Source organism: Saccopteryx bilineata, chromosome 9 (assembly GCF_036850765.1).
Source record: "Saccopteryx bilineata isolate mSacBil1 chromosome 9, mSacBil1_pri_phased_curated, whole genome shotgun sequence".
Taxonomy (NCBI): Eukaryota; Metazoa; Chordata; class Mammalia; order Chiroptera; family Emballonuridae; genus Saccopteryx; species Saccopteryx bilineata.
This window is the reverse complement of record NC_089498.1, coordinates 87,323,056-87,391,974: the sequence shown is the minus strand read 5'-3', so window position 1 is coordinate 87,391,974 and position 68,919 is coordinate 87,323,056. Positions and strand designations below refer to the sequence as shown.

The following is a 68,919-nucleotide window of genomic DNA, read 5'->3' as shown; positions in this document are numbered from 1 at the left end:
GAAGTTGCCACGGCATTCAAATAGTCCCGCCTTCTGGCATGTCACCTCACAAATTGAGGTTAAAGATTGGAGCAATTATTATACTGTTAAGAAATCTTAACACCAGAAGGGGTCTTTGCAATGGTACAAGACTAGAGGTTCTCCAATTGAAAAATAATGTCATAATAGCTAAGTCTTTGGCTCCTCTAAAGGTGAAATACATGTCATTCCAAGAATTGATTTGGCTCCATCTCAAACAGAATTGCCGTTTCAATTGAGACGTAGACAATTTCCTGTAAAACTTGCCTTTGCTATGACCATCAATAAGTCTCAGGGCCAAACGCTTAAGCGTGTTGGCATTTTTTTTACCTGAGCCTGCATTTGGACATGGTCAACTTTATGTTGCCTGTTCAAGAGTTCGTGAAAGAACGGACGTAAAATTAAAAATAATTGATGGTCCTCTGCAAGGCAAGCTTAAAAATGATGGAAAGATCTACACAAGAAATGTTGTGTACAAAGAGATCTTTGACATGTGAATTAACATTTTATTATTTAAATCATCTTCATTTATTGAGCTAGCGGTGGCTCTTAAGAAATGTACCGCCAGTGGTTTCCTTCATTGCACTCTACTTTAAGCAATTAAGCAAGTAGAAGGGGGAAACCCCGTGGGGCAGTAAGCAAAGGGGCGTCCTTGCCACCTGCCCTGGGTAATTCAGTTTGAATTAGCAGACACCTTTGCACAAATCATTTTAATTACAATTTATAATATCTAGAACAGCGGTCATTTCATATGACTGCCGGGCTTTCTAGTTTTACATATACAGATACATTCTTAGTAAGATTTAGTTAATTTGGCAGGTCCTGGTGTGAATGTGTTAAGTTTTTTCATTCTTGTGTTTATGAGAAACATGAGCCTGATGTGTCTTAGCAATTTCTTCAATGTTTGGGCATATATTTGAAAGGCAAACTCCCATTTCCTCATCAATACATTGAAGAATTCCTCTTTTTTGAAAATTGTAGTAAAATGTTCAAAGCTTTTTTAGATATTGCCACATATTCTTCTTTTATAGAATTCCAAAAGGCTTCAAGAGACAATTAAACATATTTAATCATCAATCCAAAACCCCCGCCATACATATCATCTTAACTTTACACCAAACAAAGGATAGAAGAAACTTGCCTCCAGTCTTCCGGGGAACATGGGGGGTAGTGTAAACAATCCAGCACCACAGCTTAACAGCCTTTTGCAACCTAATCAGGCAAGTGAGGTGGGGGGTTGGGCAGACTTTCAGCTTACAGCCAATTCCCCACACCTCTGTCCCCCAAAAATCTGAACTCCAAAAACGCTGTTGGTTTTTTGGTCCCCAAAAGGCACATATTTCTCTGGAATACCATAGGGCACACCTGGAAATCTTCTAGGGTGCACCAGTACACCCTGGTGTACACTTTGAGAACCACTGCTCTAACTAACCAAGCTATTCAGCCAGGGCTTACTTACTCTTAAAATAAAACCTAATTCCTCTTCCATATCCAGCCCATCTCCTGCTCCCCATCCCTGCTGGATCTTCTGTGGCTCCCTCTTGACTCCATCTGCTCCAGCCTCATGAATCTTTATGATTCTTGAAAGGCCAAGTGCTTTCAAATTGCTGTTCCCTCTGTCTGGAAGGCTTCGCCCCTTGCTCTCTCCCCAGCTACCTTATTTTCATCTTTTAAGTCTCAGCTCAAATACCACCTCCTCAGAGATATCTTTCCTGGTCACCTCACCCAGGTACTTCCTATCTGTTAGTCAAATAAGTTTGCAAATATGATGTATGTGTTTGCTCGCTTATAGTTTGCATTGGGTGTGGGAGACAGGCTGTAGGCTGGCAAGGTCCTTATAGCCTAAGGCTTGGTTTTAATACTAAGCCTTTCCCACCCTTTTAATACTAAGATCTTCTCAACACTAAGCTTTTCCCCACACCCTTGACTGTTGCATGATGTGGGGTGGTGCACTCTCATGAGGAATCCTATTTATGCCTCAGGTGAGTGACTTTGTAGCAAAGACTTCCTTATTTGTATATTGGCTTAAAGGCTTTAATTTCTACACTATAAAATGAGGCAGACTGGGGCGCTCTTGCTCAGATCCTGCCATCAGCATTGCAGAGGAGAGGCAGCCAAATGGTGGAGTGCTGAAGGAGAAGCCAGTTTGTGTAGAGTTTGTGCAAAGAGAAGGAGCTGGGAACAGATGTGAATAAGGCTGGTGAGGTTAGAAATCTGATTCTAGGAAACTCGGATAAGTCAGTGGCTTTGGGAGCCCTGAATGGAAAGGGAAGTGTTTTATCACAGTGTGTATTTCTCGCCCGCTGGGTGCAAGCTAGGATTAAGCATAATGGCCCACCAGTTCTTAGCTCTGTTGTTTCATTACTATCTGTCCGAATCTAATGCGAACCTGCACGGGGCAGGCGCTGTGATGGTGGCCGTGACTACTGGCCTTACACTATCTTATTCCTTATCACCTCCAGAGTGCTTCTTTACAATTTGTAATGATATATTTTATGCAGTTGTTTATTTTTACTAGAACATAAGCTGTACACGAGGACCCTGACTGTCTTCTTTAAACTGTGCCCTGACTTTACAATTAGGCTCAATAAATATTTTTTGAATGAACACCCAACAGTGGCTCAGCCACACAAAATCGCAGAGGGAGGTGTTTTAAGGGTGCCACCCAGTGGTCAGCTGAGGTCTGGCTTGGAGGTTGGGGATCTCCACAGGCTGATGACACATTGAAACACTGGTCTGAATCATCTGGCAGGTGACAGAGACTGAATAAGCATCCCAGTCTCTGCTGGGAAGTGAAAGCCTGGCGGCTGGGACCATGGGTCCCAGTGTGCCGCTCTGGCCAACCTGTCACAGCCTCAGCGGCGGCGGCTTCACTTGGGAATTTGTTAGAAATGCAGAGCCAGACCTGATCCTACATTTAACTAGATCCCGGGTGATCTGTGGTCACCTTATTTTTGAGAAGCTTGACTGTTGATCCCCTGACCATGCACAGCCGACACTGACCCCTGAACATCTCTGGGCTGGAAGTCAGGGGCCATGCTTCCTCATGTACTGTATGACCTTAAATTAAGTGAGCGTGTTTATGCCGTAGTCTCTCCATCACTTATAAGACCTGACCCTGTAATCTTGTAAATGGGGTCATGGGGATAAATGAAAAGCCTTGGGCTAAGGCTATCCTGCTCATTTGTGATCTTTGGAAATGGGGTTTAGTAGGAGAAAGACCGGAGCAAGCCACAGGATAGGATGGGGGTTCCAGGGAGGGATGTATGTGCACTAATATATGTGTATATGTACACTATATAGTCATATAACACAAAGAAGTGGCTTCAGGAAAGACTCAGAGTGAATCTCAGCTGAATCACTCTTCATAAAATGAAGATTTCATAACCGTACCCCCACCATCAAATCAGTAGTTCTTAATCTGGCTTCACATTTGAGTAACTTGGGAACTTTTCAAAGTCCCAAGCCCAGACAGCCCTCAGACCAATTACACCAGCCCTGGGGAAGGGAACCAGCCATCAGTGGTCTGTAAAGCTTTAAGGTGAACACAAATCTCCTGCCAGGGGGTGGCGGTGGGGGTGGTGCTAGAAAGCACATTTGAATTTAAGAGGTCTGGGCAGAGCTGCACGTCTGTGCTTTGGACAAGCACCAGGATGTGGCTGATGTTTCTGGTCCAGGGATCACATTTAGTCACCAGGCCCAGGTGATTCAAAGGTGCAGAGAAGTTTGAGAATTATGCCCTTGAGGGTGTTGTGGAGAATTAAATGAGGTAAGTCTCTGATTGAGGGAATCTGATATTACTAAACACCCACTAGGTGCCTTGTGCTTTAAAATAGGCCATCACAACAAGTCCATTTTGGTGAGTAGAGCTAATTCAGAAATATGAAACCTGTTCAAACTTGGCCTTACATTCAATCAAAGGCAGTTCCTGGATTGATGTTGTCTGTTATAAAGTAGCATACCTTAATTCTGTGGGTTACTTAGAGACACCAAGGCAGAATACAGAATAAGTTTTAGGAGATTTATTAATAAGCCGGCTACATATGACTTACACAGTGTAAAACCAGTAGCCACAGCCACCATCATAGCCGCCTGGCCCATGCAGGTTCACATTTGATTCGGACAGACAGTAATGAAACAACGGAGCCAAGGACTGGTGGGCCATCAGCTTTAATCCTAGTTGTTTGCACTGGCTAGCAAGAAATACACAGAGTGAGAAAACACTTCCCTTTCCATTCAGGGCTCCCAAAGCCACTGACTTATCTGAGTTTCCTAGAATCAAAGGTTTCTAGCTCACCAGCCTTATTCACCTCTGTTCCCCATCTCCTTCTCTCTGCACAAACTCTACACAAACTGGCTTCTCCCTCAGCACTCTGTCATCTTGGCTGCCTCTCCTCTCCTCCACGTGGCCTTTCTCTGCTCTCCTTTCTCTGCTTTCTCCTCTTATGCTAATCTCAGGAACTGAGAGAGCAAGCTCCGGGTCTGCCCCACTTTATAGTGCAGAAATCAAAACCTTTAATCCAATATACAAACAAGGAAGTCTCTGATACAAAGTCACTTAGGGTTGGAAGGCTTAGTCTTAAAACTAAGCCTTAGGCAGCGACTTCCCTGGCCTCCATATGTTCTCCATCTTTCCTCGGGGCCAGGGAACCTCGCCAGGCAGGATGTGTGCTCTGTACTCAATAAAGCCTTTTGTTATTCCACACTTGGTGGCTCCAAGCCCCATTCCTTCCTTCTCGGTGGGGAAAAATACCTTACATTTTGGTGCCAAAACCTGGGAGGAGTTTGAAGTCCGCAAGGACCACTCCTCTTTTCTTCTCCTCCGAGAAAGAACCAGGATCTCCGACCTTCCACCCACTTCGGCGCACGGTGCAGTTTTTCCTCAGCGCCTCTACGTGGAGGACAAGCTGCCCGAATGGGAGGCCAATCCAGCCAGGTGGATGCATCGCTCAAACTCCTAGGACACGGCCTGGACTTGGAGAACCCAGGGTATGCTGAAACTAGTGGGACCGCATCTGCAAAGTTTCTCAACTCACGGCCAAACAGATGTTCTTCCTGACACCCCTCAAAACCACCACCTTCTGATCTCCCCCTCCTCACGAGGCCCCTAGTCAGCAGGAAGTAGCCAGACAAATAAACGGCGCCCCTTTTCTATTTAACACAAAAGGTCAGAATGTAAGGTCGGTGGATAATGGGGGATGGTCACATGGGGAACTCAGACCCGGGAACTTTGGCTAGGACCACCCACAACCAAGTGCACCAAAAGAAACTTCCCAGGAGCCCTTTGGAAAAAAGCGGCTGTCTGCCAGCCAGTGAGATTTCACCACATCATATTAGCTCGACTTCCCTAGAGGGACCCTTTAAATATCCCCAACACGGTTTAATCCTTGCGACTTCCCTGGCCTCCATCTGGTCTCCATCTTTCCTCGGGGCCAGGGAAACTTGCCGGGCGGGATGCGTGCTCTGTACTCAATAAAGCCTTTTGTTATTTCACAAAAACAAACAAATAAAAAAACAACAACAACAAAAACACACTAAGCCCTAGGCTATAACAACCCTGCCTGCTTACAGCCTGTCCCCACACCCAATGCAAACTATAAGTGAGCAACCATATATAGCATATTTACAAACTTATTTTGCCAACACACAGGGTACAGCTAACCCAAATCGTGCAGCCTTGAATATATCTCCGAGGCTAGTTATATACACTTGATCACATACAGGTTGGGGGAAAAAGAGGAGGAGCATGACACAATAGCCAATTACTAACAAGCTTACAAAATTCATCTATAGGATCTATTAAAAGAAAAAAACATTCCTACATATTAAAACTTACAAGGTAACACAATAGTGGTAAATGTCGTTTTACATATTAAAGACATTCCCAAATCTTCTAGGGTTGTTGCCACAACAGTGAAGAGTTTTAGCTTAGAATAAGGAAATAGTTTCAGAATGCAGGTTTTTCAGGCAAAGGGGTAGGCTCGTGATCCCTTCGTCTAGAACAGGGGTAGTCAACCTTTTTATACCTACTGCCCACTTTTGTATCTGTTAGTAGTAACATTTTCTAACTGCCCACCAGTTCCACAGTAATGGTGATTTATAAAGTAGAGAAGTAACTTTACTTTATAAAATTTATAAAGCAGAGTTACAGCAAGTTAAAGCATATAATAATAATTACTTACCAAGTACTTTATGTCAGATTTTCACTGTTTGGCAGAATAAATCTTTATAAAACAACTTACTATAGTTAAATCTATCTTTTTATTTATACTTTGGTTGCTCTGCTACCGCCCACCATGAAAAGCTGGAACGCCCACTAGTGGGCAGTAGGGACCAGGTTGATTACCACTGGTCTAGAGTATATGTCACTCTCAGGACTCCAGGAGGGGAGGAAGAGCTGAAATCAGTGCAGGATATGTAAACATTGTCTCCAGGATCTTATGAAAGGGAAGAGGAAGTTTTCAGATAACCTTTGTCTACTTTGCTGTCTAGCAAGTGGCCTTAGTCCTTCCAGAGAACTATAGTTAAACTATAATTAGTTACTAACTTTTGTTCCTTTAATCTCTTTCTCTGTTTTTTTTTTCTTTTCAGAAAGGAGGGGTAAGGGGACCTCACTCTTCCTTTTAAAATACTACTGTTAATTTTTGCAATTCTTCGGCACCTTATCACATTGTCAAGCTAAGAAACTTCCAAACTCTTAAGAATATTTTATGAGTTTATGTTGGTCAAATAAGTTTGTAAATATGATGTATATGTTTGCTCCCTTGTAGTTTGCATTGGGGGCTGGGCAAGGCCAGGTACAGTGGTCTGTGAGGTTGCGGTCGCCTTCCTGATTGGGAGGGGCCATTGTCTTGCTAGTGTTTACTGGAAGGGAGATTCTGCCCCCCTCCCGCCCCGCCACCACAGGGGTAGGAAGATGTCTTTTTCTCTCTCCTCCCTGATCCCTTGCCCTCCATGGGAAAGCAGGTTTTCTGCTTTTCCCTTGGCTTCTCTTGTGGTTTGCCTATCATGGTGAGACACCAATAAACAGAATGGCCCACCATCCTCCGACTCCGCCATTTCTTTACCATCTGCCTGAATTCAATGAGAACCTGCATGTGCATGGCCACGATGGTGGTGGCAACCCGTGGCCTAACAGTTTATTTAAGCCAAACTGTTGACAATTGTCGGAAAGCAAAGTCTGAGCAGATTGAGAAAGTGCTCGGGAAAATGGCAGTTTACCACTTATTTTATACATTAGAACTAAAGGGGGAGATGGGAGGAGGCTGTTAGGGCGCAGACCGGCTCGATTACAGTAAGCATTGACATCTGACCTGTGGTGGCGCAGTGGACAGAGCACTGACCTGGAATGCTGAGGCTGCCGGTTCCAAACCCCGGCCTTGCCCAGTCAAAGCACGTATGGGAAGCAACTACTATGAGTTGATTCTTCATGCTCCTCCCCACCCTTTCTTTCTCACTCTCTCTCTCTCTAAAATCAATAAATCTAAAAAAAAAAAATTAAAATGACATTTAAAAAAAGATAAACATTGACCTTTTTTAAAAAATTTTATTTATTTTTTATTCATTTTAGAAAGGAGAGAGAGAGAGAGAGAAGAGAGAGAGAAGGGGGGAGGAGCAGGAAGCATCAACTCCCATATGTGCCTTGACCAGGCAAGCCCAGGGTTTTGAACCGGCGACCTCAGCCGGTTGATGCTTTATCCACTGCGCCACCACAGGTCAGGCCATTGACCTTTGTTTAGAGAAAAATACCTCTCTATAACATGACTACCCACCATGAACTGCTTTAAGTTAGAGAGTTTTCATTTTAGGCCATCTTGTGTGGCTGGTTACTTAAGTCTCTGAGTCTGCAAGGCCACCGTGCAGGGCTTACTTGAGTTTGTCTGCTTCAGCTTGTGGCCTCTTCTCATCCACAATGCTCAGGTCTTTCCAGAACCCAATCTGAAGTGCTCTCCCAGCCGCCATGCTGCCTATCTCGCGCTCAGAAGAGCCAAGGACTGGCATGTGTCTCGACAGCTGCGAAGGGCAGGGCAGCTGGGCTGGGTGCCCTGGGCGCCTTCCAGGGAGACAATGGAGGCCGTTGTGAGAGCAGCTGGGGGCTGGAGGAAGGACAGGTGTGTGGTGTCAGGGCCAGGGAACAGCTGAGGACAGGAGCAGCCAGTTACCTCAACCAGAAGGAAAGGAAAGATTTGGGGATTATGATTTTGGCCTTCACCCAGGGCTTTCCCCCACGTCTCAGGAACATTGCCATCACCAAATGCCATTCACCGCATGCACATACATCTGCTGCGGCTCGGGCGGCTTCTTCAGGCACAGTGCTCAGAAAGCCCTCCTGCATTGCATCCCATAGTTTGCACTGTGCTCCCACATATAATACCAGCAAAAGGTGCTGTCACTCCACTTTCTAGGTGAACAATCCAAATGAGAAAATTCAGGGATTACCGCAGCTTCTTGCAATTAGAAGGCAGACCGCAGATCCAGCCCTTCTAGTCAAATTCAATGCGCAGAGGGCTTTGGAAATTTACATATAGCAGCAAAAAGGGAGTGGGGCTATCTTGGAGTCCTCTGGCCAAGGGGTATGCAATTCTGTTCCCTTCAAGGAGAGGTGTGTGATCATGGCATCCTTTGAGGTAGAAAATAGGCTTCTATAGCAAGAGCAGGAAAGACAGCTTGTCTGAGGTCCTGCAGGAATAAAAATTTCACTCATCTGCCTTGCCAGGCAACTTCCAGGCTCTTAAGAAGCGCACCTTCTGGGGCTGAAGGCCCAAGCAGAATTTATCATTGAGGCAGCACTGCCACCTTGTGGTCAAAGCTAAGCACTGACAGGTAAACACATGCATCCTAGAGCTTGGTTTCTTCCCTCTTCCTGCTTTTCTTCTCTTCACTCATATGACAGGGCACAGAGGAGTGATAGTCACTGATATGGGAAATGTAAGGTGGGAGACAGTTTGGTAGGAGGGAGAGTGAGCTTGTGCTTGAGCCAACTGAAGTAGGAGTGTCTCTGATGGAAAACAGCAGAAATGCTATCAAGTTCATGGAGAGGATGAAGGTATAAGTAAACTAGGCATTCTATCCTGATGTTGAGTTTATTTACCTATGTGAAAACTTTGCAAGATTTTTTTACCTTTAAGAGTGGATAAATATATATTAACCTTTAAGTTCAGATAATAAGTAATTTATATTTTCTTTTTTGCTCATCAGTCAGGCACAAAACTAGCCTCTTTTCTGGGAAAATTGTTGCAGTGGAGATCTGGTGGGGGGTGGGGGAGAGGCCAGGGATTATCTACTCCTTTACCTCAGAAACAATGTGCTACTTTATCTGTGACTTTAATTCAAGTCCATTTGTCAGTAAGAAGGGTCATCCTTCCCAGCAAAAAATTGTGGTGGGGTGGGGTATTATTCTACTGCACTTATATTCCTTTGCTAAAGATATTTTCTTTCTTTCTTTCTTTCTTTCTTTCTTTCTTTCTTTCTTTCTTTCTTCTTTTTGACAGAGAAAGAGAGACAGTGAGAAGGTCAGATAGGGACAGTCAGACAGGAAGGGAGAGAGATGAGAACATCAATTCTTTGTTGCGGCACGTTAGTTATTCATTGACTGCTTTCTCATATGTGCCTTGATCGGGGGGCTACAGCAGAGCAAATGACCCCTTGCTCAAGCCAGCGACCTTGGAGTCAAGCCAGCAACCCCTCACTCAAGCTGGTGAGCGTGTGCTCAAGCCAGTGACCTCAGGGTTTCGAGCCTGAGTCCTTTGCATCCCAGTTCAATGCTCTATCCACTGAGCCACTGCCTGGTCAGGCTTTGCTAAAGATCTTAAATAAACTCTGAAATCAATGATCAGAATGGAAGGCAATCGTGGAAAATAAATTTTGTGCCTTTAAAATTGGGTTTCATACAATATTGGGGTTCTCCAAAAGTGACGCTGAGTACTCCGTGGAGGTGAGGGGACACTGCACCAGCTGGGCTCTCTCTTCCCTCCACTGTCATCTAGTGTAAACCACGAGCTTCGGTGTGACATCGGACTGGTCTCTGGGGGCTCTAACAAAATACCACAGGCTTGGTCCTTAAACAACAGAAATGTATTGCCTGTAGGTCAGAGTCCAAGGTCAAAGTGTCAGCAGGGTTGGCTGGTGTCTGCAGAGAGTCCTCTCCTTGGCTTACAGATGGCCACCTTCTCACTGTGTCCTCACATGGCCTCTCCTCAGTGTATATGAGTGGACAGAGAACGCTCTAGTGTCTTTTCTTATAAGGGCACCAATCCTATCAGATCAGGGCTCCAATCTTATGACCTCATTTATTTGAAATCATTTCTGTAAAGGCCTTATCATGAAATGTAGTCACATTGGGGGGTAGGGCTTCAACTTATGAACTTTGGAAGGACTCGAACATCCAATCCATAGGAAACATCATGTTTTAAAAAGAGTTAGACTTTTATTTATCCTTTATTTTTTAAAAAAGATTTTAGAGAGAGAGAGGAGAGAGAGAAAGGGGTAGGGAAGGAGCAGGAAGCATCAACTAGTAGCAGTTGCTTCTTGTATGTGACTTGACTGGGCAAGCTCAGGGTTTTGAATCCATGACTTCAGCATTCCAGGTTGACGCTTTATCTGCTGCACCACCACAGGCCAGGTAAGAGATAGACGTTTGATCGAGTTTGAAAACCTTCTGACCTGTCAGAGCCCACTCCAGTGGAGGAGAGGCATAGCCTGGGTCACCGAGGGCTCTGACTCACTGAGGGACACTGGGAGCGATGGCAGGCTGCAGCCTGGTCAGGACAGTGAGCGCATGTGTGGGGCCTTCCTCTGTTAACTTAAAAAATAATGATGGCATTTTTTTTTTTAATGATGGCTTTTATAGTATCACGCCAAACCACAGAAACTTAAAAAACAACCTGGAATGGGGCTGAAACACATGTGCATTGAAGGTCAGTGGAAACAATTCTTCAGAAACACACGATTAAACCAAGTGCTCAGTGACACTCAGAGGTCATGTGTGGTTTGTCTAGAATGATGGGTAAGAGTTAGTTTGGAGGTAAAAACTTGCAGAGATTCTGAAGGAAACTTTTGAGTAATCTTGATCACACTACATGGACACAGCTCTACCTTAATCTCTGCTTTTGACTTTGTAGCCATGGTAGCACCTGTTTTTTGGTCACAAATGCCGTGAGGTGATGAAGAGGCTTTGGCCTTCTAAGGTTCGCCCTGTATCATCCACCATCACAGCATCCGACACACAGCCGTGGCTCGGTAAATACACACTGAGTGAGCCAAGTGACCCAGGCAGGGTTAGGAGTCAAATGTGCACAGACCTAAAGATGAGAGAGTGACGGCTTCAGTGATGGCTGGGCTGTTCTCTGGCGCCTACCTCTGGTTGTCACCTACCTTGTGGTGGCCTCTTCCAAATCTGCCCCCAGTTTTTCAGTGGCACATGGGCCAGGGTCCACGGGCCTGTGACGCTGGTGAGCTTCAAGCAAAGGTAAGGCTGGTTCCCAGGCTCCGGTGAGGACGCCCCGAGCTCTCGGGTCTGTGGGCCAGGCCCCGGTGAGGACGCCCCGAGCTCTCGGGTCAGAGGGCCAGGCCCCGGTGAGGACGCCCCGAGCTCTCGGGTCAGAGGGCCAGGCCCCGGTGAGGACGCCCCGAGCTCTCGGGTCAGAGGGCCAGGCCCCGGTGAGGACGCCCCGAGCTCTCGGGTCTGAGGGCCAGGCCCGGTGAGGACGCCCCGAGCTCTCGGGTCAGAGGGCCAGGCCCGGTGAGGACGCCCCGAGCTCTCGGGTCTGCGGGCCAGGCCCCGGTGAGGACGCCCCGAGCTCTCGGGTCTGCGGGCCAGGCCCCGGTGAGGACGCCCCGAGCTCTCGGGTCTGCGGGCCAGGCCCCGGTGAGGACGCCCCGAGCTCTCGGGTCTGCGGGCCAGGCCCCGGTGAGGACGCCCCGAGCTCTCGGGTCTGCGGGCCAGGCCCCGGTGAGGACGCCCCGAGCTCTCGGGTCAGAGGGCCAGGCCCGGTGAGGATGCCCCGAGCTCTCGGGTCAGAGGGCCAGGCCCCGGTGAGGACGCCCCGAGCTCTCGGGTCTGAGGGCCAGGCCCGGTGAGGACGCCCCGAGCTCTCGGGGCTGAGGGCCAGGCCCGGTGAGGACGCCCCGAGCTCTCGGGGCTGAGGGCCAGGCTCCAGGGTCTCTGTAGTTTTCACTCGTCTTTCCTGGCTTCTCGGGGTTCTTGTTCCCCTGCCCATCATGTGGCCTCGGTTCTCCTGACATTCAGGGAACTTGGGGAGAGCATGGTCCCAGTGATAGGTAGTATGGGCAGGGGACCATGCTGATGTGCACCTCTCTAAGCTCATTGCATCTGTGTGGGGGACAGGGCACTATCCCTACTTGGTGGCATTAGGGGCCCCATGAATGAATGGAGGAGAGAGACCTGAATGCCCAAGAAATAGGAGAGCTTGCTCAACAGGAGTCTGAGGGTGGGCAGGAGAATGAGGGAGGTGGGGAGTGAGGGTCGCCAAAATCAAACCAAGAGAAGGGTCTGGGGAACAAAAGCTCCAAGGAGGCAGAAGTAATCACTCTCTTCACACGCGTTTTTCTGACTGTAGCGGTGCTACGTGTTCACTGCAGAAAGTCAGCAGAGAGTCCGAGCGCTGTGGTGTGGCCCCGGGCAGCTGCACACAGCAAAGGGAGCCTTGGGAACTGCGCTCTCACTGTGTCAGCGGCTGGCCCAGACCCAGGGTCTGGCAGCTGATTCCTCTCCCAACCCAGTGCGTGTGCCAAGGGCTCCCAGAGTGATGGGCCTCAGACGGGACTCAGCCACCTCCTTGTCCCTCTGGTCCAGGAGTTGCTGAGCTGCCTCATGGAAGGGTGAGGCAGGGGCGCTGGAGGGCAGGAGGGCAGGGGCGAGCTCCTGCACACGGCATCCACAGGGGACTCAAAACCCTGAGAGTACTTTGGAACACCCAGAGGTGCCCAGGCTCCCTGAGCCCCCTCTGTGAGTGGGAGGGGAAGGGGTGGGCAGGCTTGGAACTTCCGGGGCAGATGCCTCAGGGCATCGCTTCAGCCCTTCTCACCTCCTGCTGGCCCAGTCCAGCCCAGGGGTGCTCTGTGCCCTTCTCACCTCCTGCTGGCCCAGTCCAGCCCAGGGGTGCTCTGTGCCCTTCTCATCTCCTGCTGCCCAGTCCAACCCAGGGGTGCTCTGTGCCCTTCTCATCTCCTGCTGGCCCAGTCCAGCCCAGGGGTGCTCTGTGCCCTTCTCATCTCCTGCTGGCCCAGTCCAGCCCAGGGGTGCTCTGTGCCCTTCTCATCTCCTGCTGGCCCAGTCCAGCCCAGGGGTGCTCTGTGCCCTTCTCACCTCCTGCTGGCCCAGTCCAGCCCAGGGGTGCTCTGTGCCCTTCTCATCTCCTGCTGGCCCAGTCCAGCCCAGGGGTGCTCTGTGCCCTTCTCACCTCCTGCTGGCCCAGTCCAGCCCAGGGGTGCTCTGTGCCCTTCTCACCTCCTGCTGGCCCAGTCCATCCCTGGCCCTGCTGGCACAGGGGTACTCTGTGCCCACCATTCCCAGCTCCACATAGACTTGGGCTTGGGTTGAAAGTGTCCTTGACTAGACCCAGCCATCCTGCCTCCCTCTCCACCTCTCTTCTGAGCACAAGTGAGGACATCACCTGTTTGGGGACACTGGCCACTCTCACTGGGTATTTTCAGCCTCTCCTTTCTCTGAGCCTGGGTTCATCTCCCTTCTCTTCTCACTGTGTTTCCTACCCCCTTCTTAGTGGGTTATGGCAAATGGTGGAGCGAAGGTAAACTCCCCCAAAAAGACAATTTAAGGGTCCATGGGCTGTGGGGTCAGGGATAGGGTCTCTGGCCCCCAACCCACCTCCTTCCTGGCCACCCACACAGCCTGTGAGTGAGCACAGCTCTGTCCGCACTTCAGGGCCCACAGTGAGAAGCCTGTGCTGGGGTGAGGCCAGGACATCTCGTGGCCCCAGCACCTGGCCAGGGCATCTCGTGGCCCCAGCACATGGCCAGGGCATCTCGTGGCCCCAGCACATGGCCAGGGCATCTCGTGGGCCCAGCACCTGGCCAGGGCATCTCGTGTCCCCAGCACCTGGCCAGGGCATCTCGTGGCCCCAGCACATGGCCAGGGCATCTCGTGGCCCCAGCACATGGCCAGGGCATCTCGTGGCCCCAGCACCTGGCCAGGGCATCTCGTGGCCCCAGCACCTGGCCAGGGCATCTCGTGGCCCCAGCACCTGGCCAGGGCATCTCGTGGCCCCAGCACATGGCCAGGGCATCTCGTGGCCCCAGCACCTGGCCAGGGCATCTCGTGGCCCCAGCACCTGGCCAGGGCACGTTCCAGAGGTCTAGAAGGAGCGCTGTGGGAGAGCTGCCCCCTTTCACCCTCTGGTCTCACAAAGTGACTGAACCACATTCTGCTTTGTGAGGAGTGCCTGTGAGTTCTGTTTATGCAGCTGGATTTTCTGCAAAACTGAGAGTCGGGTCCTGGTGCCCAGAGTCCCCAGAGGCTGTCCTCATGACCAACCCCTACCCCAGCCCCAGAAGCTTGTCTCTTCCCACTTCAGCTCTATCCTCCCTGCCTTGAAGTACCTGGGACAGCTGCCCCCCCACCATTAGACCTTCTGAAGAGCCCTTGGTCCCCCTGCCAACCATCTCTATCTTCCTGTAGGGCAACGGGTCCTACCCAGATCTGTGCACCTTGTCCCTGAAGTGCTGACTCTGGGAGGAACAGAGGCACATCCAGGGATGGGATGGGGACTTCAGTGTTAGTGTTGCACACGAGATGTCCACGGGCTCTGTGGGAACGCACAGCTGCAGTTATTCCCGAGGGCGGGCCTGGGTAAAAGGCAGAGGTGTCCTGAGCCTTGCAAGCTGACACCATGGCGGAGGCTGGTGAAGCTCCTCTCCAGTTATCTGGAGTTTATTTTGTTTTGTTTTTGTGACAGAGACAGAGAGACAGAGACAAGCTGTGTATAGATAGGGACAGACAGACATGAAGGGAGAGAGATGAAAAGCATCAATTCTTCGTTGTGGCACCTTAGTTGTTCACTGATTGCTTTCTCATATGTGCCTCTACCGGGGGCTACAGCTGACCGAGTGACCTCTTGCTCAAGCCAGCGACCTCGGGCTCAAGCGGCTGAGCCTTGCTCAAACCAGATGAGCCTGCGCTCAAGCGGCGACCTTGGAGGGTTTTTTTTTTGTTGTTGTTTTTTTAATTTTTGGTTTTTTTTTTAATGGGGTGACATCAGTAAATCAGGATACATATATTCAAAGATAACATGTCCAGTTTATCTTGTTGTTCAAATATGTTGCATACCCATCACCCAAAGTCAGATTGTCCTCTGTCACCTTCTATCTAGTTCTCTTTGTGCCCCTCCCCCTCCCCCCTTCCCTCTCCCTCTCCCCCCTCCCCCCGTAACCACCACACTCTTATCAATGTCTCTTAGTTTCACTTTTTTGTCCCACCTACGTATGGAATAATGCAGTTCCTGGTTTTTTCTGATTTACTTATTTCACTTCGTATCATGTTATCAAGATCCCACCATTTTGCTGTAAATGATCCGATGTCATCATTTCTTATGGCTGAGTAGTATTCCATAGTGTATATGTGCCACATCTTCTTTATCCAGTCATCTATTGACGGGCTTTTTGGTTGTTTCCATGTCCTGCCCACTGTGAACAATGCTGCAATGAACATGGGGCTGCATGTGTCTTTACGTATCAATATTTCTGAGTTTTGGGATATATACCCAGTAGAGGGATTGCTGGGTCATACGGTAGTTCTATTTTGACCTTGGAGTTTTGAACCTGGGTCCTCTGTGTCCCAGTCTGATGTTCTATCCACTGTGCCACCACCTGGTCACGCCAGATATCTGAAGTTTTAAATAGATTGTTTTTCAGTGTGGGCAACTAAACAACATGCAGCTAGCTGTTTGGACTGGTGAGTGGGGTGGGTAACTCTCAGTGTGCAGCCGACATGCCTGGTAAAGTGCTGGTCCTTTCTGCATGGTCAGGTCACCCACCATACTGTCATCATATCTCACAAGCTGGGAGGTAGACGCACAGGCAGAGGAAGTCCCTGGCACCAGATAACAATTTAATAAGTGGCAGCTGGATGCTGGCAGCCTGGGTTGAGCTCCCCCAAGCAACCACGAGACTTTTATCTTTTTCTACCTAAGACTCGAGTCCTAACAATTCTGTTGTGCTAAGCAGCTTCTATGGGTGTGGTGAGTACATGTTCAAGCCTCACAATAGCCCCCAAGAAGTCCAGGTTAATATCCTATGTTAGCAGCCAGGAACAAAGGTGTTTCCAAGGTCTCTAGCCTCTGGGTGGAGGCTCTGACTAACCTTCAGGTCTCTCTGGCTCCCAAGGCCCAGCCCCTCCTTTCATAAAGCCTGGTTCCTTTCTGAGTCTCCTGTGTCCAGCCTTCGGCTAGGCTCACAGAGCCATTCGGAATGGAGGATGCATGTCTGTAGCTTGGCTTCTGAGGCTGCTGGGCAGCGTCCCAGTGTGGGGCTCAGCCGAGTGGCAGGCTAGGCTAGGGTCTGAGCAACCCCGTGGAGGTGTCACTGTGCTCGGTCCCACTCATTTCTCTGCTGTGAGAGGCACTGCCAGATTCCTCTGCGGACCATCTCGCTGCCCAGGGCATAGTTCACAGCATTGATTGCAGGCACCATTTTGGCAATGAGAGCGGGCACCTGTTGTGGCAAAACATCAGAGCAAAGAAGTTTCAAAGCCTCTGCTTCTCTCTCTGATCTTACCTAGTGACTCCAGCCTACCTGCATCACCCCCAGAGTCGCCAGTCATCTGACCTGCTGCCTCTGAGTCTCTCCTGACCAGCTGTCAGATGAGGGATGGGAGCACGTGCCTCCCTAGGCACTGTCTCAGCCCCTGGTCCCAGATGCATGCTCACCATCTGGCTGGCTGGCCCTGTCATCTCACAGGAGGCTTAGGCAATGTCAAGCAGCAACCCCATGTGGCTGAGTGACAGGTAAATTCCCAGTAAATTAGGAGCATTCAAAAGAAGAGAGAAAAAGAGACTATCATGGAGGCAGTAAAGCAAGGAAGAAAGGCTGGGTAGAACAGAGAGACACAGAATGGAGAGCGCTAGCTCGAGAACTGGAGATGCTGTACCATCTGCAGCTTGGGGGAGATGGAGGCCACATCCACGATGGCTGCGTACAGATACAGGAGGGCATAGGGGCCCCATCCAAGCAGCAGCATCCTGGCTGGCAGAGTGGTGTTCACCTGGGGAGAAATTGTCACAGGACGGAGGCACTGACTTGCTCCAGTGGCTGGCAGCCCCGTGCAGCCCAGGGACCATGCAGGCACAGCAGGGCAGTGCAGCATGACCAGGCTGTGGGAAGGTGCTGAGCCTGCAGGGGAATTTGGAACCACATGGACCTTTCTGCCATTTAAAATGCACGACCTTAAGCCTGTCATTTCAGCGTACTCAACCTCAGTTTCCTGGTCTGTAAAATGACCAGATACTACCTAGAGGCATGATCTGGGGCAGATGATGAACTTCCTTCCTGGTCGAAGCCTGGGCTCTCTGAGTGTGGTTGTGTGCCTGAGGGTCCCCAGGCTGACCTGCCTTCACATCTCAGTCCCAGAAACCACAAGTTACCTGGCTGGTCAACCTGTCCCGGGTTCAAAGGGACTGCTTTCCACTGAGTGAGACACAACTAGGGAGCAAGCCATGTGGTACCCCCTGGGACCACATGGGGGCGCTCGACTTGCAATCTAATTTTAGGGTGGAAGCTGCCATATTCACATACACTCAGATGATGATAAATTCTGACGCTAAACATAGGTGTCTATTTCCTCTTGACTATGTCTTTCTTTAACAGAGAAGGTGACCTAAGCTTGCAGCCGAGGTCCCTAGGCCTGTGCTTGGCGATTTCTGCTGATGCCATCAGACAGATGGTTTCAAGTCAGCTGAGAAAAATGAGAAAATCCATGTGACAGCCTTGTCCCCTGGCTGACTGAACCTCCAATAGATGTGGTGACTTTGAGAGCCCAGACGGGGTTTGGAGGCAGCAATGAGCAAGTGGCCACTGAGTGGGGAGCTTAGGATGTGATTCTGATTCTGTGACCTCAGGGGAACCTGGTCTTCAGCTAAAGTAGATTTGTATAGCCCTTTTCCAATGCACAGGGGGAAAGTAATGTGGCAGAGCAAGGGCCTCAACAAGATTATTTCTTTTATGCACCATGAGTGACCACATGGGTGGTGGAGTCCCAGCACTGGGTTTGATCCAACTCTGCTGTTCCTAGTTGTGGCTTTTGACGAATGGCTTAGCTAACCCCTTTCAGCCCCCAGTTTTCAGTCTGTGACATCGGGATAATAAACCCTCCCCTCCTCCAAGAGCGGCTGCAAAAATGAAATGACATAATTCACAAAAGTACTATTAGCATCTGGGTTTAAACATCTTTGGCACTCGCTATGACTCATCTGCTAGAAATTATCCAGGTGACAAAGTTAAAAGAAAATTGTGGCTAGGGAATAATAATGTAGAAATTCAGAGATGGCCAGAGGGGCTTACTTTGAAGTATTCCATTTCTTGGACAAATGTGCTTGCAGGTGTGATTTTTATGTTGTGGGTAACAGCCTGTGCCTGTGATCAAACTAAACATCTTAGAGTGATTCAAAGCAGCATTTAAAAAGTATGTCATTTTGTGCCAACCCTCATATGCTTGGGAAGAAAAAAATATAACAGCGTGGATGGTATCTGGCAGGGTAAGCTGGCCCTTGGGTTGAGTGTCTGTCCAGTAAGTCTGAGCAGCCCTGACCCTTCCTCTGGGTCTTGGTCGTCCCCAGCAACCTTAGGAGGTATGTTCTTGCCCTGACTCCCAGCTCTATAAAAGCTGGATTTTCTTTTAATTGTTTAAAACACAGAAAACCCCTAATTGCTCTCTGTCATGTCATTCATGTTCCCTTGTGTCCCTGAGCTGGATAGAGAGATTTTTTCTGCTCTAGGAGTTAGACCTCACCTGGAGATGGCCCGTCTTCCCGACTTTCTGCTCCATGAGCCTATAGGATGTAAGTGTGATGAAGACAGGCAGGAGGAAGTTGAAAAAGGCCATGGTGAAGAGAAAGCTGATGAAGTTCCTGCAGGCAGAGGGGCAAGGAGTAAGGGTTCTCTCTCATGGGTGGTCGCCACCCTGAAAAGCCTGCTCCCCTTTGCTCTGCACAGTCTCATGCAAGGAGCTGCTCCCATCCGACTGGTGCTCAGAGTGTGTGCACTCCTGGGTCCAATCTGAGCTTCCCTCAGAGTTGGGGGGTCCCGGGTCCTCCTAGAAGTTGCCTTAAGGAACCAGAAAGCTGAGATGAGGGAGGGTCCTCCTTTAGTGCGCTGTTGGGCAGTTCAAGTGTTCAGCACTATATGTGCCCCGAGCACAGAGAACGGGACACTTTCACGTGGGAAACGTGTATTCCAGATGGAGACATCAGTGGTCCAAGAGGAAGGTGCATTCGAGGAGTATTACTGGCACAGGGATTTGAAAAGGCCCTGCTAGTGACAAAGAGACTGGGAACTGCCCTGGCTGGACAGCTCAGTTGGTTAGAGCATCGTTCTGAAGTGCAGAGGTTGTCAGTTTGATCCCTGGTCAGGGCACGTACAGGAATAGGTCGATGTTCCTCTCTGTCTGTCTGTTTCTCTCCCTTCTTCTCTCACTAAAATCAATAAATAAAAATTTAAAGAGAGAGAGAGAGAGAGAGAAGAGAGACTGGGCACTGTGTCACTGCAGAAATTGTTGTTGTCATGGGAAATGGAAGGGTTGACCCTTCGAAAGGGATAACATGCAACCTTAGTGCTGTCTGGGTAGGAGGAAGGGAGGCCAGAAGGACTGGACAGTGTCCGGGGAAAACCTGCAAGGAGTGCTCTGGCGGGGGGGGGGGGGCGCTTGGGCCAGACCCAGGGTTCTCCCGTGGGTGTCACCTGGGAGATGCATTCTTTGGGGCAGACGCTTCATGAGTAAATGTTAGTAAACATGTGAAGCAGATGACTGCAGCATGGCTCTGTGGAAGTGAGAGGGGGGCCGGAGGCAATGGGACCCCTCCCCTAACCGTCTCCTTACGGCCTGGTCTTCCCAGAGCCCCATAGATTAGACACGTGCTCCATGATGCCATTGCTCCTGTCTCTCCAGGGTCTGGTCCAGGGACTGGCTCGCAGCAGATGCTCAGGGAATTCGGAAACCTGAACACTAAGTCAAGGAGGCCCCTCCCAATGCAAACACTTAACATTCTTTGAATCTGTCAAACCCAAAGACATGACTCCCTCTAGAAAGTAATAAAGTCAGAGCTTGGACAGCTGACTGTGCTGAAGATGGTCAAGGGATCATGGGGCTCAGCAACTGTCATAACGAACACAGGCCAATGGCTCACTAGACGATGCCTCTTCTGGGGCTCAGCTCTGCACCTCGATTTGTACAATATTTCCACCACTTGGCCAGTGTTCTGAATGGGCCTTTCCCAGTCCCAATGCCAACCTGCGAGTAGGTATCATACGTAAGGAGTTGAGATTGTCTGGCAAATGTTGACATTCCCCCAGTTAGATTTTCAGCTGTGATGTTGCTGAGAAGGGCTCGAGCCAAGATTCCCATGGGAGGGAGCCTTCCACCTCACCTGTCCCCCCTGGAGTAGTCCAGGGTGCAGCATGTCCCCAGGGGCTCATAGTCGTAATGGCCCCAGCCCAGGAGGGGCAGTGCTGCCCAGAAGGCAGAAGACAGCCACACGAAGATCACCAAGGAAACGGCTGTGTTCCATGCCAATCCGCAGCCTGTGTGGACGGGGAGGAGATGTTGAGAGGCGGCAGTAGCTATCAGAGTAAAAAAGAATGGACTTTGTGGTCATGCCAAATGGCCTGAAACGCTGGCTCTGATGTTTTATAGCTTAGTGCCTCTGGCAAGTTAAGAGAATCTCTGAACCTCAGTTTTCTCTATACAAAATGGGAGTGATAGGTCTTGCATTAAAGAACTGTTATGGCCTGACCAGGCGGTGGCGCAGTGGATAGAGCGTCGGACTGGGATGCAGAGGACCCAGGTTCAAGACCCTGAGGTCGCCAGCTTCAGTGTGGGCTCATCTGGTTTGAGGAAAAGCCCACAAGCCTGAACCCAAGGTCGCTGGCTCCAGCAAGGGGTTACTCAGTCTGCTGAAGGCCTGCAGTCAAGGCACATATGAGAAAGCAATCAATGAACAACTAAGGTGTTGCAACGCGCAATGAAGAACTAATGATTGATGCTTCTCATCTCTCTCCGTTCCTGTCTGTCTGTCTCTGTCTATCCCTCTCTCTGACTCACTCTCCATCTCTGTAAAAAAAAAATTAAAAAATTAAAAAATTAAAAAAAAAAAGAACTGTTATGAAGAATAAAAGAGATAACAGATGGGAAGAGCTCCTACTAGTAGACACTGTATGCCATCTTCTTTAGAGGGCAGAGAAAGGAGAGGTGGTGAAGAGACAGCTGTGCTAAGTTAGGTTAGAAACATGGACAGTGGGTCAGGTGAGGGTCATTGGCAGACCAAAGTGGGGTCTGGACTCATCACCATTCTCACTCTTTCTCAGAAGAGCAGGATACTTGCTGAGAACCCTTGACTTAGGATCTGGGGCTCTATCTCAGTGCCACTGTCCGAGGCTAGGTCCTGACAGCATATTCTGGTGTGACCAGTCCCCTTGACCTGACCTGACCTCCTTCACATCCGTCCACTCATCCCACTTACAGCCTCACCCAGCCCTTTCCACACAGTGGTTCCTCCTGGACCTCGCTTTGGGCTGCCCTTCCCAGGTGCCTGCTCTGTCTGTGGCTTATGCTGTGTTCCTTTGTAGACAAGACTCCAGGTAAGGGATAGGAGGAATCCAGGTGGGGCTTGATCAGCAGGGAAGAGCAGGTCTACAGACCTCCTCACCCCAACACTTGGATTCCATCGACACAGCCCCAGATGGAGTTTGCTTGGACGGCTCTCCCATCTGTGGACTGAATGCTTATGGCCCTGACCCAAAATGCATATGCCCCTGATCACCATGTGATGGCATTTGGGGACGAAGGACTTTGGGAAGTGCTTAGGTCATGGGAGTGAAGCCTCCACAATGGGATAAATATCCAGATAAAAGAGACATGAGAGACGAGCTCTTTCTCCTCCATGTGAGGACACAGAGGGAGACGGCCATCTGCACACCAGGAAGAGGGCCCTCATCAGAACACACTGCCACACCCTGATCTTGAACTTCCACCTTCCAGAACTGTGAAAGACAAATTTCTGTTGTTTAAGCTGCCCAGTTTATTGTGTTTCCCTAGCTGAATAAGACCCATATTAATTGCTGTGGGCACAATAATTAATATACACTTTGACACTTGTGTTGCATTAACCGTTTTGGCTTTGGAAACAGATGACCAAGGTGACACACCTAAGGCCACCCAGTAATGGTGTAGATGCGCTCAGGCTCTCTTCTTCCCCGTTCCCACTTTGGCCCTGCTCCATGCCCTCCAGAACAGGAAGGGCTTTGGTCCAGGGGCCCTGGGACAGGGAGCAACTTCTCTGTGTTGAGGCGGAGGGGGCCTATTGCTGTCTGAGAAGGTGTGTGTGTGAGGGTGCACATGTGAGAGTCCGTGAGATGGTCGGAGGGAGTTTGGGGCAGGGCTGGGGGAGTGGTGGGAGAAGAGCTCCAAAGTCATCTGGGCCAGGAGGGGCTAACCTGCCAGAACAAGGCACTTTTTGGTCTGGAGAGAAGCAGGTGGCTTTGCCAAGGGCCAGCAGCTGTGTGTGTGTGTGTGTGGCAAAGACAGATCTGAGATTCCAAAGGGGCCATGCTCAGGGTTTCAGGCCATGCTGACCACAAAGCCCACATTAACCTCCAAGCCAGGTACATCTATAGCTCCAAACTTGGAGCCAGAAGACAAAAAGAGAGACTGCTCTGGAGGCACCTGGGCCATGCCCAATCCCAGTTCTCTCCCTGTTAGCTGTGTGACCTTAGACAAGCTGTTGAACTTCTCTGAGCCTCTGCTTCCCAGTCTGCAAGCTAGGGGTTTGCTGTGAGGGTTAGCTGGGCCATAGCTCCCCAAAGTAGGCTTGTACCCCCTGGTGGTGAGGGGGATTCTAAAAAGCCTATGGGTGAACATGTGTTTTATATTAATGTGTATTAAAGTTATAAGAATAGTGAAGCTGTGATGTCATAGATATTGTTTAGAACAAGAATAAGGTGGGTGTTTAAAGTGAGTCACTTCTAAGAAAGAAATATCAAGTAAATAACAGAGCAGGTGGAACACTGATATGGCCAATTATGCAGCTGGTGTTTGACAACATGGGGAATCTAGAGCTAGCCTAGTTTCACGAAGCTCTGGCATAGCAGAGGGAAGTGTGAGATGTGCAAGTGCACACACAGACACACATACGTGCTTACACACATACACATCACCTCTCTGCCCCCCAACAGTGCCTGTCTCCAAAGGCATTTTCTGTATCAATGATCTCTTTTGATTTTCAGAATAAAACTGAGGTTGGTTACAAAAATCATCTTGCAAAGGAGACTGAGGCTCAGAGGGGACCCCTGACTTGTCTGAGACTGCAGTGAGGGCACAGGCAGCATGCGCTTCAACACCGGTCTTGCAGTCTCCAGCCTTGCTCCTTCCGAGTGCCCACACCCCACCCTGGTGCATACTTTCCCTTACCACACTCCCTTGAACTGGGAAACCCTGTGCCGATCTCCATCCTCATCACCCTCACCCCCCCACCCTGGGAGCCCCCAGACGTACGGGTGCAGTAGTGGTGATAGCGCCCCCAGGCGATGGCCGCGCTGCTGCAGATGCTGGCCAGCGCTGCTGCGAAGCCCTGGAAGCCGTGGGCCTGGCAGCCGTCCGCACCGTAGGGCCAGCGCCTGTGGGGGACAGTGGGTACAGTGAGGCCTCCCCGCAGTCCCTGCCCCTCCCACACCTACCCAGTAGTAGCATAGAGGCACCTTCCTGAACATTTGCTCCGTTCCTCAGAGGAGGCCTTTATTATCTGTGTTTCCTGTGTGGAAACTGGGCCTTAGAGCTCGAGTCAGTGGGGCACAGGTGTGGAGTCCTGGGCACACTCTGAGCTCAGCACCATGGCTGGAGCAAAGGTCTCTGCGTGGCCAGGTACCTCCCTTACAGTAAATGGAACACAAGATAGCTCATGCCTTTATTCCATAGGTGGGGAAACTGAGGCTTAGAGAAGACAAGGTACCCAGTCAAGGTCACAGAGCAGATGGAGGCAAAGTCATGGGCCAAGCAAAGGTAACGGCTTCAGTAGCCCCTTCCCCACCCTGGGCAGAGTCAAGAGGAGAACCCTCCCAGGCCCTTCCCACCCAGGTGGGCTCCAGCCTCTGTCAGCAGTGCCAGTGTTCCATGTGCTTAGGGAGACAGTCCCGTGCACAGCTGTGGGGCCGCACGGAAAGACCCTGGCCTGCACGTGAGGAGGCCCTGGACACTTGCCTCAGTTAGTCTTTTTTGCTTTCCTGAACACTCATTCAGGGCTTCCCAGGTCCCAATTCTTGTTTTGAGTTATTTGCAAATAATAACAAGTCAATACTTCCAACCACCATATACGTTAGGAAATAATATCCTAATTTAGAGAAGAAGCCAAGAGGGAGAAAGAAAGGAGCCAAGAGTCACAGGCAGGCGACCTGGTTGCTGGGCCTGTGCTCTTAATGCACCTGGTCCATCAGTCAGTCAGCTCCGTCCATCAGGCCTGAGCAGCTCCTGTGGTCCAGAAGTCGGCTATGCTTCTTTGGGGAGTCTGGGATTTGGATTTAGCCTGGTTCAGCCTGCCTGCCCTCCCTTCTAGGGTCGGCTTGCTGTTGGTAGGAAGAGTAGCTCTGACCTGGCTCTTGGTGCCCAGAGGTCAGGCCCTAGCAGGACCCTTAGCCTAGGGACTGGGGAGGGCCGGTACCGGAGGAGGCTGGATGTGGCTGCGACGAGGGCATTCAGACTGACACCACTGTCCGCCAGCGCCAAACTCAGCACCAGCAGGTGGCTGGGGGTCCGAAGCTCCGGGCTTTTGCAGAAAGAGAGGATGGTCAGGCTATTGAGGCTGAGACCGGCGAGAGCTGAAAGGAAGAGGGACTGGCATAGGGGCTTGTGAGGCCCACTGGGAGTCAGAACCAGGAGTGTGGGGTGAGCGGAGCCTGAACAAACCCATACCCTTGCCCCTTCCCACTCTGCAAGCCTCTCTGTACAACTCATCAAACACCTACAAGAAGGGCTAGGGCTGGCCCTCGGAGACAGAAAGCCATGGGACACACTGCTTTCCAGTGCTTGCAGTCCAAAGAGAAGACGGACAAGGAGGAACACCAGACAAGCAGGGCAGTGCACACTACAACACCGGTCAGCACAACCGCGCCAGGGCGCCGGTCAGCACGACCGCGCCAGGGCACCCATCAACATGACGGCCCCTAAGCACTCAGCGCATGAGGTGTGGTGCTCTGCACTGCACACAGATCCTCTCCCTCAGTCTTGGATACTGCCCTCCCAGTTTATGGCTGGGAAACTGAGGCTCAGAGACACTAGCTAACTTGTCTTAAGCAGCAGCTAGTAAATGGTGGGGCTAGGGGTTGAGCTCAAGTCTTTCAAATTCTAGAATGCCTTCTCTGAGTGCTGGGGAGCCACGACGGGGGGGGGGCCTTGAAGAGAAGGAGGCTTCGTAAGAGTGGGGAGGGGTCCAGAACACCAGGCAGTCAGGTGAGCTTTGCAGAGGGTGGTCTCAGGGGGCAGACCAGCCTGACCTTGAATTTTGGCTTGGTCACGCCTCACGCTCACTGAGTCTTGGCTTCCCCCGTCTGCAGTGAGGAGGGGGAAACATCCTGTCTTCCAAACTGTGAGCGTTCACTAGGAGGACAGAGTGCAGAGAGAGCGTTCTAGAAAGAGAAATGGCATGTGCAGAGACATACAGCAGTAAAATTTCAAGGCATGCCTGGGAACAGAGGGGTGTTAGATCGTAGGGTTCCCAGAAGAGAGGCAATGAGGCGGGCCACCAGGACCAGCCTGTGGCTGCCGCTTCCTCTCCACGGTCGGTTCTCATTGGATGAGAGAATGTGTGGGTTATTTCTCTGGGTCTGCTGTGAACAAGGGCTGCGTCCCCATCAACATAGTCTTTGGCTGGTCCAGTTCCTGGGTCTACAATCCCAGCTCCAGCCTCAGTGAGCTTCTTAGGGGTCTGGGTTGAGGCAGGCACCTCGTGGACTCCTTAAGTGCCCCTAGAGTAGAAATGCTTAGGGCTGCGTAAGGGTGCTAGAGGGCCTAGGAGTGAATGCACCTAAAGCTCTGTGGTGCATTCTCAGCTAGCACTTTATTTAGTATTATTTTTTCAGCTAGCATTTTCTACACATGACCCAATCTAATTTCATCACGACCCACTTGGGATGTCAGGGCACTGAGGTCTGGAGAGCTCGAGTGACTTGGTTACAGTCACACAGGTGGCAGAACTGTCTGTCTGTAGAACCTATCAGTTGCCTGATCTTACACAGGATCTTTAGCAGAATTTCCAGGGAGTGGATTAAACTCTCTCCTTGTTGGAGGAACACTGGAAAAGCTAGGACATTTCTGGTTTTGGTCGTGCCCTGGGTAGATGTCCCCTTCTCCAAATGCCCCCACTCCCGAGCCGTCTGGCTCTTCTCCCTTGGCTCCCAGCTTGCAGGTTGCATTTCACAGGTGTAGCCATCAAAAGCCCGCACCAATCCAGGCACAAGGAGCAGGGTTTGGGGACTTCTCCTCGCCAGCTTCCTAGCTGTGGCCTCTCCAGATTCTAAAGGCCCACTGGGTCCTCACTCCACCCCAGGTCCTGCCTGGCTCACCTTCCACCAGCAGCACTGTCCCCACAGCCAGCACCTCCAGTTCCCCAAATCCTCTGGGCAGGGACCTGGACTCTGCCATCCTTGCCTTCCTCCCAGACGTCTCGCTCTCCTCTCCTCTGGCTCCCAAAGCCAGGCCCCTCACTTTTAAAGGGCCATCTCACATGCTTGCACATGCAGGGGATTATGCTGGACCTTGGGCTCCTTCTTGCTGCCTCTCCTTCTATTGTAAATCACCTTCTGGCCCAAGCAGAAGGAGCCTATTCACCAGCTGAACAGGGCCACCTTTGTGAAGGAGGCTGGAGCCACGTCCCTACGTTTCAGCCCCATGAGGCAGGATTAAGAGCCTGAAATCCAATGGCCTATGGCTGAGAGTGGAATTAGAAAAGAGTTGCATAACCCAGGGAGGAAAGGGGAGCAGAAGGAGGGGTTTGACATGCAGCCAGTCCCGAGAGTGGGCTGGGAGCCAGGCCCTGACCTGTCTAGGTGCCAACGAGCTGAGTACCTGTGTGCCTGTGTGTACTCACAAGCGAAGGGGAAAGGATGATGGCTGTAAAGTCATCTGTTGTCACAGAAAGAACCCCAGCTTGGACTAGAACTCGGGTTCTGGTTCCGAATGTGCCATTAACAGCTATGTGCCCTGGGGTAGGACCCTCTGGGTCTCTGTTTCCTCCTTTGCAATGTAAGCATCTTTTTGCAAGGCCTGTGTACGTGGTGGTTGAAGAATACATCATGGATATACCCTTCTGGGCTGCACTTCCTGAATCCCAGAGAGCGCTTCAGCTACACAAGAACAAACACTCCTGAGGCACTGGTTTGGGACAGAGGGCCTGTGTCCCCTTGTAAGTGGTCCACAACCCACAAAGACTTTGGCTTCTACAAGTGAGGTCCTGGTATAAGTCATGCACTGGCTCATGGGGAAGTTTGCATCAGGAAACACTCATCTAGAGCAGCTGAACTCATTTTCAGATAAAGACACCAAGGACCAGGGTGCAACAGAGCTAATGTTTATGGAGGGCCCTCTTAGGGCCTGGCCCTGTGCTAAGTGACCTTGTGAGGATTCCTGCAACAACCCCTGGACTAGACACTGTCCTTTTCCATTTCTCAGGAGTGAACTGAGCTCAAAGCAGTGAAGAATCAGCCTGAGAGCCCTGGCCGGTTGGCTTAGTGGTAGAGCGTCGGCCTGGCGTGCAGGAGTCCCAGGTTCGATTCCTGCCCAGGGCACACAGAAGAAGCACCCATCTGCTTCTCCACCCCTCCCCCTCTCCTTCCTCTCTGTCTCTCTCTTCCCCTCCCGCAGCCAAGGCTCCATTGGAGCAAAATTTGCCCGAGCACTGAGGATGGCTCTGTGGCCTCTGCCTCAGGTGCTAGAATGGCTCTGATTGCGGCAGAGCGATGCCCCAAGATGGGCAGAGCATCGCCCCCTGGTGGGCCTGCCGGGTGGATCCTGGCCCGGCACATGCGGAGTCTGTCTGACTGCCTCCCTGTTTCCAACTTCAGAAAAAAAAAAAAAAATCAGCCTGAGGCTATGCCCTAATTCACAAAAGCCCCAGCTCCTGATTCCCAGGGCTCCTGGTCAACCAGCTAATTTTATTTGATAAATGTTCTTTTCCCATGCCTTTCTTCTTTTTAAAAAAAAAATTATTTATTTATTTATTTATTTATTTATTTATTTTTACAGAGACAGAGAGTGAGTCAGAGAGAGGAATAGACAGGGATAGACAGGAACAGAGAGAGATGAGAAGCATCAATCATTAACTTTTTATTGCGCGTTGCAACACCTTAGTTGTTCACTAATTGCCTTCTCAAATGTGCCTTGACTGCAGGCCTTCAGCAGACCGAGTAACCCCTTGCTCGAGCCAGCGACCTTGGGTTCAAGCTTTTGCTCAAACCAGATGAGCCCGCGCTTAAGTTGGCGACCTCAGGGTCTTGAACCTGGGTCCTCTGCATCCCAGTCCGACGCTCTATCCACTGCGCCACCACCTGGTCAGTCTCCCATGCCTTTCCTCTTGTGGTCCACACTTACATCCAAGCCTAAGCACCCCTCAGGGCTGAGCTGACATCCACATTCCTAGAAGCCTTCCTTGATAAACCAGTTACCACAGAGTCTTCTCTGCCCTTCTCCAATTTCTATCTCGCATTACTGGTTAATACCAGGTTGGTTTTTCACGCCTGCAAGATTGCAGAAGGCTACCAGGGAGAAGAGAATGCAGCAGGGGCTGGGAACCAACGGTGGAGTTTGGCCCGGTAAGACAGAATGCAAGGCACCCCTAGCAGGAGGAGAGGAAGGCAGAGATGTGGAAATGGGCCAGGCTGGGCTTTGGTTTGGAGGATGAGATAGAGGTGGGAAGCACTGAGAAAATCTTATCGGCTGCACTGGGAGAGAAGAAGGAATGGGAACTAACACTTCCTGGAAGCCAATGTTGTCAAAACAGGCCTGGCTCAGAGCCAGGCACTTCAGGGGTGCACTGGGCCCCAATGTTCTTGCCTTGCTCACATCTCACTGGTCTAGGCCTGCCTAGGCCCCTGGGCACGAGAGACTGAGGAACCTTGTGGAAAAGCAAAGGGATTAGGTAGGGAATGCTGGTCCAGGGGGCAAAGCCTGGAGGCCAAATGTGAAGAATGAATGAGTGGAAGCTGGTGTCTAAAAGATAAGATGAGGTTGGGGCTAGGGGACAATCCATAAAAACTGAAAGTGCCTTTTCCAAAAACACTGAGATCCTGCTGTGGGACCCTTCCCAGTGTGATGACTTTAGGAGGGGGCATCACCGCTGCGCTCCCGTGGAGACCTCCGCCTTCGGCATTGGTGGTAATGGCCGGAAGGCTTAGCTCGGATGGCGGTGTTCTGAGTCTGGTTGTCCACGGGGTGTTTGGGTAGGCTGGGAGGGTCCACGAGACCATGGCAGACCCTTCTGAGTTCTCCAAAGTATCTGAATATCCCCAACTCCTCTATGAACAGGTACTGTAAATGCCAACAAAACTTACTACTGAGAGCTTCCATTTTCACAGGCTGTCGAGGTCCGAAAAACATGGGTTGTTAATTTTTATACACACCCTGAGTAAAGTAACGTTAGCTCCCTTTGACAGAGGAAGACACAGAGGTCAAGAGGAATCTGTGATTTATCAAAAGTCACAGCCTGTAAATGAAAGAGCTGGATTAGAACATAGGTAGCGTTGCCCTGGGGCTTGGGCTCTTTCTAATGCCTTCACTACCTTTTCACTATAAAACAGTATCACAAAATAGAATTTCCAATGGCCCTTACCAGAGGCCAGGGTCTGTCTTTATCTCTTCTAAGCCCAGGTACCCCGCTGGGTCCATACTGTCCACAGTCAGGCTGGCCCAGAGTGGCTTTGCACATGAGCAGCTCAGCCAGATGGTCCAGCAGCTGCTTCCTCCTGGGTGGCTGTCCACCGGCCCCACCTTGCCAAACCCTGGCCTCTCTGGGCCTGCGGCTTTGCTGCAGAAGGGTGTCCCCTACCCCCACTCTCAGGACTGGGTGATTCCAGGAAGCAATAAGCCTCTGAGTGCTCTGACCAGAGCTCCCTTCCCTAATCCCCAGCCTGTCCATGTTTATCTGATGGTTCTGGGTGGGGGTGTGAGGGCTGAGGAGCCAGTGGGCAGCTGCTGGGCTTGCTGGGCAGGCAGGACAGAGGATTCCAGGGACAAGCCCCTGCCTAGGCTACAGAGGAGCCAGGAGCCATGAGGGTGGCATTGGGCATGCTCTGGCTCCTGGCCCTCGGGGGGCTCCCCCAGGCCTGCAGCTCTTGCCCCTCTCAGTGCAGCTGCAGCCTCTACCTCCTGGGCGATGGCAGCAAGGCCAGGTATGGCACCAAGTGTGTGGGTGAGTAGCCCAGCATCACTGCTCTACCAGCTAGGCTGGGTTGGGAAGACAGGGTGCAAGGCTCCTAGAGTGTGACCAGGTGAGGCCTCCGTGTCCTTGGCCCTCGAGGCCCTAGGCTCTCATGGGGCTGGTCTGCACTGAATTACTGTCTAGTCAGCAGGGCATGGCTCTGCCCAGGAGGTACCAGGTACCTTCACACTTGGGGGTGGGGGTGCAGCACAGGTGTGCCCACCCCAGGAAATGCTTCCTGAATCCTCCTGGAGGATCCTGGTGGACAGGAACCTCCTTACGAGCCCAGGAAGTCTCCCCCTTAGCTCTTTTCCTTTCTTTCCTCCCTTCCTTCTTTCCTTCCTCCCTCCCTCCCTCCCTCCCTCCCTCCCTTCCTTCCTTCCTTCCTTCCTCCCTTCCTTCCTCCCTTCCTTCTTTCCTTCCTCCCTCCCTCCCTTTCTCCCTTCCTTCCTTCCTCCCTTCCTTCCTTCCTCCCTTCCTTCTTTCCTTCCTTCCTCCCTTCCTTCCTTCCTCCCTTCCTTCCTTCCTCCCTCCCTCCCTCCCTCCCTTCCTTCTTTCCTTCCTCCCTTCCTTCCTTCCTTCCTTCCTTCCTTCTTTCCTTCCTTCCTCCCTCCCTTCCTTCCTTCCTTCCTTCCTTCCTTCCTTCCTTCCTTCCTCCCTTCCTTCTTCCCTCCCTCCCTTCCTTCCTTCCTTCCTTCCTTCCTTTCTTCCTTCCTTCCTTCCTCCCTTCCTTCTTCCCTCCCTCCCTCCCTCCCTTCCTTCCTTCCTTCCTTCCTTCCTTCCTTCCTCCCTCCCTCCCTTCCTCCCTCCCTCCCTCTCTCTTTCCCTCTCTCTCTCCCTCCCTCCCTCCTCCCTTCTTTTGTTGCCATCCTTCTCCCTCTGTCCCCCCAGCCTCTTCTTCCCCAGGTCTCTCCCCTGCTCTTGCCTCACCTCCCAGCAGTACTCACTCACATCCCAGGTATTCCTTACCATCCCACCCAGGATGGACCACCTGCTTCTCATTCTCTCCCCCTTGGGGTCGCCTCTGGCAAAGCCCTCAGGAGCCTCAGCCTTGGCCCTGTTCCTGGGGCTCTCTGGAAGGCCAGGACTGCCTGCTCCTTAGCAGACAAGCACCCCTCCCTCCTCAGCCTCTCCTTGACTTTCTTTATCTGCTCTGAGCTCTCAGAGCACCTTCACCTTCTCCTCCTCCTACACGGGAGGGTGCTCCCAGGCCGCTGGGGCTTCTGGACCCTTGCCCCTCCCCCCATGGCTCATTCTCTTCCTCTTCAGGTGCCTTTAAACCATCTTCCCTCCGATGCCTTCGGTGTATCCTTTAAGGACCGTCGCATTACCCATCTTGTTCAAGGATTTCAGCCCTGGCTCAGGGCCTGTCCTACCATCTTTCCAACCTTCTGGAATTTCATCCTCCCTTTCTCCCTTGTCTTAGCTGGGCGATGGAGAGCCACTGATAGTTTATGATCAGGGCGGCAATGCTATCAGTGTTGACTGTGTCGATGATCCTGGTGATGGGTGCTGAGCTGACTGGGTATGAGTGGAGGCAGGGAAGAGAGAGGAACCCTGAGAAAGGGTACCCCATGTGGTCTGAAGAACAGGCAGAGCTCCATTTTTGGCCCAAATCTCTGACGCTCCAACTCATTTGGATCATCAGAGGTAAGGATCCTCTCCCAAGGGAAGCCGGGCTGTGCTCTGAGCAGGCCAGGACATAGCCCGTGGCCAAGGACAGTATGACCAGGTGAGGAAGAGCCTCCCCTGACACCCACAGAGAGCACAGGGCTGAGTCATGCACAGCAGTGGCGACCTGGTACTTGAACCAGGGCTCCTGTTCTACTTCCAGAATTACTCTCATCAGTGATGCTGTCATGGGCAGGGACTGGGGGAGGACTTCTGGTAAAGGGTTGAAAATGAAGTCCCAAGGGCAGTCTTCAGGGCCCCTACTGTCAGACAGTGGCCTTCCTTCCTCTGAAGCCACAGCTCTCCTCATCAGTCAACCTGCCTAATGTTTCTGTAGCTGATGTCCACCTGCCCATGTGCGTAGAGGGTCCTCTGAGGGGAAAGAGGCCATGAAAATCTGTAGAGGGCCTGAGGTCCCGAGTGGCCACAAGTATATACTGTGTAATCAGTTGCCTTCCTTAGTCTCATCTCTACCAGGATCTCTCAGAGGCCCCAGCCCGTACGTCTGAGCAGCCTGGGTGACCTGCCCACACTCCACACTCCTGTAACCAGGGGCAGAGCTGTGTTCCTGTGGGTACTGGGGTTCCTGGGGGGCAGTCTGGGCACCTGCATACCTGTGTCACTGTTCTTTATGCTCAGTGTGCACCAGCAGGACTTGGGCGGCTGGCCTGTGTGGGACTCTTCTATTGGTTACTTGGATCCCTCCTTTGACCGTTTTCTCCCACTTCCAAGACCTGTTTTCCCATCAACTCCTTTCTTCCCATCTACATCCAGACCTTTCTCCTTGTAACACCCAAACCTCTGCCATCCTTGAAGGTATCATTGCCTCCAATGCTCCTTCTTCCTTAGCTATGTTGTACTGCATGGGGACAGGGGCTGCGAGGCTGATATTCTTCTGAATCTTCACAGCACGTGCCACTCAGGAGGGGTTCCATGTATATTTCAAGAATATGAGTTGGTGAAAAGTAACTGTGCCTTTTGTGGACACTGTTGGCAAAACAAAACAAATCAAGCCCAGCCAATTTGGAGTATGTGAGAACAACCTCCCTTGACAAAGCAAGACATGGCTCCTCCTCCTCCTCCTCTTCCTCCTCCTCTTCTTCTTCCTCCTCCTCTTCCTCTTCCTCCTCCTCTCCCTCCTCCTCCTCTTCCTCCTCCTCTTCTTCTTCCTCCTCCTCTTCCTCTTCCTCCTCCTCTCCCTCCTCCTCCTCCTGTCCTTCCTCCTCCTCCTCCTCCTCCTCCTCCTCCTTCGTCTATAACGAAGCGCCACCACATAGGAATAACGTTACTCGGTGGGATAAGCAGTTGAAGGAAACCGGCAGTTTGGTGAAGAAACCCGTTCTGGTAGGCCATCAGTCAGTGACGAGTCTGTAGAGGCTATACGGGATAGCTACCTAAGGAGCCCTAAAAAATTTGTGCGTGAGCCCACATCAAACTGCACTGAATAGGTATGAAACTGGGAGAGTTTTCCTTTTATTTGGTGCAGATTTCACATTTCTATCATCTTTTGTTGCTTTCCTGTGACCAGTTAAAAGTGCACCATGACTTTACAGACACACTGTATATAATTTAAGTGAAGAAAAGTTAAAATGATCACAAAACTTGAGGTATAATATACACAATTGAACACTTTTAACTCATTTGCATTGGGATAACACAATGATCTGAGGGTTTATGAATATTGTTCATTCCTAGCGCACTGCAACTGGTAGGGGCTGTAATGCGACATCACAGTTTAAGCTTGAGGTCCTTCAGGCAGTGACAGAGACCAAGGGGGCCTTCTGGGACCCTGTGACAGGCTCTGAAAGCAAGCCACCCCGCCCCGCCCCCAAGAGAAAATAGGATGTCGCTTGCTCCTGTCCACCTCGAGCGCCTACCACAGCCTGGAGCCCGGGGTGTTGCCAGCAGACCTTCCGCAGGAAGGTCGGACCTCCGACCCGACTGGACCCTTGCTCAAATATGCCCCATTTCTGTGACCAGGACGGTGGTGTGCAATGACCCCGACATGACCCTGCCCCCAGCGTCTGTCCCAGCAGACACCTCCAGACTGCGCCTAGAGCGGACAGCCATTCGCAGGGTGCCCGGGGAGGCCTTCCGGCCGCTGGGCCGCCTGGAGCAGCTGTGGCTGCCCTACAACGCCCTCAGCGAGCTCAGCGCCCTGATGCTGCGAGGCCTGCACCGGCTCCGCGAGCTGCGCCTGCCCGGGAACCGCCTGGCCGCCTTCCCCTGGCCGGCGCTCAGGGACACCCCCAAGCTGCGGCTGCTGGACCTGCAGGCCAACCGCCTTTCCGCCGTGCCGCCGGAGGCCGCGCGCTTCCTGGGCAACCTCACCTTCCTCGATCTCTCCAGCAACCAGCTGATGAAGCTCCCTCAGGAACTCCTGGCCACCTGGGCTCACCTGCGGGCCAGGCCCGTCTTTCTGGACCACCACACCAGGCTGGTCCTAGGTAAGAGATGGCATCCTTTTCTTGGAACCACCTGGGGGTCTTGTGCAGGATAGCAAACCTCTCTGAGTTTTGATTCTTTCCCTGGAAGTAGAACTCACCTGTGCTGGGTTAGAGTGAAGATGGAGCGAGAAGCGCTGTGGCAAGGTGAGGAGCTCAAGTGCTGAGCCTGTTGAGGTCCTAGTCCAGCTCTGTCCCCTCCCAGCGGTGTGTCCTCTGAGCCTTGGTTCCCTTTTGAGAAAAGAGAATGATAAAAAGAGCTATCTCAAAAAGGTTAACCTTGCCTGACTGCTGGTGACACAGTGGGAAGAAGGTTGACCTGGGACACTGAGGTCCCAGGTTCCAAACTTCGAGGTCACCGGCTTGTGCACGGGGTCATCAACATGATCCCATGGTCACTGGCTTGAGCCCAACGTTGCTGGCTTGAGCAAGAGGTCATTGGCTCAGCTGGAGCCCCCAGGTCAAGGCACGTATGAGAAGTAATCAATGGACAACTAAAATGCCACAACGACAAGTTGATGCTTCTCATCTCTCTCCCTTCCTCTCTCTCTCATATAATATAATATAATATAATATAATATAATATAATATAATATAATATAATATAATATAATATAATATAATATAATATAATATAATATAATAATATAAAACAAATATAGAGGAGAGGCTCCTGGCTCAGAAGGGGCCCAGCACTGGGGCCTGGGGAATCTTAGAGTGTTTTAGGGCAGCTTCTGCCCTGAAGCCTGAAAGTCTCTCAAGGAGGGACTCTTGGGAGCCTCGCCATCTGGAAGCAGGGCAGAGAACAGTGAGCCCCACTCCAGCTCACTCCTCCCTACAGAACTCACCTGATAAAGTTCATGGTTGAGGGAAGTACTTAATATGGAAAACCACTGTTGTTTATCTGAAAATCAAGTTTAACTGAGTGTCCTTTATATACAATATATAAAGGAACTCTGTTCCAACAACCATGTCAGGTAGCCAGGGTAAGGAGTGTCAACCTAGTGATAACTAGGGACAAAGGACCTAAGTCATGCAGTCAAGAGACAGCCCCCCAAGATTCAGTTTCCCAAAGCAGAATTGAATGGGCTACACCAGCTGACTCCTCTCTTGCTCTGATTCTGTCCTGTTCCGAACAAATCAGTGGCTTAACAGGTGGACCATATACTCTTTCTTGGCCATAGCACCTGCCTGGCTCAGAGGGTGACAGGTGGGGACACAACTCATTCTGGAAAATTAATTTTAATTTTAGTGACACAATTCATACAAGAATATATGTAAACATTTAAAATGTTTCAGAGAAGGCTAAAGACCCTTATGTCCCCTCTTCCAATTCCAGTTTCTTTTCGCATCCTAAAATGTACCCACCCACTATTATGTTTATTTGCATGTTTCCTATCCTCTACAGCGCCTCTTATACACATACGTATACATATAAACGTGCACAGAGAAATTTTATCTATGTATTTTACATACAAATTTATCATATTGCATATATCAACCAGCACCAATTTTTTCACCCAGTTGTGCATCTTGAGATTGTTGTTAGTTACTACAAGTGGATCAACTTCATGTTTTTAAACTAGTGCATAATATTTCATAGTATAGGTACACTACAGTTTATTTAGCTGTTTCCTCTTTAGTGAACCTTTAGGTTGTTTTCATTACTTTGTTAACATGTGTGATGCCACAGAGAATGTTCTGCACACTGCAGCCTAGTATGTGCAGACAAATGTTTCTCTAGGATAGGAACCGGGAGCTGGAATGGCTGGCTCACAGATGTGCACGTTACATATTTTAATATAAATCTGATAGTTTCTAAAGTGGCTGGGCCAATTCTTGTCCCCCACAAGTTGTGTGTGAGATCACCCACGTGTGTGTGCATGCTACAAGTTTATGTGAGTGCCTATGGATGTGTGGATACTGTGCTAGGGGCTGGGGATGCAGTAATGAGCAGTATTAAGGAAAACCTATTTGCTCATGAAGCTAACAATTAAAAGAGTCACAATGTTTAAATTTCAGCAATCTGACAGGTGAATGTTTCATAGTTCTTTAGCTTTGCCTTTTGTATTCATTGGGGACTCTGTGGTGACAGGTGAAAGCTAGGTAGCTCACCACCTGAGCCAGGCAGTGATAAATCTTGGGATTCAGGTGTATCATTACTGCATTTAACCAGTGACATGGTACGTAGTCACCAGCTGGGTGAGGAATGGGGTGGTAGAAGGAGCTGACACCCTCCTGCTTCTGCTCAAAAGTACCTGAGAGTCATGAATATACAGCAGACCTGAATGCAGCCTTTTCAACTCTCATATTCCACCTTTCAAATAAGCCAAAGATATGTATGTCAGTGCACAAGATGCCACTGAGTATTAGATAAATTATATTAAATTTAATGACAGTTTGGGGGGATGAAAAGGACATCACACTAAATGCATTTATTTTGTATCTCAGAGGTGCAAACATATAAGAAGGATTGGGAATGCATGATACCCCTCTGTCTGTTAAAGGCTTTTTGGCAGGGTGGGTGCAGTGACCTGATTTTAGCTCCATAAAGATGGTCAATTTTAAAGTAAAGAGCACAAGGAGATGACATGTGGTTTGGTTTCCTGGTATCCTCTCTCCTCTCCTTTTGAGCCTGTGTCAAAGGCACCATGGCTCAGAACAGCCACCCTCGTTGCTGGGGTATATGCTGAAAGTGTCACTTATATCAGAAGTATAGGGGTCAAGTGGCATTTGTAAGCAGTTTTAAAAATGGGTTTTGGCATATTGAAATTATTGCAGAAATACTAGCCAGTAGCCATAAAGGGTCAGTCTAAAAATGAGGTTAATTTTGTTGGTATGTGGTATGGCCTACCTAGGGCTTAATATGATTTTTCTTTGTTTATGCTATGGCAACCTTGAGAGGGAAGTGGTGTGATCATTCGAGGTGAAGAACCAGGCGTAAGGTTGCATAGCTAGGGAGGCAAGGAGCTGAACTTGGAGGCCAGTAATGCTGACTCTGAGCTCTGGACCTGCCTTGTCCTCCCTGAGGAGGAAGGGGAAGGGGCCTGGGAATCTGAATAGCTAGGTGACTGTGGTTTCTCCTCCCTGCAGGGCTGCAGGACAACCCCTGGGTGTGTGACTGCCAACTCTATGACCTGGTCCATTTCCTGGAAGGCTGGGCCCCAAACCTGGCCTTCATAGAGGCCAGGCTGAGGTGTGCCAGCCCACGCAGCCTGGCCGGAGTGGCCTTCAGCCAGCTGGAACTGAGGAAGTGCCAGAGTCCGGAGCTCCGTCCAGGGGTGACCAGCATCAGGTCTCCTCTGGGCAGTGCAGTACTGCTACGTTGTGGGGCCACTGGGGTCCCTGGGCCCGAGATGAGCTGGAGGAGGGCCAGTGGGTACCCACTCAATGGCACAGGTGGGTGAGCTGCAGTGATTGCCCTGTTGGGATCCCAGAATGGGCAGAGTCAGGTTTGCCAAGGAGTGGGAGGTAGGCTAAGCAGGGCTGTTGATTACCATTCTGTCTGAGTGGGGTTAGGCAAGCTCCACCCAGAGTTAGGGCATGGGGACAGTGGCTTCAATGAGGGCTCTCAGCCTGTCCTATCATATTCTACCAGCCACTCTATCAGGGACTCAGGGCCCACCCTGAGAGGAACAAAATGCTGACTTTTGGTAGAAGGTACTCTTCTAATGTATTTAACATTTATACTAAGTCCCCAGTTGTAAATATTAAGCCAGTATCACTAGGAGTAACTAATGAGCTACCATTTATGGAGCTCTTCATCTGTTAATGACAAATGTATATAATGTCATTGAACTTTAAAGACCAACCTCAATATCCTTCTTATTTTTATATATAAGTAAACTGAGGTTTTGAGAGACTAAATGCTTGGCCTATGTGACCCAGTTCCTACAGGAGGACCTGGGAGTCTAATGCAGTCTAGTCCACTGCACAATGTGTGTTTTCCTTGCCATGTAGACAGAGGTGGTTCCACTCTGGCACTAGGTGGGGGATGGGAGTGGGCTTGCGGGAGCCAGAGCTCAACTGCGTGCAGAAATAGGGCTGAGGAGGAGGAGTTTCTTAGCACCTGACCAGAAAAACTCACGTTCTTCCTAGCCTTTTTGTCTCCTTCAACTAGGTTGGCAAGCATTGCTCTAGAACTATAGTTTTGAAGTCAATTTATAAACAAAAGTATACAAGGAGTTCCCTACATCAAACAGAAAGATGAAGATGCTCTGATTGAATTGACCATGAGGCTGGACAGGGCACTTCCAGATGGGTCTCTGCCTCGTGTCGACCCCAACCCACCTTACCCCCAAAGCCCCTTACTGCCGCCCCTGAGGGGTCAGCTCTGCATAACTCCAGGGCCCTGAAAAACACAGAACATCTCAGATTCAGAAGGCAGATCATTCTTAGGTTCTGACAGCCTGGGTCTCCCCAAACTTAAGCCTTATGATCTTAATCTCGTAGGCTAGTCTAAGAAAAGTTGAATGAGTCCCAGTGTTTTCTTGGAATGACAGGGTCCTTAGTAGAATGTGCACAGTCTAGGGGCAGTGAATTTGGCCCCAGAAGGAAGTGTGGGGTTGATGATCTATTCATTCTCACACATACCTTTTTCCCACAGTGCACCAGGAAGTTTCCAGTGATGGCACCAGCTGGACTCTACTGGGCCTGCCTGCTGTGTCCCATCTTGACTCTGGGGACTATATCTGCCAGGCCAAGAACTTCCTGGGAGCCTCGGAGACTCTTATGTCCCTAGTTGTCACTGAGCCCCAGACTTCCACAGAACGCAGTGGGAGATCCGAGGCACCGTGGGCAAGGACAAACGCGGGGGCAAAAGCTGCTGCATACAACAAGCTGGTGGCTAGGCATGTCCCCCACATCCCTGATCCTGCTGTCCTGGCCACGGGCCCCCCTGTGCCCAACATGCAGGAGGGGCTGATGCTGCAGCACCCCCAGATGGGTGTCCCAGGAGATCGCTCGGACGGGTGGGTGGGACCCCAGGAAGCCCGAATGGTGAGGTCTCTCAAGGTGGTGGGGGACACTTACCAGAGTGTGACCTTGGTTTGGAAGACTTCCCAGGCTGGGAACACAACCACCTTCAGTGTCCTCTACACAGTCTTTGGGCAGCAAGACATGCGGCGGGTGTTGGTGCAGCCCAGGAAGACGAGGGTCACCATCCACGGGCTGGTGCCCAAGACCAAGTATGTGGCATGTGTCTGTGTGCAGGGCCAGGTACCCCGGAAAGAACAGTGTGTCATCTTCTCCACCAATGAGGTGGTGGACGCCGAAGCCACTCAGCGGCTCATCAACGTTGTGGTGATCAGTGTGGCTGCCGTCATTGCCCTGCCCCTCACGCTGCTGGTTTGCTGCGGGGCCCTCCACAGGCGCTGCCGCAAGTGCCGCTCCGGGGGCTCTGCTGAGGCCACGGGTGCTTATGTCAACCTAGAAAGGCTGGGCCACAGTGAGGATGGCTCGGAGGAGCTGTCCCGGAACAGCCTCAGCGAAGCCGACAGGCTCCTCTCAGCTCGTTCCAGCCTGGACTCCCAGCTCTTGGGGGCCAGGGCAGGCAGACAGATCAATGAGTACTTATGCTGAGGACCTGCAATCCCCAGGCACACAGATGCCCGTGCACCTGCTCCACCTCCTGATCCCACACGCTGAGTCTGACACCCAAGTCATGCTCACCCACACTTACCCACTGGGGTACCTGCTTGCTCATCCATGTTCTTACCACAGTGACAACAGCTAACACTTATTAAACACTTACTATGGGCCAGGAAGTGTTCTACATGTGTTATGTGTATTAACTCATTTAATTCTTTTAATAATCTTTTGCAGCACACCACATACTTCTCCCCATTTTCCTAGTGAAGAAACAGGGGTGTTAAGTAACTTGCCTGTATCAGTCAGTTTGTGCTGCATAACAAAATCTCTATGGTATAGAGCAGGGGTAGTCAACCATTTTATACCTACTGCCCACTTTTGTATCTCTGTTAGTAGTAAAATTTTCTAACTGCCCACCGGTTCCACAGTAATGGTGACTTATAAAGTAGGGAAGTAACTTTACTTTATAAAATTTATAAAGCAGAGTTACAGCAAGTTAAAGCATATAATAATTGCTTACCAAGTATTTTGTCGGATTTTCACTAAGTTTGGCAGAATAAATCTTTATAAAACAACTTACTATAGTTAAATCTATCTTTTTATTTATACTTTGGTTGCTCCACTACCGCCCACCATGAAAGCTGGAACGCCCACTAGTGGGCGGTAGGGACCAACCAGGTTGACTACCACTGGTATAGAGCAACAAGCACTTATTTTTACACAACCAACAGGTCCATGTGTTGACTGAGGTGGCTCAGCTCTGTGTGTCTTATTTGGGGCCCAGGATGAGAGTCAGTGCCTACCAAAGTAAGCTCTTTTCATGGAGAGGTCAGAGGAACGAGCAAAAGTATGTGATGCCTCTCAAACACCTGGCTTAGAACTGGTGCTCTGCTATTTCCGGCAACACCATGGCCAAACCCAAGGTTAAAAGGGCTTAGAAGGATGGTTCTCCCCTGCAGGTGATGGTGGGCGGGAACTGTTTCACTGAGCAGTGATCTAATCTACTATATTGCCCACAACTACACAGCCAGGAAGTGGCAGCTCTGGAAGTTGGACCAGGTGATCAGTTCCCGGTTGAGAGCCCTTACTACACTCGTACACTGTGGCTTGATCACATGTATGCTCACTCATAGCCACATACACGGCCTCTTTGTGCAATGGCCACTTCTGTACAGTCACACACATACACACACAGACACAGTACGCCCTCACTATGCACACTCACTGATTATAGTATTTTTCCCCCCACAGTGTGCCATTCTTCCCAGAGATAATAATTTGATTTTCAATAAATTCTAGAGGTTTGGATGATGCCCAAGAGACTGATTCTCATTTACTCCAAGGGACCAGAGAGACCCTCTGTGGTGCATGGCAAAGTATGCCCAGTGCTGTCTAGCACACAGCTCAGGTCTATCCCCAGGGAGCAGTCTTTGTGATTCTTACTGAACCTTGCCTCTGTTCCTGAGGGTGTCTCAAAGTCTTCCCAGTTACTCAATGAGCCATGTACAAGGAGGATTCCGTTCAGTTTGCTTAGAGCCAGGAACCCCCTGGGATGTCTCTGAGTGTAGAGTGGCAACATGTTCTTGCAGAAGGGCCCATGTGCTATCTTGTCTGCAGGACTGAGCTCTATGGAGAAGCATCCAGGGTATTTGGTGCCAAAACATTTAGGTAACAACTGAAATTTTTTGGGACAGCAAGTGATCCAAGGAAACTATTTGGCTAGTGTCACCTAAGAGACTCCATATCGTGTTGAACACTTGCTAGTTATAAGCCAGTGTGATGCAATGATTCCTAAAGTGACTGTGTTCCCTCTTGCATTTTCAAAAGACCTTATAACATATGACCTTGAAATATATTGTCCTGTTTTCTCTCATTTGACCTTCACAATAGCCCAATATAGAGGCTGGGCTACTTGATTTTACAAACTAAAAGCTGAAGCGTAGAGAGAGGAACAATTTATAGAAGGTTATAGTGATAGATTTTCTTGGAAGATCCAAGTCTGTGACAGTCTTCTGGCCGGGCTAAGGGTCCATATTCAGGGTTGATTGCTGCAATGAGATACACAGCAGGTTCACTGCAGAAATGGATTTTGTGTCACTGAAACCTGGGATCAGAACCATGAGAGCAGCACTGCACGTGAGCACAGAGTTTCCATACGTGGGTACTGTTTGCCTATCGCCTGGAATTTGAAAGCAATAACTTGTTAGTATGTTAATATTTATCCACTATTTGTGTGTGTGTGTGTGTGTGTGTGAGAGAGAGAGAGAGAGAGAGAGAGAGAGAGAGAGAGAGAGAGAGGATGCAAACTTTCCAATGATTCATTGAGATCTACCTTGGTGGGCTGGATAATATAACCCCCAATGGTTGGCCTCCTAATACCCATGTCATCATTTTTCCTTTGTGTATTCTGTCTTTAGTTTGCTTGTATAGAGAAAAATGGAGCTGGATTATGCTCATAAAAATTCAAGATCATCGGAAGAAACAAATTTCTGTTGTAAAATAAAATGATGTCTTGTTTATATGTTAGTCTTTCGGCATGAGTCTGGTTAGTGTGAGTCAGGCCCTGAAAGCCTAATGTTACCTTAGAGTATGGGGCAAAGAATTTCTGGTCGCCCAATGCTGAAGACCTACTCACACTTGGTGACCTGATGACATGCTGCCTTTGGAATTCTTATTTGGAAGGTGGCTGGTATCGTGGCCTCTCCATCATGTCCTTCCTGACTGCGACATGGTTGTATTCCTCATTACACGGAGCTACTACTTACCTGTAATTGCATATCGAGTTACTGGGTGTAAAAATGGCAGGCAACAGACATTATATCCTAGGAAGTAGATGCAGGCTATTAAAACTAGACTATCAATTAAGGAAGTCATGAGAAGTGTGTTTCAAGTACTAGAGCTGGACATTTTGGTTTTAACTGTCATATAAGCTAGCAGAAACAAAAATCAATTTACAAGTACTTGAGTGTATTTTATTTGATTACAAGGGAATTTTTAGTCAGGAAAGGTTTCATTTATGTTGTGCTAACAATTCCCAAATTGCAGTGGCTTAACATAGAAAAATTTATTTTTAAGATTTTACTTATTGTTTTTAGAGAGAGGATGGGGGGGTGGAGTGAGAAGAAGTATCAACTCAGAGTTGCTTCACTTTAGTTGTTCATCAATTGCTTGTCATATGTGCCTTGACTGGGCAAGCCCAGGGTTTCAAACTGGTGACCTCAGCATTTCAGGTCAACGCTTTATCCACTGTGCCACCACAAGTCTGGCAAAATTTATTTTTGATCTCACAGAGTCTACATGAGTCAATGGGAAATGTGGATGAAGGGAGGGCTCTGCTTTACTTATTCACTCAGGGACCCAGGCTGAGGAAGATGCCACCACATGGAATGTCAACAGTTGCTGCAACAAGAGAAAAGAGAAGCTGAAGAACCATGTAGGGTTTATGAAACATTATTTCCTCTAACATTTTATTTACCAGAATATTAGTCACACATCCCACCTATTTCATGGGAGTTGGGTATATAGTCTTCTGTGTGTCCATCACAGGCATGCCACAGAGCTTGGGAAACTAAGGGAACATCTCAGACATGACTGGCAGCAGATGGGAGAGTGAGAGAAGAGCACCAGCTTGAGAAAGAGGAAGGGCAGTGTGTCTGCTTTTCGACAGGTTGCCTAATTCCCTATCGGAGCCATCCCAAAGCTCTGCCAATGGATTAGATAAGAAACTCTGATTACTATACTATTAAGACAAGCCAGTTGATCATGGCATATGACCTTTTTAATATACTGCTGGATTCGGTTTGTTAGTATTTTGCTGAGGATTTTAGCATCTATGTTCATCAGGGATATTGGCCTATAATTTTCTTTCTTTGTAGTGCTTTTATCTGGTTTTGGAATTAGGATAATGCTGGCCTCATAAAGTGAGCTTGGGAGTCTTCCCTCCAAAAGGAACCCTCGTGCACTGTCGGTGGGAAAGCAAATTGGTACAGCTAAGTGGAAAACAGTATGGATTTTTCTTATGACCTAGCAGTTCTTCTGTGAATATACCCAAAGAAAACCAAAACACTAATTTGAAAGAATATATATGCACCCCTATGTTCATTGCAGTGTTATTTACAATAGCCAAGATCTGGAAGCAACCCAAGTGCCATCAGTAGATGAATAGATAAAAATGCTGTGGTACATTTACACAGTGAAACACTACTCAGCTGTAAAAAAATAAAGGAAATCTTACCTTTTGCAACAGCATGGATGGACCTGGAGATTATTGTGCTAAGTGAAATAAATCAGTCAGAGAAAGACAAGTACTGTATGATTTCACTTATATATGGAATCTCATGAATTAAATAGAAAAACAAACAAACAAAAAGACAAGTCAGGGAGCTGCCACCCGGAAGCTATTTATACCTAATTACTTCATAAACACAGAGTAAGTTCTCTCCTATGACTGTCTCTGCCACTCCAAGAGCCCAATTCCTAAAAGTGTCCTGCAGGAAGAGAGATGCGGTGGAATATACTCAGACCCCTTCCCTTTGTTGTTAAATCTCTTGAGTTTAGGGACACAGCTTAACCACTAGTTATTTAAGAAAAATGATATAACCCAAGCAATTTTAATTGTCCTAGTCTCGCCCTGGCCGGTTGGCTCAGTGGTAGAGCGTCAGCCTGGCGTGTGGGGGACCCGGGTTCGATTCCCGGCCAGAGCACATAGGAGAAGCGCCCATTTGCTTCTCCACCCCCCACTCCTTCCTCTCTGTTTCTCTCTTCTCCTCCCGCAGCCGAGGCTCCACTGGAGCAATGATGTCCCGGGCGCTGGGGATGGCTCCTCGGCCTCTGCCCCAGGCGCTAGAGTGGCTCTGGTCGCAGTAGAGCGACACCCCGAGGGGCAGAGCATCGCCCCCTGGTGGGCAGAGCAGCGCCCCTGGTGGGCGTGCCGGGTGGATCCCGGTCGGACGCATGCGGGAGTCTGTCTGACTGTCTCTCCCCGTTTCCAGCTTCAGAAAAATACAAAAAAAAAAAAAAAAAAAAAAGTCCTAGTCTCCTGCCTTAACTGACAGCACAGCTGCTCTCCGTGCCCACATGCCACACAAGGAACCCAGAGGATGAGAGGGTCCGGAGAGGAGAAGGAGCAGAGTGGGGGTGCTGTGTGTTTCCAGGACGACCCGCCGATGGGCGTTCCCAAGCTTTCATCAGACACTGGCAGGTTGGGTTGGGCTAGACTCATTTGAAAAAGCTAATATGGGATGTATGGAGAAGATATTGTGCGGGGTGGAGTGTCTTTTAGGTCCTTATAATTTGGGGTGTGAACAGAATTCACTAATGGTTTGTGATACCCATGGATTAGAACCCATTTTTTTCATAAAGCAAACCTGGAAAAATCTTGGCCAACTGGGCAGGGGACTCCAGAATAAGAATCACCCATCAGTGTTGCACCCATCAGGCCGAACTGGCTGAGCCTTTGTGCCCTCACCACCTCAGTCCCTGCGTGTGGGCTGCATTAGGAAGGGGATGGCCTAATGCAGACAGTCCTTACAGGTCAGCATCGACTTGTTCCTTGACAGGGGTCTAGGGAGAAGATCTCCATGTCTACCACAAGCTGTGCGCCCCGAGCATTCTCCTTGTTTTGATTTTTATCTTGAAAAGAACTGCAGAGATCTAGGCAGACTGTGGAGTTAGACTGTCTGAAAACTCCAACAAATATATCTGGCTTGTCTGGAAAGCCTGAAGTTTAATCAGCTTAGATGTGACCCACTTCTCCTCTCACTGGGTAGCTACTAAGAGGCTTTTCTTCCCTGAGGCCTTTTGCAGGGAATAATGTGTGTCATGAGTCTCAGGCAAACCCATGGAATTTCAATATTGATCAGGAAGTACCCCAAATAATAAGGAAGTAGACTTTGTTGCTCTTCAAGAGTCTGTTGGTGTGGGAAGTGAATTAAAATTTATTGAACACTTACTGTATGTTAGGTATTTTGTTTTACATAATCTCAAAATTACCTAAAAGCACAATGAAGTCTGTATTAATGTCCTCACTTTGCAGAGGAGAGTTTGATGCTCATAGAAGAGAAATGACCTTCTAAAGATGTCAAGATGAGGGAGCACAAACGAGAGAGAAGACTCATGGAACAGGGATTAAAACAGTTTTGCTCCTGGTAAGTGCGAAACTTTGAACAGATGACCAATAACAATTTGTTGACTGAATGATGAGTAGCAGAGCAAGTGTCCAAAAATCACATACATGTCACTTTAAAAAGTAGGCCTTTCTTTTTTTATCATGGGAAATAAACAGCATTCAGGAAAAGCTGTGAAATCCAAGAATAAAAAAGTGCTTGCTTAATCAGAAAACACAGTCTCGTGGTTTACCTTCTGCACCGTAATGCTTCTCTGACCCCATCGTCTAAGTGGCAGAGGCAGCTGTCTTCATGCAGTAGAGGCATGACTGTGCCACATGAGGGGTTGGGGAGAGAACCATTCAGAGAGGCGTGGTCACAGGATGAATCATCACTCATCATCTGCACTCACTCTTAGAGCATGGTGGGAAATTCTAGGTTTCAGGAGCCAGTTGTGGTTGATGAAGTATTAGATGAGTTTCAACCAAGTCACCTGAACCACATCACCCAGAATAGCATTACTGCTGGTGTCTCAGACCTTTTAGCAAGAAATGGAGGGAAGACAGTATCAGAACCGAATTAGACACCAGGCTTAGCGTTTGCTTTCTGAACTCCGGAACGAGAAAGAGGGTGACTTTTCTGACCTTAGTTGAGAGACATGGCTCCCTCACCATGGGCTCTTACTGAGCTTGTGATCTGGGCCACAACAGCCTCAGAGTGTCCAGGGCCTTCTGCGCTGACTTAACATCACCGTGGATTACCAATAATAAGATTTGTCACTCAGAAGCTGGGACTATCCTATTCAAAATTCCCAAAGGAGTTTCTCACAGAGGACTATGGCTTCAGTTTCTCACTATTTCCTGCTATTTCTGGTCTTTCTGGCTTCACCTGCAGCTCATCCATCCTGCCTGCCAGGATGCACTTGCTCAGAGGAGACTTTTGGCAGGTGCGCTGTACTGGCAAGGTGCCAGAGGGATGTAGGGATGGGCTTTCTTTGGGGATGATTTGGAGGGAGTAGGCCTAGAATGTGCAGGAAATCAGCAATCTCTCTATGAGACTCATTCTAGCTGGTACTAAACTTTGGTGAACTGTAAACTTTTACCAAAACAAGTCTAACTCTTTTATTTCAAGGGAATAATATTTTTCTTCTAATTCATAAGTCTAATGCCAGTATAAGCCTGATGCCACCCCACTTCCCAGTTTCCTGGTATGCATTGTAAAGTCTTTCTGGTGTCCTCTACAGGACTCTGCAGTGCATGTCTGTCTCTTTGGGAAAGATCTCAGGGAACCTTCCTGAAGAGTTCAAGCAAGTGAGAATTGAACATTCCTCCTTATCTGAACTTCCCCGAGAGTCTTTCGTCAACATGAGCACCTTAGAATACCTATGGCTCAATTTTGACAATGTCACTGTGATCCACCCAGGAGCCCTGGTGCCCCTGTCGGAACTGAAGGAGCTGAGGCTGGAGGGGAACAAGCTCCATTCAGTGCCATGGATGGCGTTCCGCGCCACCCCTCTCCTGAGGGTCTTGGATCTCAAACACAACAAGATCGATGTACTCCCTGAGCTGGCTCTTCAGTTCTTGGTTAATCTGACCTACCTTGACCTATCTTTCAATAGGCTTACAGTTGTATCCAAGACTGTCTTTTTGAACTGGCCGGCCTACCAGAAACGCCAGCAGCCTGGCCCTGGGCCCAGGATGCTCTCTAGCCTAGTGCTGTCACTGCACAGCAACCCCTGGCTGTGTGACTGCCGCCTGCAGGGACTGGTCCAGTTTGTAAAGTCCATCGGCCTCCCAGCTATCCTGGTGAACCCCTACCTGGTGTGCCGAGGCCCTCTCTCCAAGGCGGGCCAGTTTTTTCATGAGACTGAACTCAGTGCTTGCGTGAGGCCTCAGATCTCAACCCCCAATGCCAATGTCACTATCAAGGTGGGACAGAACGTAACCCTGCAATGCCTGGCACAGGGTAGCCCTTCACCAACCATTACATGGGCATATGCCCTGAGCATGTGGAGGGAATTCGATGGTAAGCCATACGCACCTTCTTAATGTGTCTTGGACAACAGGAAGTCTATAGCAACTCTAATGTCAACAGAGAGGTCCTAAACTGGGTGTAGGTAAGACTGGGATAGGCCTGACTATACACACCACAACAAGGTAGTGTTCCACTATCTGCATTTTTTTAAATGGTTGCATACAGATTTCTATTTTATATATACGTAAATATATATATTGGAGTTGACTTAACATATTGTATAAATATTAGAGAATTATATGAACAAATATATAAAACACTATATGCTGTGTATTTTTAAATCATAGAAATTTCTGACTAGGACCAGTGCTAGAGAGATTACCCATTACTTATTTCTTAAACTTGCCTGAGCAGATTCACCTGGGATGCTTGTTTGAAATAAGATTTCCAGGCCCTGGCCGGTTGGCTCAGTAGTAGAGCATCGGCCTGGCGTGCGGAAGTCCCAGGTTCAATTCCTGGCCAGGGCACACAAGAGAGGCACCCATCTGTTTTTCCACCCCTTCCCCTCTCCTTCCTCTCTGTTTCTCTCTTCCCCTCCCGCAGCCAAGGCTCCATTGGAGCAAAAGATGGCCCGGGCACTGGGGATGGCTCCTTGGCCTCTGCCCCAGGCGCTAGAGTGGCTCTGGTGGCAACAGAGCGACGCCCCGATGGGCAGAGCATCACCCCCTGGTGGGCGTGCCAGGTGGATCCCGGTCGGGCACATGCAGGAGTCTGACTGCCTCCCCGCTTCCAGCTTCAGAAAAATAAATAAATAAATAAGATTTCCACTACTAGCCCTGGCCAGTTGGCTCAGTGGTAGAGCGTCGGCCTGGCGTGCAGAAGTCCCGGGTTCGATTCCCGGCCAGGGCATACAGGAGAAGCGCCCATCTGCTTCTCCACCTCTCCCCCTCTCCTTCCTCTCTGTCTCTCTCTTCGCCTCCCGCAGCCAAGGCTCCACTGGAGCAAAGTTTGCCCGGGCGCTGGGGATGGCTCTGTGGCCTCTGCGTCAGGCGTTAGAATGGCTCTGACTGCGGCAGAGCGATGCCCCAAGATGGGCAGAGCATCATCCCCTGGTGGGCATGCTGGGTGGATCTTGGTCGGGCGCATGCGGGAGTCTGTCTGACTGCCTCCCTGATTCCAGCTTCGAAAAAATACCAAAAAAAAAAAAAAAAAAAAAAGATTTCCAGAACCCTGCCCTGGAGATTTGAATTAAGTGAGTCCAGGGGAAGGCCTGAGAATATGTATTTTAATAAGTCTTCCCTCCTCCCCCATCTCTTATCCTCCCCCCACTTTCCAGCTAATTCTTAATATCAGGCAAATCTGAGAAGTCCTAGATACTGACTGAATTTTACACTTCCCACCACTTTGTTGACCAGACTTAGCGATTTGAAGTGGTAATACTAGGGCTCAGGCAGAGGTGAGTCCATGGGCCCCACAACTGGGGTTCCAACCTGCCTCTCATTTCCTGGGACTCTGCGCTTGCTCTGCTTCTATACTTCAGCTAGAATCACCTTTAATGACCCCCTGGGGGTGGAGGCATATCAGGAAGTCAGGATGGCCTCCCAAGGAATATCTTGAAGTTGTTTAGAAGACAACTATTAATAGAAACATCAGAGCAAAGCTTGAAAAACACAGTCAAGTCACCCAGATATTTGTATACATGAGGACAAACCTCTAAATATTTAAAAGTACCGAATTAACTAAAATTTTGACATTTTTCTATTATTTTGATCATATTTTACTGGAGTGAGGTTAAACACCAACAAAAGAAAAAATGTAAGATTTATTATTGTAGCCTCTTTGAGAACAGTGAAATGCATCCAGATGTTACCTTTTGTGGTGCTCTGTAATTATCCCCTTGGTACCATGTTCTATCTATTCTCTCAGTAATAATAACAGCTAACACTTACAGAGCACTTACTATCAACTTTATGGGTGAGTTCTATTATCATTTTTTTTTTTTTTTTTTTTTACAGAGACAGAAAGAGTCAGAGAGAGGGATAGATAGAGACAGACAGGAATAGAGAGAGATGAGAAGCATCAATCATCAGTTTTTCGTTAGTTGTTCATTGATTGCTTTCTCATATGTGCCTTGACCATGGGGCTACAGCAGACTGAGTAACCCCTTGCTCAAGCCAGCAATCTTGGGTCCAAGCTGGTGAACTTTTGCTCAAACCAGATGAGCCCGCACTCAAGCTGGTGACCTTGGGGTCTCGAACCTGGGTCCTCTGCATCCCAGTCCGATGCTCTATCCACTGCACCACCGCCTGGTCAGGCCTTTCTTTCTTTCTTTCTTTCTTTCTTTCTTTCTTTCTTTCTTTCTTTCTTTCTTTCGAGAAAATTGAGGCCAAGAGAATCCAAACAATTTGTTCAAAACCATATACCTAGTAAGGGTTATAACCCAAACATTTGGTTTCAGGGTCTAAATCACTCGACATCTTGGTGGTAAGACAGCACTTTCTGAGGCTCACAACATTGCACCGTCACACAGTTGTGACAGATCACCTGGAAACCATGGTGTTAGCTTCGCTAGGCTCAGGTATTTTGTGGGAGTGGCCAGTGCAGTTGAAAAATTTCACAGACAGAAGAACAAAGTTTTATATCAATTGCTGCCTCTGAACCATACTCATTATGGGCAAATCAATCACCTACTCCAACCCTCAACTTCCCATGTGTAAAAATTGGGCGCTTACCTTACAGGATTGTTTAGAGGCAAACACCTGCTTAATAATGGTAACTGCCACCTCTTAACAACAAAAAGTGGCACTGCTGGACACTCCAGGTGTCTATTTCTCTGAGAGAAATGCACAGCTGTCTTGCTCTCTCTCTACCCAGTGTTGACCTCATCTACCACAGAAGAGGCTGCTCTGTCGGAGCTGGTCATACCTGCTGCCCACTTAATAGACAGGGGCAATTACACCTGTGTGGCTTCCAACTCCATTGGCAGGAGCACCGTTGTCATCGCCCTCCACATCCAGTCTGTCCCGGTCCTGCCTGCATCCCATTCTCTGTCCTTCCACTCAGGGGGCAATGCCTATTTTGACCTGCGAGTCGTCAAGCAGACAGTGCGTGGGATCCTGCTGGAGTGGATGTCGGTGGCCGACGTCTCTGAGGAGAAGTGGTTCACCCTCTATGTTGCGTCAGATGTAGCCCTCAGGAGGGAGGTGGTCCACATTGGCCCCGGAATCAACACATACACTGTGGATGACCTCCTCCCGGGCACCAAATACAAGGCATGTCTCAGCCTGGGGGGCCAGCCGCCACACCAGGGCCAGTGTGTGGTCTTTGTGACGGGCAGAGATCACGGTGGGCTAGATGAGCGGGCGCACCTCCTGCACATCACGGTGGTCCTGTGCGTGGTGCTGCTCGCAGTGCCTGTGGGCGCCTATGTCTGGGCAGTCCAGGCCCCCTGCCGCTGCAGCGAGTGGGGCCTGCTCTGCTGTCCTTGTCATGGAAAAGCCCCCAGGTGTCCCCATGCAGCCCCACAGCACCAGGACGACCCCTACAGAGACCATGTAGCTGTTTGTGAGGATGGCCTGGGACCCAGAGCCACTGAGGAGCACGAGGAGAAAGGACAGGGAGGTAGTGGCTGACAGGCCTGGGCGAGGGCATGGAGAGGTGTGGCCTCCAGCCCTTACGCAGAGCCTCCCTGGCAGCTCAGCTTGGCCTCATCCACTTATTCAAGTATTTATCAAGCACCTACTATGTTCCTGGCACTGAACTTGACACATTTTTATGAAGCTGATGCCAAAGGAGCTTTGTCCTGTCCAACTAATCATTTTATTATATTCAGTGTCTGGAAATTAATAAATGTTACTCTTTCCATGTACATAGCCCTATAACATTGACATGTTTACATGTAACATTCACATGTAACATTTCACATGTGTTATCCTCTTAGAGAAAGATATACTTCTACCCCTTTCCATAGGTGAAGAAACTGAAGCCCAGAGAATTACAATGACTTGCTCAACATCACCTCTTCAGCAGGTGATAAAGGCAGCACTCAAAAGAGGTCTAATTCTACTGGTTCCTCTAAATGTCTGCTTTGCAGTACTCTTGTGTCTCCTATTGTTCAGAAAGTGTTATTCTCCTTCTTAATGGCAAACTCCCAATGAGACCGTGTAAGTCTGATGTTTCAAAAAGCTGTCCTTAGAGTGGAAAGAGCTGGTGGGTGAAGTGCATCTCTGATTGTGGCTGTCTGTGTCCCCATGAGCAGTCCTTAGTGCTCCTGATAGCCTGGTGCCACCAGCACTGAGTAACAGTTCTGGCTTCAACCCCGGGCCCAGGCTCCAGTGAGTGTTGGAAAGCAGTTGCAAGAACCATACCCAGAAGAAAAGAATCTAAAAAAGTCACATGACTCTTTCTTTCTTTTTGCAAAGAGTAAGCTACACAGTCTGGATTCTCACCTTGTTCCATGAAATTGCGAGCTTTAGGTTTCTTTTTTCAGCCCTGTGTCCCTAACTGACATCTCAGTGCTGAGCATGACACATTTCTGTTATACAAACAATGATAGAATCGCTTCCCCTAGTGAATGTTTCCTACGAAATCCCAGAGAGATGCCCATTTCCACTTATCTGGAGTCATGCGCCATGGAGGGGTCCCCACAAAGTACGGAGACAGCTCTCCTTCCCTCTGGGAATCCTGGTTTCTGAAGGCTAGGATTTAAACCCACATCTGTCTCCCCATGGCTTCTCCCCTGCCAACAGGGAAATCTCCTGTGACATTCCACAAATATTTTCTCCCTCTTTCCCACCTTCCTTCTCACCCCTCTAGCCCTTCCTCAAGCATCACACCCCCCACTTAGCCTTCCTTGATTTCACACGTCCAATAAAATGAAATCTTGAATTGAGCAGGATGTGCAGTGTTTTCACTGGTTGCTAGCCCTCTGGGGCAGAAGGCCACCTTTCTTGCTGTAGCTACTGGGCTCATCCACCTCCTGGACTGTGTTGAAAATCAATGTCGGTTGAAACAAATTTAAAAAAATTGAAGCCTGACCTGTGGTGGCGCAGTGGATAAAGCTTCGACCTGGAAATGCTGAGGTCGCCGGTTCGAAACCCTGGGCTTGCCTGGTCAAGGCACATATGGGAGTTGATGCTTCCAGCCCCTCCCCCCCTTCTCTCTCTCTGTCTCTCCTCTCTCTCTCTGTCTCTCCTCCTCTCTAAAATTAAAAAAAAAATTGAAGATTGCTGTCATATTCAGACTAATTTTCCCCTCATTTCTTTAAGTTCTCCTCATTTATTTTCTTCTGAGCATTAGAAGAAAAAAAACACCTTTTATTTATTTATTTTAGAAGTTTAATTTAATGGGGTGACATTGATCAATAAGAATACATAGGTTTCAGCCTTGACTAGCTGGCTCAGCGGATAGAATGCTGGCCAGTGTGTGGACATTCCAGGTTTGATCCCTGGTCAGGGCACACAGAAGTGACCATCTGCTTCTCTCCCCATCCCTCTCCCCCTTCTCTCCCTCTTCCCCTCTTGCAGCCAGTGGCTCAGTTTGTCCGAGTGGGGCCCCAGGCACTGAGGATAGCTTGGTTGATTCAAGCATCAGCCCCAGATGGGGTTGCCAGGTGAATACCAGTTGGGGCGCATGTGGGAGACTGTCTCACTATCTCCCCCACTCGCACTTAAAAAAAATCTTTTTAATGGGATTGTTTCAGTCATACCAAAAAGAGAGTCTCATTTCTCCCCTTCACTCAGCTTCAATAATTTTTTAACATTTTTCAGTCTTATTTCTAGTCCTTGCCCTCAACTTAAAAATAAAAAAACTGTAGTATTTAAAGACATATGAAGCTTCACAGATACCTGCTTTTTAGTTTTATGTATAACAGATAAAAATTTTAAAAAACAATGCCATTATCATACCTAAGAACATATATGTTAAAGTATATGTACCTACATATAGTTATATATGTACAAACAACACATCCATAAATGTATGTAATACAGAATTTGTTCCTGCAAAATTTCCCAGGATAAATTTTGAAGAAAAGTGATCAGAGCAAGGCAAGAACTTGCACTTCTATTGGCCTCTGAGAGTCAGAAGCATGTGGATGAGCTGAGGCGTGTTCAGCTGCTACTGACAACATGGAAATTTAGGGAAGGAACAGGTTTACAGAGGATTTCTGGGAGTCTGGCTCTTTCAGACCCTTAGACTTACCCCTAAAAAATCCTAAAGATGTACATCATTCAGATGGATTAGGCAATATGACAGTAGGAATAAGAGCATAGACTCTGGAACCCACTTTCTTGGGCTTAAATGTTGGCTCTACTTCTTATGTGCTTAGAAACACCAGGCAAGTTACTATAGTGTTTTGTGCCTTAATTCCCTCATCTTTAAAATACAGATAATAATGGTACCTCATAGGGTTGTCTGGATGATTATGTGTTTTTACATGTAAAGCTCTCAGAACAATGCCTGTCACATAATAAGCCCTCAGTAAATGTCATCACAATAAATGTCACTACTTACAGTGTCTGTGTCAGTTTGTATGTCTGTCTGTGTGTTTTGAATGTGACTCAGCATATAAAACTGGGCCATTTGGAACATTAAATCTTATTAGCATCACATATGTGTGTTCACCCATAAATATATATGCAATGACATGATATTTATGTTAATGTTCTTCACATGTTCTATCTAATTAATGTGTAAAGATGCTATAGCTTTAGATTCAGTTGTCATGTTCTTGGCAAGCTTATCTATTCAGAATTTTGACCATGCAATTTTAAGGCAAGTGTCTTTGAATCAGGAGATATTTGTAAGCAGGGTGACTCGCTTTTAGAATGATGCCACTGCTAGTCCCAGGCTCCTGCTATTAGCAATCTGAGGGAATAATTTTGTCCTTTTTCTCTTTTCTTTTCCTGATTTATTAGAGCCTGTATCCCTAACACCCAGAAGAAGGCTTGGCAGAGATGATATACACAGACTCTGTGCTGTTAAAGGAATGGTTGACCAAATTATTGGGAGGACCTTATTCAGCCAGAGAGATGCATTAGCAGGATTTCATAGTGTCATGCAAATGTCCCCTACATCACCAGCCTGTTGCTACAAAATAATGTTACTTTCATTATAGATTACAAATTATAATCACTTAAACCATCACCACCTCATTCTGGAAACTAGCTCCTTCAAAGCACCACCTCTCTCCAAGTTATTTTTTTTATTTATTTTTTTTCTTTTCCATTTTTCTGAAGCTGGAAACAGGGAGAGACAGTCAGACAGACTCCCGCATGCGCCAGACCGGGATCCACCCGGCATGCCCACCAGGGGCGATGCTCTGCCCACCAGGGGGCGATGCTCTGCCCATCCTGGGTGTGGCCATGTTGCTACCAGAGCCACTCTAGCGCCTGGGGCAGAGGCCACAGAGCCATCCCCAGCGCCCGGGCCATCTTTGCTCCAATGGAGCCTTGGCTGCGGGAGGGGAAGAGAGAGACAGAGAGGAAAGCGCGGCGGAGGGATGGAGAAGCAAATGGGCGCTTCTCCTGTGTGCCCTGGCCGGGAATCGAACCCGGGTCCTCCGCACGCTAGGCTGACGCTCTACCGCTGAGCCAACCGGCCAGGGCTCTCCAAGTTATTTTTGTGAATCTCCTAAGGGGCCCTACATTTGTCCACATGCCAGTCTGGCAGCTTTCGTCTTCACATGGCCTCTTTCCTACTCTCCTTGATCGTCCTCCCATGGCCAGGGCCCTTGAGGACTCTCAGGGAAGCCTCACTGTCTGCCAACAGATGCCAACATCCACATTAGGTGGGCCGACCCTCCTAGACCTCTCTCCTCTCTCCCTCAGGTACAAAGGGTGGGTTTCAGGCCTAGCAGCAGATGGGAACATCCTGGAGGTGAGGATGTGTGGAGGGAGGGGTCCTCTCCTCCAGGATGTGGTGCTCTAGTATGTGGGCCGCCAGGCATCCTCAACTGCCCTCTTGTACAACTAAGAATAGCAAATATGTCCTGAGCTTGCGTGGGCAGATACAAAGCTGGTGGCAGCTGCCTTCCATAGATTAGCTTGTCATCCTCCTTGCAAGGATTCTTTGTACCAGGTATTGATGAGTCAAGTGAGGCCCAAAGTCACACTGCAGTGGCAGAACCAGGATTCAGACCCAGGGCTGTTGGACTATACAGCACCGTATTATTTCATATAGTGAGAAAGTCTGAGCTCTGCCACATGCATAGTTCTGCCGATCTGAGTCATACCTGCTGACTGTCCATGGGTCTAAAGCTCCATCTTTAGGGCCCAGGAGGCAGCGAGCCTGCCTAGTCTGTCACCTCTGCCTCTCAGCTCCTTTCCTTGAGGCCTAAGATTGTGCCAGTTTGTAGTCTAGGCCCTTCTCAGTGGGACTGAGCAAGCAGTCCCTTGGCCTCCACCATTCCTTATAGTGGTGAAATCAGCCTGGCCTCACACAGGCTGGGAGTCTCCTCCAATGCCAAACACATGTGCTGGACCCCTCTGCTTGGTGATATCAACTAGGCACTCTCCCCATACTTTCCAGTGTACGAGTTGCCTGCATGCCCAGTTTCTAAGGTTGGCTCTGCCTTGGTTCATGTTCTTGGGCTTGTCCTCTCCCAGGGCCTGGAGCTCCCAGCCTAGAGGCCTTCAGACCACTGTCCCAGAGCTAACACTGCTCCTCAGGTGTTCGTACCTACACCAGGTCTCCCAGTTCCTGCCCTGGCCGGGCTGGGTTGGGGGTGATTAGTTCTAGCTCCAGATTTCATTCATCCCCAAGCAGTCCTGTCAGGGCTGTCCTGCTCGTGAAGAAAGACCTGTCCAGGCCCACGTGCAGGTAGACAAGCCCTGCAAATGAGCTGCTGTTAGAGGTGTCTGCATGGTAATTTGGACAAAATTCTGAAGGCACCCAGAAGCAGATCTGAAAGCCAACAGATGACTTGACCCACCAAAGGAGCCAGGAGGCCAGATGAGTTTATATGTATTGGGAGGACTGGTCTCTATGAGTCAGCTAACAGGAATCATCAGCAGGGAGTGGGAGGTCACCTTGGCTGTTGGTTCACAGATTTTATTTACTATTTACAAAAGAGGTTGATTGCATGCAAATTGAAAGGATACTGTATTCCCTGTGGAGGGCACACTTGATCCAATATAGTCTTTTCCTGCAGCATGAACCGCAGAGGACCTGTTTGTGCAGGCTGGGCTCCCAGCTTCTCAGACCCCCTTCTTGATGCTTTCTTGGTCAGGGACTGCCGAAGCCCCCACAAAGAGTCTGCACACTGGCACATCTAAGCAACACTTCAAAACACAGACTCAGCAATCCAGGAAACCATATGTACATATCATCTGTTTCAGTAACCTTGATGGATTCTAGAGGGTTAGTCATGACTGGAGCAAATGAGAAGAGCTGTGACATTTCTCTGTGTACACGGTTAGATTGCCTTACCGCAGGCTTCCTTCAAGTCAGATGGAGCCTCTGCGTATTAACCAGAAGACCGGCATGTCTTCTGTCCTGGTGGAAGGGTCACGAAGTTGCTGGGCTGGCCCTGGCTAGAGAGCAACACTGAAGAGCCCACAGCCCTCAGACTGAGTCTTTGCTAACAACCTCAGTGTGGCCTCTGGCAATCACTCCTCTCATAAGAATTCATTTATGTCATCTCGGCAAAGGGAGGCTCAGATCGGATGTGCTGCCCAGCTGTGGGGCTCTCTGATGGTGGCTGGTGGCACACGGGGAATGTGGTGGTGGTGGTGGGGATGGCGGGCGGGGGCGGGTATGTGAGGGCTGGTGCGTGAATCAAGGGCAATGCCACTGTCCAGCTCTGATTGCTGTGGGTCAGTGGCAGCACACAAACACAGCGCGGCACCACCCTGGGTGCCAGTGTGCACTGAGGCAGAGTGGCTGAGGGGTTCCTGCTGTGCTCTGGAAGAGCCAGAGCCCAGAGAACTGGCCTGGGGGAAATGCATGGATGTCTATTTGCACTTGGTTAAAGCCCTGCCATGACTGTTTCCTCAGTCTTCACCTCAGACCTGTGAGACAGGCAGATGAGACTTTCTCCATTTCACAAATGAAGAAGGGGACACTCAGGGATTTAAACAGTTTTTGCAAGGTTACAGCACGTGAGCCGGAGAGCCGGATGAAAACGGAGATCTTCGCAGAGCTCAGTCCTGACAGCCATCTGCCGCCTGCATTGTTTTTCATGGACTTCTGCTCTCCCTCAACCTGCAAGGTTTGCAGACCTGTAGCCCAAGTCAGCACTGAACCTCCTCTGTCTGCTCCTGCTCTTAGCCGAGGCTTCCGGATCCAGGTTCTAGACGACCTCGTCACATGTATCCAGGGCCCTCCCTGCTCCTCAGCAAATGATTCTGAGGCACCAGGAGAACCCAAGGGACTGTGAGGTCTGGGGTTGGTGAGTGGAAGACACAGAGGGCTCCTTGTTGATGCCCAAGCTCTGCAGAATGGAGAGCATCATAGCTGTGCCAAGGATCTGGGTGATGGGGAAGTACATATTTGCTAGCTGTGTCTAGAACCAGAGAAATCCTTTGCCCAAGGTGTTGTCTGCAGTCCTGAATATGGGGATTACAGCATTGTACAAAACAGGAGCAGAGAGGGGGAGAATGGGGTTCGGAAGACGGGTCACATGCCACACTTTAGAAGTAAGACTTGTTAGCTACAATCTTCTTCTCAAACTTTTGCCTGAGCTCAGAGACCAGAGCCGACTGGGTGGGGCTTCCCAAGGCTTTGGGTTTGGGTGGCCGTCGAGGTTGCGGAGGGGTGAGAGAGCCAGAGACTGTAGGCACAGTCCAGGGGGCTGCAGCTGTGCTGGGTGCCATTCTGGGTGGAGGGGGGGGAGCTGGGGCGCTCGGGGGCGGGGGACTTCCTAGGCTGTTGTTGTTGCAGTTCTCATTGGGAGGATCCTCTCTGAGCACAAACTTGGTGGCAGCCTTGGTCCTGTTGAACTTGAGCCACTCAATGTAGACAGTGTGGGGTGAAGGGCTGGGTCGCTTGCGGAGCACGCGTCGCACGGGCAGGACCTTGTTGGACCTCTTGTTGCGCCAGAAGGTGGCGGTGGAAATGAGAACGGTGCTGGCCACAGTGATGGCCACGATGCCGGCCAGCACACCCACAGCCTTCATGGGGTTGTGTTTGGCTTGCATCAGGAAGGCATCCACGGGGCTTCGGGACAGCATCTGGAAGAGAAAGCCACCCCTGAATTCAGTGGCTCCTGCCTGGTCCCTGGCGGCCAGAGCAGGGGACATGAGCTTCCTTAAGCCTGATGGTTTTTAAACTTTCTGGCATCAGGTATCCCTTGAGAATCTGATGAGCACTATGGGCTTTATCCCAGAAAAATGCACAAAGAGAAAAATATACAATGCATGCAACTCACTAGAAAAAATGCACACAGAGAAAGCATCATGCAAATGCCCTTTTTCAGATTAAGACTTCCTATGAGCTGAACTTTGTTTTCCAGAGGGTAGGATATAGTTTACCTTTGATAATGGGGGGCCACATCTGCTCAAATATAACAAAAACTCCTAAAATGATGACTTTCTTTCTGACACCGATCTGAAAACTACACATAATTTCACTTCTGCCTATCAACACTATTATTCAAATTTTACAGAAAAGGAAGTGGAGGCTTGGCAAGGGCCGAAGTCACACCACTAATGAGTATTGAAACTAGGATTTCAACCTGATGCCAAAGCCTGTGGGTTTGATGGCGCAGGAGCCTTTGTCAGCATCACATGTCTTTTGGAAGGCTGGTCTCTCTCCCTCTGGCCACGTTGCAGCAAGGCCTGAGCTGGCCCTCTGGCCCTCTTCCCCACTCGAGCTTCATACTTACCTCAGTGTCTGTGATGTCAATTTTGAGGAAGGCCGTGGAGCTGAAGGATGGGGAGCCACGGTCCTTGGCCTGCACCTCCAGGGACCACGTGTAGTCCCCGTTGGGTGTGATATTATGCAGGGCATCCAGGGAGCGGATGGAGTTCTTCAGCCGGATCTCCCCTGTGTGTGCATCGATGTCAAACACATTGACTGGCTCTGCGCGGGTGATGGAATAGTCCACCAGGTTGTTGGGCTCTTCTGCATCGTGGTCTGTGGCCTGTGCACAAGGAGGGACAGACATGGTCCTGATCCTATTGAGCAGAGGAGCTGGGGGAGAAATTGAATGTGTGCCCTGCTATGAGCCAGGGTCCGTGCCCGGCCCTCTGTGTGCTTTGCCATTGTGTTCTCAGAGCAATCTGGACAGTAGTATTGTTGAGAAACAAAAGCCTGGATACCAGTGAGTTGTCTTAGAGACATGGAAGGAGGGGAGCTAAAAGTCAAGTCTGTTAGGTTTCAGAGTCCATGATTTCCCACACTGGGAAGCCAGTGCAGTGCCTGGGAAAAGCAGTGCTTTAAATGGAGGATGATCAGCTACGTGAACCAGTTTATTTTTTATTTATTTATTTTTTTGTATTTTTCTGAAGCTGGAAACGGGGAGAGACAGTCAGACAGACTCCCGCATGCGCCCGACCGGGATCCACCCGGCACGCCCACCAGGGGCGAAGCTCTGCCCACCAGGGGGCGATGCTCTGCCCCTCCGGGGCGTCGCTTTGCCGAGACCAGAGCCACTCTAGTGCCTGGGGCAGAGGCCAAGGAGCCATCCCCAGCGCCTGGGCCATCTTTGCTCCAATGGAGCCTTGGCTGCAGGAGGGGAAGAAAGAGACAGAAAGGAAGGAGGGGGTGGGAGGTGGAGAAGCAAATGGGCGCTTCTCCTATGTGCCCTGGCCGGGAATCGAACCTGGGTCCCCCACATGCCAGGCCGACGCTCTACCGCTGAGGCAACCAGCCAGGGCATATGTGAACCAGTTTAAATCAACATGTAGCCAAGCTAAGACTGGACCCTGTGTTTTGTAATGTAAGATTGAACTCTTTATTGTGTAAAATGGCAATAATGTCTTCTTTTCAGAGACTAGTTCTGGGTTGAGTAGAGAATGGGGATATAAAGTATTTTAAATACCTTCCTCTCGAGTGAGAATCCAATACATTTTATTTTAAAATACAGTGGTCCCTCATCTATCACAGGGGTTAGGTTCTAGAACCCCCTGCAATAAGTGAAAATCCACAAAATAGCATCCTTGTATTTATTTTATTATTTATATCTATTTTAAGGCTTTATAAACCCTCCTCACACTCTTATAAACCTTTCCCACACTGTTATAAACACTTCCTATGCTCTTAAACACTTTCTAAGTATTTTATTTCGATTTAATATTCTTTTAATATGTTTTAATTAATATTTTTATATATTTTTTAATTTTTTAGGCTAGAAAATGCTTATTTTACCGCAAAAATAATTAAAATAATAAATACATAAAAATACCTATATACCGCAAAATCCCACGATATAGCAAAAAAGCCGCGATACAAAATTATATATATACAATTTTAAAATCTGTGATACAGTGAGACCGTGAAAAGTGAGCCACCATATGGCAAGGGACAACTGTAAGCTTTTTTTGCCACGTGTCTCTTGCACCTGCTAGAAAAAGGCTTTTGGGGGAGCTCAGCTGTCTTTGAAGCTCACCTGAATTTTCACTGGGGTCCCCAGCACCATCGTCGTCTCCTGGTTGCTCTTTCCAAACTGGGGGTAGTGGTCATTGACATCCAGTAGAGTGACAAACACCTCTGCCAAGCTGTACCTGCCTTCCATGTCCTCTGCCTTCACATAGAAGTTGTACCTGGCAGTGGCCTCAGCGTCCAGGCTGGCCCAGGGCTGGGTGTAGATGGCCCCAGTGGATGGGTGGATCAGGAAGCTACCAGGCACAGAAAGCATAAGCAGGGTTGTGCACAAGGACATGCACGTGTGCGCATACACATGGACACACACGCACTGGCAGTAATGAGCTACCTCTCGGAAGTGGCAGTCACACATTATGCAGCTCCTCTAAGATATCCCACATATCCCTTTCTCCATCCTGGCAGTCTGACTGAGGAAGGCAGGTCCACCCAACTACTCACCCATTCATCAACACTGAACTTGATGGCTTTAGTCACAGACCTTCCGTCTCTTACCATGGTCCTCCTAGCCCAGCACTGCTTGCCTGGCTCCTGGAGTCCTGAGCCCTAGCTCCAGGCCATCATGATGACCCTTCCTGTCTCAGATTCCCAGCATCTCACCAAGTGTGTCCCCACTACCTCTGCCTCAGGCTCTCCACTGATTCCCTCCACTTCTTGCCCCATGCTTACCTTCATGACTCAGGTCTTGTCCTTTCTGGGTTCCTTCTGCTTTTGGCAGACACCCCACCCACTCTCAGCCTCCTAAGTTCCTTGCCCAAGGCCCTGTCTGGAATTGGATCTACTTACAGGTCTGCCCCAGACCCATAGATGGTGTATTTGACTTCACCCCAGGGACCTGTGTCTGGATCCACAGCCTGGAAGAGAGAAAGTTCCTGGTGGCATCCATTCCTTTCTTTAGGCACATGGGCAGCTCATGTGTCTGAGGATTGCTTTCAATGGCAAAACAAGGGATTTGGGGGTTTGCCCAATTCTGGTAGAAACTGATCTGGAGGCCTGTCCTAGAGCCTTAGTTTTCTGCCCAGGAGGTCTCAAACATTAGAGGTACCAAAAAGTATAGAAGGCATGCCTTCTATTCCTCCTCTGTAAATGAGAAAGCAAAAGTTGGTAGTCCTGTGCCCTGAGCTTGGATGAACACTTTTGTCCTCCTTACAGTCCTGGGAGGTGTTGTCCCCAGTGTAAAGAAGAATAAACGGAGGCTCCCGAGGGCAGGTAGCTTGTCCAAGTACAGGCTAATGAGTATGGGCAATTCAGACTAGAACTCAGCTTTGTCTGACTTCATAGGTCCCCTTTGGTAGGACTCCCAACCTGACCCTCAGTCCCTGGGCCAGTCCCCAACCCACTGTGACAGCCACCACATTGGAGCCCCCCGGAGCATTCTCAGGGATCCTGGCAATATAGTAGTGAGAAGTGAACTTGGGGACGTTGTCGTTGGTGTCCAAGAGCTGGATCACTACGTCTGCCGTGGAGCTGAACTTCTCCGGGGTGTTCACTTCAATGGCCAGGAGCTGAGGAAGGAAGGAAAGCAAGCGCCTGTCTGGGTGGCAGTCACTTCCTGTCTCGGCCCTGGCGGGAGACCACCTGCCTTTCTGTTCTTACTCCCAGCTGCTATTCCTGACACTGCCTGCAGGGGCACCTGTAAGGCGTGCATCACCCCGCCTCCACACACACAGCGCTGCCCTTTCTTACAGTTCCCACCTGTACTTTGGCCATTTCTCATGTTCCACTGATTTTATATTCCTTTTTAGGTCCAATTTAGAAACTTATTATGCTTTATGATGTAATTTAATATTTATTAGAGCAAGTTACTGCCTCACTCTTTTTTTTTCCCTGAAATTTCCTGACTTCTCGTATAGACTTATTTCCCCAGATAAAATCCAGTGTATAATTATGTCACTCACCACCTCTCTGAAGGAAATTCTAAGTAAGACTTAACAGAGCGGGCACTGGATTTTTTATAAATGAGAATTTGAACTTTTAACAGGGGTTCTTTTTTTATATCTCTGTTAAATTTTTGCTTTTTTCTTTGTCATTTAGATGTTGCCTATTTTTTGTTATAGTAATTCTTAGAAATTTTATCTGTTAGTTGTTATTGTAAGAGAAAATATTTTATTCTGCTCTTCTCATTGCTATTTTTTTGTATGCAGGAAAACTATTGAATTTTGTGTATTAACTTTGTAATCAATCATTTGAACAACTTTGCTGTGTTTCCAACAGTTTTTTGATTCCTCTTTGGTTTTTCTAAGCAAACAATCACATCATCTAAAAGTAATGATAAATTTGTCTTTTCCTTTCTAATGTTTATATCTCTTACTTCCTTTATCCAGGAATAATATTATTCCAGGAATAGTGTTAAGTAATAGTGGTTATAGCGTGTGTACATGCTTTGTTTCTGACATCATAAAATGCTTTTAGAGCAATCAATGAACAACTAAGGTGTTGCAATGCGCAACGAAAAACTAATGATTGATGCTTCTCATCTCGCCGTTCCTATCTGTCTGTCCCTGTCTATCCCTCTCTCTGACTCTCTCTGTCTCCTTTAAAAAAAAAAAAATGAAATGCTTTTAGAATTTCACTTTTAAGAATGACGCTGGCTATGTGTGTATGCACTCATAATTATATTATAACAATTTAAATACTATCAACAATGTACTTTCCTTTTTATTAATATACATTATTTATATGTTTATGTATAGTAGGCATTGTTTATGTTTTTAATTTTAAATACCTTGAGATACAAACAGACCAACATACGATTTTTTTTTTTAAAGATACGAGCTGTGACTCGGTCTGTATTTTTGTTTGAAATCCGAGCGAAATTCCAAGATACGAGTTGTGATTTGGGAAGCTGCAGCTAGTTGACACATTGGCGCACAGGTCCAGTATTGGCAGTTTGATATACGAGTTGACTGACTTATGAGCTCGGTTACAGAACAAATTAAATTCGTACCTCAAGGTACCACTGTAATTACAAATACAAAGGAATACTATTTTTATGTTCTGCTAATTTTTTTATCAGAATAGATGACAAATGACAAAAACATTTGTCTTGATAATCAAATAGTTTTTCTTTCTCTGCCTATTAACATGGCACATTATTATATTGGTAGTTTCCCTCTGAGTCCTCCTTTCGATCCTGGGGATAGCTTGTGGCTTAGATGCTGGAGCTCAGAGAGGCTGTGTGAGCAATAGGAGAAGCCTTATATCACTCTTTTTCTCCCCAAAACAGCAGCAGGGGTGGAGGGACTGAGAGAAGGAGAGTGGGCCTATGAGGGGGAGGGGTCATAAGGGGCCCCTCAGGAATGAATTCGGGTGCTGGTCTGAGTGCCTGGACCCCCCCCCCCCCAAACACATACACAGTTCAGGGCAGTGCAAAGCATCACATACCTTGAAGGTTAACACTTTGAACTTTTCAAAATCAATGGCAGCTGAATTCTCCACAATAATAGTGACCTGAGCTTCATTCAGGACCGTTTGTGGGACCACTCGGAAGATGCCCCCGGGTCCCACCAGCCGCAGGTTGAATTTGGCATTGGCTCCCTGGGCAATGTTTGAAGAGAGTAAACAAGAAAGATGAATAAGAATAGAAACTCAGCCTGACCTGTGGTGGCGCAGTTGATAAAGCATCGACCTGGAAATGCTGAGGTCGCCGGTTCAAAACCCTGGGCTTGCCTGGTCAAGGCACATATGGGAGTTGATGCTTCCTGCTCCTCCCCCCTTCTCTCTCTCTTCTCTCTCTCTCTCCCTCTCTCTCTCCTTTCTAAAAAATGAATAAATAAAAAAAATTAAAAAAAAACAAAACTGAAAAGCTAAAAAAAAAAGAATAGAAACTCATATAGTAGTGCTAAGCAAGGAGCCTTCATATGCTCTTAACCTTGGAGGGTTAAGTATTTGCCTCTTTCTGTAGGTGAGGCCATTGACTATCAGAAAGTTTGAACAGACTAGGAGGACAACACAAGAGAATAGAAGGCAACAGGACACACTCCCACATGTCTGTCTGGTGGGTCAGATGCAGAGATGCTTTTGTTTGATTGGTTTTAGGCCAAGCAATCTTGGATTAGCTCCTCTCCCATCTCTCTCTCAATTACAATCTCTTATTTCATTTTTTGGATGACCCACCAGGCCCCTGTCACAGAGGCAGTGAAAGCTGGTGAACACTCAGCTTTGGGACCTTGGCCCCACGTGGTTTTCAGGAAGACAGGGTGGGGGGCAGAGCCACATACCTGGTCTGAGTCATTGACGGTGATCTTGAGGCCCCGCAGGATTTCCCCCTGGGGCGGGTGCTCATACATGGACAGCTCGAACCTGTTCTGGGGTCCACTCTCTCCATAGAATGTAGGTGGATGGTTGTTGAGGTCCACAATCCTGATGGTGACAGGGACCATGGCCTGGGCAGCTGGGCTCCCTGCAGAGCTGACCTCAGTCACCTTAGGATGGGGATAAGTGGCTGTGGTTGAATGACAGGCTGACTCCAAGATAGCTCCAATGATCCCCATCCCCTGGAATTCAATCTTTTTTAAATTTTATTTATTTCTTTATTATTATTTATTTATTTATTTATTTATTTGTATTTTTCTGAAGTTGGAAACAGGGAGGCAGTCAGACAGACTCCTGCATGCGCCCGACCAGGATCCACCCGGCACGCCCACCAGGGGGCGATGCTCTGCCCATCTGGGGCATTGCTCTGTTGCAACCAGAGCCATTCTAGCGCCTGAGGCAGAGGCCAAAGAGCCATCCTCAGCACCCGGGCCAAGTTTTGCTCCAATGGAGCCTCAGCTGCGGGAGGGGAAGAGAGAGACAGAGAGGAAGGAGAGGGGGAGGGGTGGAGAAGCAGATGGGCGCTTCTCCTGTGTGCCCTGGCCGGGAATCGAACCCGGGACTCTTGCACGCCAGGCTGACGCTCTACCACTGAGCCAACTGGCCAGGGCCTGGAATTCAATCTTGAGTAATCCCCTCTCCTCTTGTGTGGCCTAGCCTAGTGACGTGCTTCTAACTGATTCGATGACAAGAGATTACAACTACCATCTTCCAGCAGACTGTCTTGCTAGCTTCAATGAAGCAAGCAGCTTGTTTCAAGGAACTAATGGTGACCACCGTCAACAGCAAGGAACTGAAGCTCTGAGTCCATCAGCCTATAAGGGATGAAATCCTGCCAATAGCCATGTGAGCTCAGAAGGTGACCTTTCTCAGTTGAGCCTTCAGTGAGAATGCAGCCCAAGCTGACGAAGAAATGGCAGCCACATGAGAGACTTTGAAACTGCGGCCCCAGTCAAGCTGAGCCTGGACTCCTGACCCACAGAAACTGGGGGTGTGTTTTTAAAGCCACTAAGTTTGTGATAATATACCGCATTACAACAGCCATAGGAAACTGAGTGCTTTACTAACCCCACTTACTGGATGAGGCTCAGAGGAGTGAAGTAATCACCTGGAGTCACAGCTAGTGAGTAGCAAGTGTGTCCTGTTCCTTAGTTGGTATTCTCTCTACCTCACTGCACTACTCCCTCTTTGCAACCAGACATGGGCTCAAACCTCAGCTCTACCACATTCTGTCCACGTATCCCTTCGCCAGGGGGAGGCTGAGGAAGGGGAGGTGGGGAGACGCAGCAACAGATAACTACTTCAGGCTGCAGAGCCAGGGCTAAGAGTCCACAGGCTCCTCATGAACCATGTGGCAAACTTCATCTGAGACCCTTCAGGGACCTCCTTTTGCCCTTGTCCTATTAGCAGACTATGGTCTTGCCTATCTTAAAAATGTCCTTCCCTGGCCCCTACTCTGCCACCCATAGCTGCTCCCCAGCTCTCAGTGGCGTAGCAAGGGGGGTGGGTAAGGGGGTCTATCATGCCCTGGGCGCCACTCACAGAGGGGCGCCAAATGGTCTCCAAGACAAACAAGAAAAGATAGTAGAAGTGTAGTTAGGGGGGATGAAGTGCCGTGCCCCGGCGCCAGTTATGTTTGCTACTACGCCACTGCCAGCTCTCCTTCTCAGAAGCCTACACTTCTCCATTTCCTGCTTCCAGCTCGGCCTGTCCCCAGCTCAGACACTTCACACTGCTACTCTCATCTTCCACGTGCTTTATGCCGTCGGCTAATGGGACTGCTCTCTGCAGTTTCCCTCGACCTCTCTGGTGCCTCCTGGGCTTGCTCCCCCTGCACCCCACTCAGCTTTGGAAGCTCCCACAGCTGTTTCCTTCGCCCATGGCTCCTCCTTCCACAGCCATCCTCTGGTTGATCTCACTCCCTCTTATCCCATTACAGCTACCTCATGTTTGCATCTCTCCCTTAAATTCTCAACCTACATACCCAGGTGTTTTTTTTTGGGGGGGGGTAGAGAGATAGGTAGATAGATAGCTAGGAAGGGAGAGAGATGAAAAGCATCAATTCATAGTTGTGGTGCCTGAGTTGTTCACTGATTGCTTTCTCATATGTGCCTTGACCAGGGGCGGGGGTACTCCAGATGAGCCAGTGACCCCTTGCTCAAGCCAGTGACCTTTGGGCTCAAACCAGTGACCTTGGGACAGTGTCAATGATCCTATGTTCCAGCTGGTGATCCTGCACTCAAGCTGGTGAGCCCGTGCTCAAGCCAACTAAGCCCATGCTCAAGCGGACAACCTTGAAGTTTCGAACCTGGGACCTCAGTGTCTCAGGTCAACGCTCTATCCACTGCGCCACCACCAGTCAAGTCTGCATACCCAGGTTTGAATGTTTCAACTTAAGTGTCCCCGGAAGCCACAAAATTCATCATGCCTGTCCTATTCAACTTGCCTCCTCACCTCTGTTTACGATGGCGTGGTACCACCTGTGCTCACTCATCCCTCTCCTCTCAAGGCCCGTCAGCTGCCATGTTCTGTGAAGTCTGCCTCCTTCATATTTTGCAGCTTGTCCATTTCTGCCATTTATCCTCCCTCATACCCTGGGGCCCTCTTCATTTACCCCCCTGG

General features: G+C 49.3%; 4 protein-coding genes across 9 annotated transcripts in view; 2 read left to right on the top strand and 2 right to left on the bottom strand.

Annotated features, from left to right (window-relative positions):
* Nucleotides 1-16,081: 16,081 nt before the first annotated feature.
* On the bottom strand, nt 16,082-27,020 carry RGR (retinal G protein coupled receptor). 4 transcript variants are annotated; one of them, XM_066243650.1, is made up of 7 exons: nt 26,812-26,946; nt 24,912-25,068; nt 23,753-23,874; nt 20,631-20,823; nt 18,998-19,115; nt 17,141-17,254; nt 16,082-16,704 (listed from the first exon to the last, which is right to left on the bottom strand). In XM_066243650.1, exons 1-7 carry the CDS (start codon nt 26,888-26,890, stop codon nt 16,573-16,575), a joined length of 915 nt encoding a protein of 304 aa, XP_066099747.1. In that variant the 5' UTR covers nt 26,891-26,946; the 3' UTR covers nt 16,082-16,572. The 4 variants fall into 4 exon arrangements, with proteins under 4 accessions (XP_066099747.1, XP_066099748.1, XP_066099749.1 ...); XM_066243651.1 differs by having other exon boundaries at nt 20,631-20,784; nt 26,812-26,945; XM_066243652.1 differs by lacking the exon at nt 24,912-25,068 and having other exon boundaries at nt 26,812-27,020.
* Nucleotides 27,021-30,397: 3,377 nt separating this feature from the next.
* LRIT1 (leucine rich repeat, Ig-like and transmembrane domains 1) lies at nt 30,398-42,889 on the top strand. Its single transcript, XM_066243564.1, has 4 exons — nt 30,398-30,630; nt 34,311-34,777; nt 37,868-38,173; nt 39,381-42,889. The coding sequence occupies exons 1-4, from the start codon at nt 30,509-30,511 to the stop codon at nt 40,352-40,354; spliced, it is 1,869 nt and encodes a 622-aa protein (XP_066099661.1). The 5' UTR covers nt 30,398-30,508; the 3' UTR covers nt 40,355-42,889.
* Nucleotides 42,890-45,516: 2,627 nt separating this feature from the next.
* Nucleotides 45,517-54,955, top strand: LRIT2 (leucine rich repeat, Ig-like and transmembrane domains 2). Of its 3 annotated transcripts, XM_066243668.1 has the most exons (4): nt 45,517-45,563; nt 46,398-46,509; nt 47,711-48,492; nt 51,316-54,955. In XM_066243668.1, the coding sequence occupies exons 2-4, from the start codon at nt 46,448-46,450 to the stop codon at nt 52,071-52,073; spliced, it is 1,602 nt and encodes a 533-aa protein (XP_066099765.1). In that variant the 5' UTR covers nt 45,517-45,563; nt 46,398-46,447; the 3' UTR covers nt 52,074-54,955. The 3 variants fall into 3 exon arrangements, with proteins under 3 accessions (XP_066099765.1, XP_066099766.1, XP_066099764.1); XM_066243669.1 differs by lacking the exons at nt 45,517-45,563; nt 46,398-46,509 and adding an exon at nt 47,278-47,413 and having other exon boundaries at nt 51,505-54,955; XM_066243667.1 differs by lacking the exons at nt 45,517-45,563; nt 46,398-46,509 and adding an exon at nt 47,278-47,413.
* Nucleotides 54,956-57,471: 2,516 nt separating this feature from the next.
* CDHR1 (cadherin related family member 1) overlaps nt 57,472-68,919 on the bottom strand; it is a 24,186-nt gene continuing 12,738 nt past the window's right edge. Inside the window, exons 11-17 of the mRNA XM_066243264.1 lie at nt 66,204-66,407; nt 65,368-65,520; nt 63,324-63,488; nt 62,770-62,837; nt 61,991-62,219; nt 60,266-60,523; nt 57,472-59,612 (exon numbers count right to left, since the gene is read on the bottom strand). Coding sequence (XP_066099361.1) covers nt 59,073-59,612; nt 60,266-60,523; nt 61,991-62,219; nt 62,770-62,837; nt 63,324-63,488; nt 65,368-65,520; nt 66,204-66,407 — 1,617 coding nt within the window. The 3' untranslated portion in view covers nt 57,472-59,072. The remainder of the gene's footprint in view (nt 59,613-60,265; nt 60,524-61,990; nt 62,220-62,769; nt 62,838-63,323; nt 63,489-65,367; nt 65,521-66,203; nt 66,408-68,919) is intronic.

Bases quoted from the DNA above. Each gene is read 5' to 3' on its own strand.
- RGR (XM_066243650.1), bottom strand. From the start codon at position 26,890: ATGGCAGAGTCCAGGTCCCTGCCCAGAGGATTTGGGGAACTGGAGGTG. The intron at 23,875-24,911 runs GTACCGGCCCTC...TGTCCCCCACAG, and splicing joins GCCACATCCAGCCTCCTCCG to GCGCTGGCCCTACGGTGCGG. The intron at 19,116-20,630 runs GTGAGGTGGAAG...CTCTGCCTGCAG, and splicing joins GACTACTCCAGGGGGGACAG to GAACTTCATCAGCTTTCTCT.
- LRIT2 (XM_066243667.1), top strand. From the start codon at position 47,304: ATGGCTTCAGTTTCTCACTATTTCCTGCTATTTCTGGTCTTTCTGGCT. The intron at 47,414-47,710 runs GTGCGCTGTACT...TGTCCTCTACAG, and splicing joins TCAGAGGAGACTTTTGGCAG to GACTCTGCAGTGCATGTCTG. The intron at 48,493-51,315 runs GTAAGCCATACG...CTCTCTACCCAG, and splicing joins CATGTGGAGGGAATTCGATG to TGTTGACCTCATCTACCACA.
- LRIT1 (XM_066243564.1), top strand. From the start codon at position 30,509: ATGAGGGTGGCATTGGGCATGCTCTGGCTCCTGGCCCTCGGGGGGCTC. The intron at 30,631-34,310 runs GTATGGCACCAA...TTCTGTGACCAG, and splicing joins GGCGATGGCAGCAAGGCCAG to GACGGTGGTGTGCAATGACC. The intron at 34,778-37,867 runs GTAAGAGATGGC...TCCTCCCTGCAG, and splicing joins CCACACCAGGCTGGTCCTAG to GGCTGCAGGACAACCCCTGG.